This window comes from Marmota flaviventris, chromosome 16 (assembly GCF_047511675.1).
Source record: "Marmota flaviventris isolate mMarFla1 chromosome 16, mMarFla1.hap1, whole genome shotgun sequence".
Lineage (NCBI taxonomy): Eukaryota > Metazoa > Chordata > Mammalia > Rodentia > Sciuridae > Marmota > Marmota flaviventris.
In genome coordinates this window covers 951,510-1,022,301 of record NC_092513.1, presented here as the reverse complement: position 1 = coordinate 1,022,301, position 70,792 = coordinate 951,510, and the positions used below count along the sequence as shown (strand labels likewise).

The window sequence follows — 70,792 nt, the reverse complement described above, 5'->3', positions numbered from 1 at the left end:
CTCAAGCCCAGAGACCAAAGCAGACCATGGTTCCTGGGGCCTGAGGGGCAGGGAGTGACTGCTGATGGACCAAGGTGTCACCTGGGGGTGAGGAGAACATCCTGGGTTAGACGGAGGTGATGATGGAAGGGCCACGGCGCGAGGGCAGCTTGCACAGCCCTTGCCTGCTGCTGCTCCCCTGCACTTCTGGCGCTGCCCAAGGCCACAGCCAGCAGAAGAGCCCAATAACAGCCAGCGAATGGGCTCATGGGAAGCGGGAGCCACAGATCCCCGCAGGCCTCATTCAGCGGCCCAGGCTGGCCTCAAGCCAGCCGTGCTCCTGCATCAGCCTCTGGAGTAGCTGGGCTCAGGGGCACGGCCACCGCCAGATTCTTCTAGTCACACTATCTCCACAAGTGGAGAAGAGGCCTAGTCAGAGTCAGGAGCAAAGCACCGAGGGCATAGACCTTTCAGTAACACCCAAGAGTCCCCTGGCTACACGTGTTTCTGCCACAGGAAGGCTCAGAAGTGCCACACCTCATGCCCTGTGCAGGAAACACCCAAAACCAAAGAAGCAAAATGACATATGCCTCTCATTAGTTCTGAGGCACACCTCACACCTCCACTTTAGGACAAGGGTGCTGGCGGGCCCAGGGCAAGCCATACTGACACTGTGGGCTGGGTGCCTCCTGAGACAGCAGCCTGCCGCCTGGGGAGTGCCCTGGCTCCTGCAGGAGCCACACAGAAGCTGGGCCCAGCACATGCCGCAGTGCACTGGGCTGGGCACTCCTGAGCAGGGCCAGACCACAGCGGTCACCAAGGCTGCTCATCCCTGGGTCACAGGGCTGCACGGCAAATGCCCACAGCCTGCACACACCCGAGAAGGTGTCACCCACCCCATCCGGCGTCCCACACTCCACCCGAAAACCAAGCCTGCCACGCAGCAGCCCAGGATCGAGGCTTGCCACAGCATCACCTCTGCTGTGGTGTGGCCCTGGAAAGGGCTGTGGCGTCTCCCCGTGTCCCACCTCACTCCAGGTAAACATGTGGGGTTTGGCAGGCAGATTCAGTCAAAGGGACGGTCCCGTTTCTCCCACTGTTGGACCCTAGAGGGGAAGAGCAGACCAGGGTCATCTCTCACGAGCTGTTCTTGGAAATAGCTGCAGTTGTTGCTGCTGTCCCCACAGTGCCTGACCCACACTCAGGGTGTGATCGCCACTAAGGGAATCATCGACAGAGGAGACGTTGGCCGGGGTGGAAATCAATAAATGCAGACAGAGAAAACAGCTGCAGAGAGTGGGAGACCCCGAAGAGAGGCACACAGAAGTGTCCAGCCCGACTCGGAGCCCGCCTTCCGTCTGGCCCCCGGGCCTCTGCATCCTTCTAAGAAGAAGAAACTCTATTGCTGGGGTCTGAAGGCCAAGGTTCCCCAGAGTGCAGACGCTGGAACCCGACTCCACGTGACAACATGAAGAGTGCACCTCTGGGAAGCAATGGCAGGTCCCACCGCCTGGAGCAGCATCCAGGCCTCTGTGGGAGGCTCCCGCCAGCTCCTGGCCCCTCCCACCAGCTCCTGGTCCCTCCTACCAGCTCCTGGCCCCTCCCACCAGCTCCTAGCCCCTCCCACCAGCTCCTGGCCCCTCCCACCAGCTCCTGGTCCCTCCTACCAGCTCCTGGTCCCTCCCACCATGCAAAGGCAAAGGGGCCTGTGCAGAAGAAGGGCCTGGTCAGATACCAGCTCTGCCTCCAGAACAGAGGGCAAGGATTTTGTTGCCATAAGTTACCTGGCCTCTGTTATTTTGTCATAGCATCATTAACGCACTTGTTTCCAAGGAACGCTGCACAGGGCCTCAAGTGTTAAGGATCTTCAGAGTAAAAGGGTTCCACCACCTGAGGAGTTGGGCTTCGGTAACCTGAGAGCGCTGCGGGTGCCAGGAGTGAGGAGACCTCTTTGCTGTTCATTAGTCAGACATGTCTACACCCACGTGCTTGTGGCCCGTGGTAAATCTTTGGTGAAATGTCAATGTAGATCCTCTGTCCCTGTTCCTAAAATGCCTTCTTTATCCTGCAACCCTTCCATTCACTACGCTAGACCCCAGACCCCACGCCACTTTAGAGATGAAGAAAAAGAAGAGATAGCAGCAATAAAAGGAGCAGGTGGTGACACGGACAAGGGGGACCTCCAACCCAAGCAGCACCAAGCTGCCAGAGGGGAGGAGGCAGGTGAGTCAGCCCGGTGACCCCAAGGACAGGCAGAGCCAGCCGCACAGGAGAGGCCACGGGGAGCCAGCTCTGCCTTCAAGACTCGTCGGCACAATGCCTTTATTTTACTTTTAGATAAAAATTTACTCTCAGTAAAAGAATAAAATTGACACCCACATTTCTAGTTTATTTCTTTAGCCATAAGCTAAAAGCTTAAAAATGCTAACCTGATTCATTATCTCTAACTTTGTTTCAACTTATTCCTAATAATTCTATGGGTAGAATAATGGTTCGCCGACTCCCTTCTCAAAAGAGCAGATGTGACCACTTAGACTACGCTGGAAAGTCGTCCCCTGTAGTGACAATGTCCAGGAAAGCAGCAACTGGGAGGAAGAACACTCCGTCCCCACAGAAGGTAGACGTACCCTGACTCGGAAGGAAGGTGTGCGGACGCAGAGCCCAGATAGGCCCCAGGGAGCGGAGCTCAGAGAGCCATCCTGGTGGAAGTGCATCTTCCCTGTTGCACAGATAGGCAAGGGATAGGTGTGCGAGCTGGTGGACAGGGGCACAGGTACAGACACAGACGAGGCGTGTGCGTGACAGCCTGCCAAGCCTCAGTCCTGCTAGTGTTTGTATGTTACACAGTGCGTTCCTTCCTTCTCCCTTGATTCTTGAACTGCCCCCCACGCTCACCAAAAGTCTCAAAAATTACCCAACGCGATTAAGAGGAAACAAGTAAAGATGGCAGAGCGTCACACCTGCCGCCACCGGTGAGTTATGGGCTCTCAAGCGTCTATCACCCACCCCGTCAGCGATGTCCTTTATTTACCCTTAAGGCACTTGGCAGCTGCTAAACGGCTGTCTATGGCAGTTTGGTGGAAACAATAATAATACATTATAAATCAATGGAAATGAAGTTTTTGCTGTGATAATCTGATATGGATTTGCCAGCGTTTGTATGAAATTCAATTCTGTCTGATTGCAACAACATATGCTCCTCAGAACACTTCCCGCGCTATTGATTGTGAAGGTTCTCATCCATATGTCTAAATTATTTCTATTACATCTTTGCGTCACTGTTTAGGAATAACCTGGGCAAACTGAAGCCATTTATTCCGTTTTCAGTTGCATTTTCTTCTGGTTAAATGCTCAGGTTGTATCTTGAATGGAAAGAAATGCCTTTCGTAAAATCTCCTCCTTTAACAACAGCTAATGCCAAGCTATAATCATGATGTGCCTATTTCCATTTTTAACATTTATTGTTGTCATCATTGTTATTATTTTCATTGTCATCATTTTCTGAGCACATCTGACTCTTACATGGGGTCAGATTTTCAAACAGCACTTTAAATGATTCCAGAATCTACAACTACATATTAATCTTCTCCTTTAAAGTAACGTTGATTGTACATCTTACTGAGGCCCAATTAGTACGTGAAGATGCTGAATTTCCATCAGAGGGTCAAAAAAGAAAGAAAGCCCAGGGGAAACTCTGGCCTCTCCGTGGAGTGCCTCACGGTTTTCAAGCTCTGCGGCAGGCCTGCGCTGGCCGGGGAGCTCTGTGTGGCCGTGCCTAGAGCAGAGGCAGCTGCCCCTGGGTGACGTGGCCACTCAGCCAGCACACCCGGCTTCCCTGCCTTGGGAGAGTCTTCTTCACGTCACCTCATGTGGTGGGAACATGTGTGGAAAGGGAAAGTTAATACACTCACTTAATGAGGCTTTTCTGCTTTAAAATGGAATTGATTTCTAAATAAGTGCACAAGGAGTTAGCCTACCATATGGCCCTAAAATACTTCTGAGTCTTCAACTTTTTCAGGTTGCATGATGATTACTTGCCCAAATAGTGACACTTTTTGCTTCAATTCAACCTGCCACCCTGTACCATGTAGGCAAAGCAATTATTCCTCTGTGACAACAGTCCTTCGTGACAGCAAATCAGCACCATGCATAGCCCAGCCACCTGCCACCCTCGGGGCCAGCAGCCCTCCACCGCCCGGATCACGCCTGCAATCCCCGGTCACATCTTAAATGTGTTTCTACACAAGACCAAAGCACTGACGCATTCCACAAACCAACTTACAACGCATTTTTTTTTCCTCTGAGATAAACTACCTGCGAGGAGAGACCACCCGTGGCCATTTAAACAATTCACAGAACAAAAAGTCCACTTGATCTCTTCTTACTGCACCCTCACTCTTCTCACCTGTGGCCTTCAGTTTTTAAATAAGGACTCTTACAGGGAAAACCACAATCGCAATAGCTAGAAGTGGACCTGTGTCCTCCTGAGTGTGCAGTGTGAGACACGCTCGGAGCCCCAGCCCTCCCGGGAAACCTGGATGAAAACAGAGAAGGGACAAAGGAGCGCCCTGGAGAGGCCAGTCCAGCGCGGCCTCCCAGTAGCTCAGCCAGGACAGTGCCGGACAGATGGCTCTCTTCTGCTCCGAATCTCCAGGACAGGCCGCCACGAGCTCCCCTGGGAGTGTGCTCCAGAGGCAGGGCGTGTCCCCCGACGGAGGTCTGAGGCAGGTCCCTCTGGGCCTCTCAGCAGAGCTTCCAGGAGAGCTGAGGGGGGCTTCTTTTCACCTCACGTGACAATAACTAAATAGAACTGGCAAACCTCCCCGTAAAGTCATGCGTCTTCTCCATCGACTGGAACTCCCCCCGTGGCTTCAGGCGCGATGCTCATCCATGTGCCTTTGGGGTCTTCTCACCAGGAACTGCCTGCCCATACAGATCCCCGTAGTTGACCTTGATACAAGATGGTGTTTGAAGACTAAAGATACGTTATTTTTCTAACAGTCAGAGCATCAATCAAATAATTAAAATTTTAAATGCTTGTTGATAACATCATTAACAACTATATTGACTTGGTATTTAAATGTCAGCCTGAGATTTTAACCTAAATCCTAATTTAAAGTCTAATTTATGACACTTTCTGATTCACATTCAAACTTTACCAAGCTCCTCTCTAAGGAATCTCACATTACAATTTCACAAATGGTCTTCACACACAACTGTGCTCAATTCATTCGTGCAAAGACGGTGTGCCAAGAAGCAGCTCCGGGACTCTCCAGACGTGTGACCTGGCACTGTGCAGCCCCAGCTCCGCCGTGGCACAGCCACAGGCAGCAGAGGCACTCCCGGCACCGCCCCCTCCTCTCTGTGACGGACAGGCTGAGGCACAACCTGGGCCTCTCAGGAGGACGTCCACGTGATCTAAGGCCAGAGCTTCAGAGCCAGAAAGTAAACAGGTGCAAATGTCAGGCTCCGAAGGACCCTCTGTCCTCCTGCACACACGACTGACGGCCCCTGCTCCCCGTTGACGGGCACATACTTATGCGCTAAAATCAAACCTGGCCCTCGGTCACACATGAAATGAGGGCATCTTTGGGGTGGCTTTCACATGAAGATGGGCCTGGGATTTCCTGAAGAAAGACGCACACACGTCAGCAGCCCCAGCTTTCAACAGGGATTGGGATCACTCTCAAAAACACGTAGGTGTGCAAGCTGTGGGGGTGGGGAAGGCCATCATACCCACAGGAGTGAGAGTCTGTGTGTGTGTGTGTGTGTGTGTGTGTGTTGAAAGGCCATCATACCCACAGGAGTGAGAGTCGTGTGTGTGTGTGTGTGTGTGTGTGTGTGAGTGTGGAAAGGCCATCATACCCACAGGAGTGAGAGTCTGTGTGTGTGTGTGTGTGTGTGAGTGTGGGAAGGCCATCACACCCACAGGAGTGAGAGTCGTGTGTGTGTGTGTGTGAGTGTGGAAAGGCCATCACACCCATAGGAGTGAGAGTCGTGTGTGTGTGAGTGTGTGTGAGTGTGTAAAGGCCATCATACCCACAGGAGTGAGAGTCGTGTGTGTGGGTGTGGGTGTGAGTGTGGAAAGGCCGTCACACCCACAGGAGTGAGAGTTGTGTGTGTGTGTGTGTGTGTGTGAGTGTGGAAAGGCCATCACACCCACAGGAGTGAGAGTCGTGTGTGTGTGTGTGTGAGTGTGGAAAGGCCATCACACCCACAGGAGTGAGAGTCTGTGTGTGTGTGTGTGTGTGTTGAAAGGCCATCACACCCACAGGAGTGAGAGTCATGTGTGTGTGTGTGTGTGAGTGTGGGAAGGCCATCACACCCACAGGAGTGAGAGTCGTGTGTGTGTGTGTGTGTGAGTGTGGAAAGGCCATCACACCCACAGGAGTGAGAGTCGTGTGTGTGTGAGTGTGTGTGAGTGTGTAAAGGCCATCATACCCACAGGAGTGAGAGTCGTGTGTGTGTGTGTGGGTGTGAGTGTGGAAAGGCCGTCACACCCACAGGAGTGAGACTTGTGTGTGTGTGTGAGTGTGGAAAGGCCATCACACCCACAGGAGTGAGAGTCGTGTGTGTGAGTGTGGAAAGGCCGTCATACCCACAGGAGTGAGAGTTGTGTGTGTGAGTGTGTGTGTGAGTGTGGAAAGGCCATCAGACCCACAGGAGTGAGAGTCGTGTGTGTGTGTGTGTGTGAGTGTGGAAAGGCCGTCATACCCACAGGAGTGAGAGTCATGTGTGTGTGTGTGTGAGTGTGGAAAGGCCGTCACACCCACAGGAGTGAGAGTCGTGTGTGTGTGTGTGTGTGAGTGTGGAAAGGCCATCAGACCCACAGGAGTGAGAGTCGTGTGTGTGTGTGTGTGTGTGAGTGTGGAAAGGCCGTCATACCCACAGGAGTGAGAGTCATGTGTGTGTGTGTGTGTGAGTGTGGAAAGGCCATCACACCCACAGGAGTGAGAGTCGTGTGTGTGTGTGTGAGTGTGGAAAGGCCATCACACCCACAGGAGTGAGAGTCGTGTGTGTGTGAGTGTGGAAAGGCCATCACACCCACAGGAGTGAGAGTCGTGTGTGTGTGTGTGAGTGTGGAAAGGCCGTCACACCCACAGGAGTGAGAGTCGTGTGTGTGAGTGTGTGTGAGTGTGGAAAGGCCATCACACCCACAGGAGTGAGAGTCGTGTGTGTGTGGGTGTGAGTGTGGAAAGGCCGTCACACCCACAGGAGTGAGAGTCGTGTGTGTGAGTGTGTGTGTGAGTGTGGAAAGGCCGTCACACCCACAGGAGTGAGAGTCGTGTGTGTGTGTGTGAGTGTGGAAAGGCCGTCACACCCACAGGAGTGAGAGTCGTGTGTGTGAGTGTGTGTGAGTGTGGAAAGGCCATCACACCCACAGGAGTGAGAGTCATGTGTGTGTGGGTGTGAGTGTGGAAAGGCCGTCACACCCACAGGAGTGAGAGTCTGTGTGTGTGTGAGTGTGGAAAGGCCATCACACCCACAGGAGTGAGAGTCGTGTGTGTGTGTGGGTGTGAGTGTGGAAAGGCCGTCACACCCACTCTGGAAGCCTCGGCCTGCCCCTCGGCCTGCCCCTCTGCAGCAGCCAGGGAGCCTGGATGGTCACTGCTCCCCGTTCTGCACCCCTCCCAGCCCAGGGCCTGTGTCCGTGCGCTGCGCTGCGCTGCGCTGCGCTCCTCCCCTCTGGCAAGGTGTCCCGGAAGCCTCTTCTGAGGCAGTGAGTCTAGGAGTAGCCCAGACACAGAGTCCTCTTGGTCTACCCTTGATGGGTCAGCAAGCAGCCCCTGTGCTCCCCAGGCCCCCTGGGGGGCTCGGAGGGCCTTTCCCTAGGTGTCTACATGAGGAGGGACAGCACGTCCAGCCTCGGTGCGCCTCTGGGTGCCCAGCAGCCCACGTGGGCACACTGGACAGGGAGGGCAACAGTGCAGAGCTGGCGGTCCTGCCTCAGAATGCTTCTGGACGCCTGCAGCAGAGGGTCCCCTGGCAAAGCTCCCGACAGGGCCAGGACCAGTGTGTCCCTGTCTGAGGCCCACAGAGTGGTCGCGGGATCCACCTGAGACGTCCATCAAGCAGATCAACGAGGCAGGTACAGAGCAGCAAGGGCAGAGGCCAGCCGATACCCGGTCTCTGCTTCCCACCACACGGGAGACCCGTGACGAGCACCCACAGGGCCGCTGGTCCCCATCCAGCTCCATCACACTCAGGGAAGCCTGCAGTCAAAAGGGTTTCCAGAAACGGGGAGCGCCAGGACCCTGCACCCCCAGCCCAGCCGGGAAGGGCCCATCCTTGTTCCCCAGGAGGCGGGGCGGCCCACCGCAGACAGGAAGCTCCCGGCGCAGTGTGGTCTGTGGTAAGGGTGGGCTCCCGGTGGGCTCCGGCTGGCCTCAGGGCCGGAGGATAACACAGAGGCTCTGGCGCTCCTGCTGGGCAGCTGCCTGGGCCGGGAGGTGCAGGGTCGCCCCCCAGCACCCCCCAACCACAGCTTTTCCCTTTCTCACGTGCGCTTTCCTACCCCGTGCTCCTCCTTCTCCTTTTCAATCTTTCTCATCTCGCCCTTCCATTGTTACTTGCCCTGTTTATTGCTTCAAGCAACCCTGACATACTGGACATCATCTGAAACCACAAACGACAGGATGCAATAAGGCAGAGAATAGCCGCAATCCGAGGAAAGTTCTTCATTCACTCTTGCTCCTAACTCTCTGTCTTCTTATCCTACATAGAAAATAAAAAAATCAATACCGCCTCACAGGGCTTGATAAAAGCGCCAGCCGAGTACAGCGGGCATGCTGGATATAGTAAATTAAAGTGATCAAAATTTTCCAGTGGACTCTGCCTGTAGCCTACATAAACTAACAGCCTGTCTGCCCGGTGTCCATCAACTGGAAGCTCTGTTTCACTGGGCCTCTGATTGTCTGGGAATGAACACACACCTGCCCGGCCGGGAGCCGCAGTCCACGGGTGAATTAGTGTGGCCGTGCAGGGGTAGAATGGGGAGCTGGGGAAGGGGAGCCACCGCTTTTGTGGAGGAGGGTGCAGGCGTTCTAGGAAACTGTCGGCAGGGACACCTGCAGAGCTGAGCTCTGAGTGTGGGCAAGAAAGGCCACAGGATGTGTGTGGGCAGGGGGTAGGCTCGCCAAGCAGCCCCCAGCTCCACCCCTTCTTCTCCATGAAGCCTTAGGTGAGCACGTTGGCCGAGAGTCCTCATCCACAGAACAGCAGTAACGGCCAGTCACAGAAGGAGGGATGCTGCTGGACAGAGGTGGGAAGCTCAGAGGAGCATCTACAGTGCACTCTTGGACATTCGCACACACCAGTCTTTCCTCTTGTGAGCAGGCAGACCTCACAGACTCCCCATAGGAAACTGAAACACTGCCAGCTTCTCATCTCAGCAGGAGACACGTCCATCTAGGTAAACAGACTCTCAGGGCACACGCCCGACAGACCAAGTTGTGAGGAAGTGTCAATAGCAGCATCCTGCCTGGTTCCCCAACAGAACAAGCACTTTGCTTAGTTACAGCACAATTCACATGGGCTGCCCTCAGGAGGGCGCAGAATCTCCGCTGTCCCACAAAGACCGAGAAATCAGGGGCACGCTGCCACTGGCCAGGTTCCACGTCACCCCTGACGGGTGCGAGGGGACTAACACTGGCCTAGCACTACACATGAACTGGCACCTCCTCCAGCCACCAGAGAGACAAAGGAGCCCAGAGCACAGCAGGCCAGCCGCAGAGAAGTCATGGGGTGCAGCAGATGGTGAGGGACACAGGCATCAGGCCACGGGCAAACCCCCTGAAACACAGCCCACTTCAGCCCAGACCACCTGGGACACAAGAGCTAAGCTCCGTGCGTGTCATCAGCCCAGCCCCAATGGACTCCATTCCACTGAGTCTTGAGCAAAACTGTGGCCATGGTCAGAGTACTGCAGCATGTGTGCAGGGAGCAGCGGGGGCCACAGCGCCTGAGGAAGGGCAGCCAAGGTCAGGGGCGGCCCCCAGAAGGCTGTGCTGCACTTGTAAGGATGCCCTCATGTGGTTCTTCATAAAATCAGGGTGACAAAACTGACCTTTCAGAGCTGTCAATAAGACGCAGTGAGGGTGTGCAGAGCCCCTGGTGTGGCACTGGACTCCACGGAGGCCGTGCTCAGCACACAGTCTGACGTGGCCCACTGTGGGCCCACACAGCCCTTCTGCCCAGCCAGTTTGCTGAAGAGGGCTGGCGATGAGGAGGGCAAGACAGAGAGGCTGAGAGGGTGAACCTCCCCAACGCACCTTCTCGGGCAGCACGGATGCACCCATGCCAACCCGCAGAGCAACAGGGACAGGGTGACCTGGAGCAGATGCCCAGGCTTGAGCCAGTGTCTCTGTGGACAATAGCCAACCTTCCAGAAAATAAACATCTTGTGAACATTTTCAAACATGCATAAAGCTGGGCCAATCAGCTCCTGCACCACGAACCAGCACCGCCTGCCTTGAGCTGACAGCGCCACACACCTAGGCTGGCAGCACCTGTTTCCTCTCTGGTTCCCATTCCCACCCCACTGTACTGTTCTAAAGCAAATCTCTGACGACCTATTTCATCTGCAAAAATCCTCTCCTTTTTTAACACAACCTTATCATGATGCTACTGCAAATACTTAATAATCTTTCATGTTATCAAATATCCCTGATTGTCTAATAAGTATCCTCCTATAGCTGGTTTATCTGAACTGTCGCTACCCTGTTCAAAAGACAAAACCTGGGACATGCACCGGCACCCAGCCTGATTTCCAAGTGGAAGAGGTGGCAGTTCATACGTGGCCTGGGCTGTGCTCCAAGGGCTCATCCATCACCAGAATGTGTCTTCCTGCAGCCTGGGCTTCAGAACTGGAAGTCGCCAGGCAAATGGGGGCCTTCCCTGCCCTATGATGTTCCTTCAAATTCATTTTCCTGTGAAGAGTTTGCTTTCCCGGTGGAAGGTAAGTCCGAGGGGGCTCCCCTAGCAGCCCACACCTCCAGAACACAAGTGGCATGTGCTCTGCTGCCCGTACAAAGACCACCGGGCGAGGGGGCTCTCCTCCCTTGTGCCCCCAGAGGGGCTTGCCCAGTGCAGTTCTGCCCCATTCAAGGCTGTCCTGCTGGGATCTCCCTCCTGAGCACCCCTCCCAGACACACTGAGGCTGGGAAAATATCCCCCTCTTTCCTTCACCACCTGCAGCCCTGGGCTCCCATCCTTCCTTAAGATCTTCCCCAAATCTGGCCATCCATAGCGTGTCCCTGTCAGTCACATCCTAGAAGGTGAGGACAGAAACCAGTCTCTGCCACACTGTCCATCTTCATGGCCCTCGAACCCCAGAGGGCCCAGGCCCACCTAGTTCCTGCCCAGAACACCTGGAGAGTCCAGACCTGGGACTGTGTGGGCCCTGTCTGCTCGGGGCCATTCCTGTGCCATTCAGGGCAGAGGCTCTTCCTCAGAAAGACTCTGAAAGTCAGGTTGTTAGAAATTTGCTAATACTTCAGACAATTCTCGTCTTTTTGTCTAACATCCAATTTCAGGAAGAATTCGACATTTCACAAGGAACCTGAGTCAAAAGGTGCCATGAAACGTGTATTTGGCTGTGTTGCTTCGTGGCGACTCGAGTCCCGTTGGCAGAGACGCCTGCCCAGGTGCCGGCGATCTTGCCCAGTGGGGCCCTGCCACAGGACAGCTGCTGGGCCCCCACCTCGTGGAGCAGCCGACAGACTCCGGTCACCCCAGGGAAATGTTCCTGGGTGACACGTGCCTGGAAGGCCTTCTCCCAGCCTCTGTGGTCACAGGGACAGGGAACAAAGAAAAGGTCGGAAAACATTTCCCCAGGTGGCCCCCGAGGAAAGGCCCAGCCACCCGTTCCCCAAATTCATGTGGATTTGCCTCACAACTGGAGCAGGGAGGAGTGGTCTGCGTGGACCTTGTCTTCTCTGCCTCCCAGGTGACTCTCAGTCACCAATGCAGCTTTGCCACAGAGGGACTGTGACCCAAGCAGCTGAATTCACCAAGGGCCTCCGTGTCACATGCTGGGCCATTGGGAATCCCCATCGCGGGACGTTGGGAATCTTGTCGGAACCTAAGACCCCAGAGGCCAGCACCCTCATTTCTCATTCTTGACTGCCCACTGCCAGGAGCCCGTTTCACCCCCTCCTCAGCAAAGCCAGGCTCAGGGACCAGAGTGGCAGGACCAAGGTTGAGGAGAAGGGGCTCCCGTCCGGCAGAATCCAGGTCTCTGCATTGGTGGACACCACAACCCTCTCCTCCATCAGGACCTCTGGCTGGGGCCTTTTCCAAACATCTTTGTGTTGCTCTGCACTGGAAAGGTGAAATCTCATTCTCACTACACGAGCATTATTTTAACCTGATTATTGCAAAATAATAAAGTAAACTCTCCTCTGGAGCAAGAAAAGTCCCTTCCTTCCATGCCAGCACTCCAGGTGCCCCGGAACTCTGCTTCACCCACGTCTGGAGCCCTTAGAAAGCCCATTCAAGGCAGTATCTATCTCTACTTCACGGTGTGACCAAAGGTGAGTCTCCCCACCTTTCATCCTCTAAATGAGAGAGACATTAAACTCCCCCCTGGAAACCCTTTAGGTTCATGGGACTGTTGGGCAAAATGCATAACTCTAGACATTTCTGTCTGATGATGTGTAGGACTAAAGGAAACCCTACAGATCTCAGGGAGGAAGGCATTGTATGGTGACCGTGTGACACCAATAAGAGCAAGTGTAGGACTCAAGTGGCCCGAGAGGCTGTGGCGCACCCTGCACAAGTGGAGCGAAACCAACCCAGGCTCTTCTCTCCGGGCCTCGCCCTGACTCCCAGCTTGATCCCAACCACGGGAAAGCACAGAATCCCACTGTGGGGCTCAGAGACAGCAGAGAACCAACCCCAACCCGCAGGAAGGACTTTCCTTCCTACTTTAAAACATTGTAACAGATCCAGAAAGCAGGTAGGTGAAGGGTCTCCATGTTTCAGGTGTTCTCGTGCCTTCACCTGTGTGGGAGCTGAGAGCAGCTTTGCCGGTGCAGCTCCTCCTCCAAGCAGGGGTCACCCTCCACAACTGCAGGCCCCTGCGGGCCAAGGCCTCCCTCCACTGCCCCGTGAGCTGCCCTACGGCCAGGAGGGCTTCTGCTGCTGCCGCACGGCCGGGAATGTCTCTGTGCATAAAACTTGTGCTCGGCTGATTTCTCCCTCGCATCGAGCCCTGGGGGAGGGAACACAGGTCAACTCTGGGAAGCCTTCGGCCTCAGATGCCGTGAGACTTAACACGAGGCCCAGCCAGTGCCCAGGTGCCTCTGGGGCCCTGGCATGGCTTGGCTCCCAGCACCAACGTTCCACTGGAAACCGCCCAGCTGAGGAAGCCTGAGGGTCTGGAGCTGTGGGCCACCCTGATGCACGTCACACCAGGTCCCCCATCAGGCCAGGCCTCAACTAACCTCCTCCAAAAAGTGTGATTCACTGTCACCTTTCACAGCTGTGGACCACAACCAAGGGCCTCTCTGGAACTCCCAAGGGGAGGCCAATGGTCAGGAGAGACTTGAAACCAGGCAGGGATCCGGTTCCCCCAGAGCCGCAAGATCCCTATGCTCCCTGCTACATCTGCTTTCCAACGTGCACCCCAACACTGGCACCTGCTCCAGAGAAACTGCCCTACACCCAGGAGAACAAGTCACACAGCTTACGAGCCCCCATCTTGCTTGCAGTCACCTGCATCCTGTGACCAGAACCCATCAATGCCCCCTGTCCTCCTGTATCCCCTTCAAGGGCCACATTCTGGAACACATCTTCTGCTCTTGGTCAGCGGAGCCGTACGTCGGGACGCAGGGGCTGCGCCAAGTGTTCCTCTCAAGTGGCCCCCAGGCACTGAGGTCTGGAAAGAGGACCCAACCCAGACAACCATCAGGCATTTGTGGAGACCCAGGGACATGAGGCAGCATGCTGTTCCCCCAAGAGCCACGAGCCTTGGCTCCAAAGACCCCCAAACAAGAGAGCTCCCAGCAAGGGCCACACGTGGCTCTGTGAGCAAGGAGGAGGCCCTGGGTGGGAAGCACTCAGGGGAGGCAGGAGGAGGAGGTGAGGGCTGAGGAAGGGAGAAGCCGAGGGGCGCAAGTTATCTTCCTCTGTTCTGCCCAGATGTCCCTCTTCCCTGCTGCCCTTGACTGCCTCGAGTGGACTCAACACTCTCCGCATGATGAGACGCCTAGCAAATGTCACAGGTCACCAAGAGAGCAGTCGTTTCTTTGCAGTTTGTTTCTGTGGCCTGGTGGCCCACGTGGCAGCTGTGGGAGGTACAGGGGCTGCTATCACCCCTCACTGAGGACCCATACGCAAGAAGGATGCAAGCAGCAGACCTTTCCTGTGCAGAGACTTGGAACGAAAGCTCCATCCACCATTCAGAATTTCGGTGTTAATAGCCCATGTCATTCGTGGATTCTGATCCAGCCACAAAGAGCTCCCTCCACAGTCCCCAGGCCTGACGTCCATGTCCACACCTGTACCCAAGGCCAGCAGGCTGCAGCTCTGTTCTCTCGCTCCCAGGCAGGCAGCCCACACATCCTCTTCTAGGTGCAATCTGTCTCCCCCTCTTGTCTGATGTCTTCAAGGGCTTTAATCACGACTCCACGGACTGATCAATGACAGATATGAGCAACAACTTTTGCATGCTAACGGTGCCGGATTTTTTATCTGAGAAAATATTTCTCTCCTAAAAAGCCTCTGCACGGCTATGTATTAATTAAAATCTAAATACTAAATATTGATTGATGCGTTATCAGGCCATAGCAGTTGGGCCCTGCCACATTGATTTTTTGCTGTGATTTATTATCATATTTAAGAAAAATCATTTTGTGTGATTATACGAGGAAATGGACTTTAGTGAGGGTGTAATTCTTTTGTATCACTTTTGTTGTGTGGAGGACGGGCCAATTCCTCAATTGTGGCTGAGATTGCTGATATCCTTCATCGCCTCCTCTCTGTGGCCTCGGCCGGCTAATGCGTTAAGCCTGCTTGGTCTTGTCATTAGGAATAATGGGCATTAGGATTACCTCCTTAATCACAACTAAGATTAACAGATGGATGAACCCAAGTGCTTAACATTATCTAGTTATTAACAAGTATTTCTTTTTATCACATTAATAACATTGTTGCAGAGGATTTTTTCCTTTAACCACTGGAATTGAAGCAAAAACCTTGAAACAATGTCCAGGCCGGCCTGATGTATGACCATTAGTCAATTACTCTTTTTTCTTCATGCAGAAGTCACTGTTGTTGTGGCAAAAACCTGGTCATGAGGATATACAGAGAAATCCATGTGCATTCAAGAACACACCTGACCTTGTGCAACTAGTTTGTATATGAACGACACGTCCTACTCAGGGAAAAGACCGCTGATTGCTGAAGATGTGGATCATTGTCAGCACCCCCCAAAAACAGGGGGCGACACTGAAAATATCTGCACTGACAAATTCCAGCTTGGAGTACTAGCAGGAACACAGTCACTCTGAGTCATTTGAATTATTGAGTCTAACTATTCCTTACACTTTATTTTCTTCCCATTTATTTACATATTCATCTTGAGGTATTAAATTTATTTTATTTTGTGTTTTACTGACTGCTAAATGTCATTTCCCCACTTACTATTTCTTACCAAAAATATATAATGCACATTTCTTTCCTGCATACAAATAAATGTAAAATAATTTACTGTCTTTCAACCCACCCTTGTGTTTCACAGGCACCAGTCCCTTAGGAGGTAGCCTGGCCTCCTGCAGGGAAATCGCCTTCTTGCTCCACCAGCAGCTCAGCAGTGCTCCAAGGACCGGAGTCCACGTCTCACTCTGGGCCCGTCACAGAAGTCAGCCAGCCAGGAAGTCCACAGGCCAGGTCCTTCCTGGCTGCCAAAGAGATCATGGTAATGAACACTGAGGAACTTCAGAATCCAAACAGGGTTAAGAAGAGAAACACTTCTTAAAGAAAAAAATTAAATTGAAATGTTTAAAAAGCCTGTACTTTTTAATCTAACTGACTGAGAGTTTAGCTTTAAATAATAGATATACTTTAAGAAACAGAAGCAGAGACAGCAAGGTGGGGAAGACACATCAAGCCTGCTCTCGTGCAGCCTGCTACCGCCGCTCAGTCCACGGAGGCGTCAAGAGGGGCAGGAGGAGGGACTGCTGCTCCCACACCCTTTTCCACAGACAGGATGGCACTCGTGGCATGCACAGCACAGGGACCGTCACGACCTCCTACAGAGCACAGAGACCCAGGAATGAGCAGAGCTCCCCCTCCTGAGGATGCTCGGAGCCTGGGCCACCCAGGGCACAGTTGTGGCTGAGGCACTCAGGCCTGCAGTGGGGACAGCCCAGGCACGGGGCACCTGCCAGGAAAGAGCCCGAGCTGGCGGGAATCATAGCTGTGCAGCAGGCAGGAGAGGTGCCCGGAGGGGGGCAGCAGGCCTGCAGTCCCAGCAACTCCCTTGACAGGAATAGCGCCAGGAGTTTCCTGGGGGTCATAGGAGTGTGCATTTTATGGATGTCCAAAAAAAATTGAATTCCAAGTCAGGTCTCCTATATCAGACAGAGAGGGAGAGCCCGAAGCTAAATTCGTGGAAATTATTTTATAGGAAAAACACTAAACTCAGTCCTACCTATAAAAACCCTGTTTCTGTCTCTTGCTGCACAAGGTTGAATTATGAAAGGAAAGAGTCACCCGAATGGTTCTTCCCTGTCCTTCACCCACAGGGCCCTGGTGACAAAGGTGCCAGGCAAGAGCATAGGACAGCCTGCTCCTTCAACCAGGTGCATGCTTTTGCCTGGTACTGGACAACAGCCACCCCAAAGTGAAGCATGCCTCACTACTGCCTGACTCCCCCGGGGAGCACCCTCCAGAATGGAGCTGCTCCCAGTGCCGCAGTGGGCGCACACCGCTGCTCGCTCGCATGTCCAGGAAAAACTCCTGGTCGGATTTCCTCAAGTTAAGTCTGGTGGTTTATCCCGACTTCTCACTTGGCACACAGTGAGGACAAGCAGCCTTCAGACTCCTGCGTAAGTTCAAGCTATTCACTGGCTGGAGACCCATGAGTGAGGGATAAAATGCCAGAACGGGTTGGGGAGCCAGAGGAGAGGCGGGAGCAGCGGTGGGCCTGGCAGAGGGGCAAAGGCTGGACTGGCTCAGGACAGCACCGGGAGCAGGGCAGCCATGTCAGCACGCCTGCCCCGTGGCTCTCCAGCTGCCAGGTCTCCTCCGGGCTCTCTTGGCTACGGGCACCTGTCGGTTTGGGTAGAGACCTGCCCCAAGCAACAGCGGAACCCAGAGAGTCACAGGCATGTAATGGTCATACGGAAATTCCCTCTGATCTCACAGTGAACTTCACAGGAAGTGAGACCTTCCAAAAGACCTAGCAGCACACAACGATTTATTCTCCACACTCACGAAAGTATCTAACACGTTCACTTTAAATCCATACCCATAACCAGCCCCCTTGTTTTAAAACAGCTATGGAAAAATCAGCTCTGCAAAACCCTGAGTTTGCATCAATGTAACCTTGCCAAGGCGCCTCGGGCATCCGGAACACACCCACTGTCACCCAATTCCTGCTTCACTGCTGGGTGCGCCACTCGGAATCCTCCATTGCACTAAAAGGGTAAGCAGCAGCCTCCACGCCTCCTGGGCCACAGCACCCCATTCTCCTGGGCCACAGCACCCCAGCCTCCTGGGCCACAGGACCCCATTCTCCTGGGTCATACACACCAGCCACCTGGGCCACAGCACCCCAGCCTCCTGGGCCACAGCTCCCCCTGTGTCCTGGGCCACAGCACCCCAGCCTCCTAGGCCACAGCACCCCAGCTTCCTGGGCCACAGTACCCCAGCCACCTGGGCCACAGTACCCCAACCTCCTGGCCCACAGCACCCCAACCTCCTGGGCCACAGCACCCCCCACCTCTTGGGCCACAGGACCCCAGCCTCCTGGGCCACAGCACCCCACATCTCAGGGCCCACAGCACTCCAGCCTCCTGGGCTACAGTTCCTGGGCCTCCAGCAGACCCGCAGAACGCTCTTTGGCAATATATTCTCCCCTTCCTGGGCCTATTTCCCACCTTCCTGACCAACACTTCCCTGTTCTTTCTGTCTTGGGGAGTAACTGACCACCCTGTTCGTAGTCTGGCCTCCTGCTTTGTGCCAGAGCAGGCCAGAGTGGGTAGAAGGCTGTTGCTTCCTAGATGAGAGGGGCTAATGTGTGTCCCCCGACATGCACGGGCTGATCCCTGCCCCCAAGGTGGTGGCATCCAGAGAGGAGAAGATACACAGGGAAAGGCCTTGGGAAGAGGTGGGCAAGTGTCAGGGGCCGCATCTTCAGGCCAGGAGGTACCACGGTCTGCCGGCCACCCGCGCTACCTAGGCAAAGTGCCTACCCTTCTGAAGGGGGGCTCCCCAACCCCACAGGGACCTTCTGAGAAGGAATTTCTGGAGCAATAGCTGTCAAAGGCCACTCTCCGTCACCAGATGCTATCACTCTGTGACCTCGAGCAAGCAATCTCTCCAAATGGCCTGTGGAGTGAGTAGATCCCTGTACAGCCGCTGGCAGGTCCCTCGTGGCCTCATGGTCCTTGGCAGTCCAGGGCACTGTAGGGTGGCAGCCCCACAAAGGCTCCTGTGGAGGCTTGGTCCCTGGGGCAGCAGTGCCCAGGTGGGCTCCTGGGAAGTGACTGGATCCCGGGGCTCTGACCTCAAGGTGGATCAACCCACTGACAGCTGAAGGGACTCTGGGAGGCGAAGGGCATGGCTAGAGGAGGCAGGTCCCTGGGGAGGGGCCTGGAAGGGTGGCTCCTGTCCCTGGCCTCGGTGTATGGCTCCCCCTCTCTGCTTCACTGCTGCCATGAGCTGAGAGCTTCCGCTCCACGGCCTTCCCACCATCGCGTCCTGCCTCGCCCCGGGCCCAAAGCAACAGAGTCTCCGGGATCATGGCCCCAGATCAGCTTTTCCTCATTCCCTGTTCTTGTCTGGAGTTTGTCAGCCACTGGAAGCTGACTGCACCGGCCCTGTGAGGCTGCAGGCCCAGCCCCCCTGAACGTGCCTGAGAGTCACATTCGTCCTTCCCTCCCTGCCCGGTCCCCATCCCTTGGTGGTAGCATGTGGCCTGGAAAGAGCACAGGGAGGAAGGAATGACCTCGTCAGCGAGATCCCCCAGGACGTGACACGCGGTTCCACCCGCTGCTGTCTTCAGGAGACACACGTCTGCGGGAGCCTCCCGCGTGGGCTGGAGCTGCACGGGGACTTGCCTTTGCAGAGGTTCCCCATGTTTGCTAGATTTTTAAAAATCAGATGCAAAACGAAGATGAGACTCCATAATCACTGACTTCTCAAAGAATTTCACTGACCACGATCCCGATTCTGACAAAGACCCCGTGTGGTAAGTGCTCCTTCCCCGATCCCTCCCCCAGCTCACTCAGGGTGGGACTCCCAATCTCTGGGCACTGTCCACCACAGGGTGCAGGTAGCCCTCAGTCAGCAGAGGCGTGGAACGTTAGCGAGCCTGTGCTCATCAGCAAGGCTTCCGTCCCCTCCTTTGTTCCTCTGAGTCAAGACGTGACACAACTTATCTGACCTTCCTCTACGTTGATGTCCCGAGGCTCTGTCTACCGTCACACACTGAGGGCCTTAGGCCCACGTCACAGAACAGTCCCTTCTCCTGAGAGGTATCCTTCGCTGAACTGTCACGGCCTGAGCTGACACTGGGTTCTAGTTCTTTCTGTGTGTGCATGGCTTCCATGTGCCCATCTCCAGCTGTGGGCGTCCCCGTGTGTCTGCCTGGTGATACCACACACATCCCAGCAGGCAGGAGGAAAGCACTTGGGTGACAGTCAGCAGGACTGTGGGGGACAAACAAAAGCCCTCCCGCTTATGAGCCACTGCTGCTTCAGATGCTGCCTTCGCCAGCAGCCCTAAGCACTCGAGGCTCTCGGCATTCAACGGACATGTCACCGAATTGTCCCCTGACCATGCACATGTCCACAGCCACAGAGCAGAGATGCTTCTGCCCACTCGGTGACCTTCCCCATGACTGCACAGCATGGCTGCAGAATTCTTTAGGACATCTAGTGGTCAAAGGTCACTGACCTTCCATGAAAACGTGTTAGAGTCTGTAAACAAGTCAAAATAACACCTGGCATTTAGCCAGGGGAATGTTAGAGTTCGTAAACAAGTCTGGATGGTGCCTGGCAAAATGCCAGAGGGAGTGGTTTGAGAAGTAACAAAAGCGAGCCATTAAGTGTGGAGATTTCTTATTGGTTCAGTGCTGTATCGAGTTTATGCTAATTAGATAAGCTATGTGGAATGTATAAATACTGCTCCTGTCCTGCAATAAACGGCTCCTACTCCTGCTGTATCAAGTACACAAGTTATTCGTCACCCCCCGGTTATTTTGCTGCAGCAAGCCGGACTGCGGCAGATGGTGGCCCGTACGGGGAGCCCCGGGACACTCGGGGGTAAGTGACGAAAAAAGCTGCCCGTCCATAGATAGGATGGGAGCAAATCTGCTTGTCCCTAGACAGATAGGGCGAGAGGAAAAATGACCATTTCGAGAAAATGGAAAAGATTGATACAGTATGTTTGTGTCTTGTTTTGTCTCAGTGTATTGTATTGTCTTTGTGATGAAAATATGGAAGGGGTGAGAAGTAAATTACTAAGGGAAGGAGGCACCCCAGTGGAACCAAGAATAGTTAGGGCATATGTTGATAAAAGCCCAGGAACTCTAGTCAGAAAGAAAAAGAAAGTTCAGAAGAAGAAGGATTATCAGGAAAAAAGTTGCAGCAAAAGGCTATTACTAAATACTTTTCGTTACCGGAGGGTGCGTGAAGCGGAGAGGCGGCTGCCGAGTGTGCAAGCCGGTCACAGCGCAGCAAGGATTTTCCAAGAGGTGGTGGCGACTGGCCCTTCCCCGCCTCCTGGCCGGGGAGCTGGCTCTTCCACTGCCGGGAGCCCAAATCTAGACCTGACCTGGAGGCACACTCTCGCAGGCTCTTGCTCCCTGTGCCCAGTAGCAGTTTGAGTCCGGGACACTCCCCAGGGCGATCTGGGGCTGCCCAGGCGCTACAGCCAGCAGAAGACACTACCAGCGTCCCTGATGTTTGGTCATTTTCAATGCCAATAACTAAACTACAATGGTTCTCCCTGACCTGGAGGCTGATAAATAATGAGTACTATTAATGCTTATTTCAAATGCAAAAAAACCTTGAGATAATGTACTAAATTGTTCAGAAGGTTGTTTTCTTAGTGCAATGCTACAGGATTTTCTTTAGCCATCCGGAGTTCCTGCCTTCGTCCCAGTGCCGGTAAAGACCAAGGTGGAAGAATTTCCAGTGTTGTTGAGAACCGGACGAGACTTCGGATCAAGCTAGCTGCCTGCAGAACTTACCTGGACTATGATTTAAGCTAGCTGCCTGCAGAACTTTCCTGGACTGTGATTTACCTGGACTGTGAGTTAATCTATTGAGACACTGCTTTATCTGAACTGAGATCTATTGAGACACTGCTTTACCTGGACTGAGACAACAAACTGTAATCTATAACAAATTGTAACTCGGTATCTTTGCTAAAGGTGTCATTGCTGGTATAATTTTTCCAAGGGCTTCTTGCATGGAGCCATCAAGTGGCTTGGTATTGTGGCATTTTGTATCCTCCCTTTCTGTTTGTAGCAGGTTATTTATGGTGTTTCTCTAAAAACCACTATGGTCGTTATTTAAATTAAACAAAAGGGGGAAATGTTAGAGTCTGTAAACAAGTCAAAATAACACCTGGCATTTAGCCAGGGGAATGTTAGAGTTCGTAAACAAGTCTGGATGGTGCCTGGCAAAATGCCAGAGGGAGTGGTTTGAGAAGTAACAAAAGCGAGCCATTAAGTGTGGAGATTTCTTATTGGTTCAGTGCTGTATCGAGTTTATGCTAATTAGATAAGCTATGTGGAATGTATAAATACTGCTCCTGTCCTGCAATAAACGGCTCCTACTCCTGCTGTATCAAGTACACAAGTTATTCGTCACCCCCCGGTTATTTTGCTGCAGCAAGCCGGACTGCGGCAAAAACGGTCTTCATTTTAAGAACCTTCCTCCAAATGCTAGTCCGCTCCACACGTGAATAAAGGAAGCTGCTTCCAGTGGTTCACTGTGATGCTGTCCAGGCCTGCCCCTGCCGGAAGCCCTGCTCAGAGGGAGATGAAAAGCCCCTCCAGGCAGACAGGCTCTGCAGGGGTCGCTCCTCCCATGGACAGGCCCCGGGCACCCTGGCCTCAGCATCTGGCCCTGCATCTACTGGGGGCTCACGATGACCCTACAGAGTTGGCCAGGTCCAGAGAAAGGAAAACTTGGGGCAGAGAAGGGCTTTTGGAGAGTCCTATGAGATGAGGGTCCACAGAGGTTCTTCCAGAAGAAGCAGCTTCCTCATGAGCAGGGAACAGGCTGACAGAAAAGCAGAAAAACTGCTACCAACATGAAAAGACTTAGAGCTACGGTCCCTTCAAACATCTCAACCCACAGAGTCCACGCTAGGGCCCAGAATGGGATGGTCTTTCCTTGCTGGTGACTGGCCCTCTCTCCTGCCCAGCTAAGTAGCCAGGATTCTTTCTCCTGGAGTCAGATTTTGTCAAATGCAGAGATGTGTCTGCTAACTTCTTCTGATGACAACAAAAGTAGTATGTTTGCTCTTCAAATTGTCTCACAATGATCAAGAATAAATGTGCTTTGATCTCCAAATAAAGGCATAGGATAGAGGACAGAAAAGGTGTGTCCCACTGTCCACACACAAATCATAATGTGCACCCAAAGCCACTCGGCTGCCGTCTTCTTTGTGTGTGAGAGGACATTGTTCTCTGTCACTTGGCTCCAGCAGCCTCAGCCACCTCAGGACACGCCCGACCTCCACGTCGCGGCCAGGGCAGAGCCACAGCCAGCGCCGGGCTCCGTCGTCACGACCGAGTCAGGATGGAGAGTCAGTCTCCAGGACACCCTTAACGGAAGGCAAGCACCCCCTGGCGTGAACAGCGCCTTCCTTTCATGGTGTAAACAGCTTCTCCCCAGAGAAAGGATACTGTGAGGTAGAGGAGAAAGAAAAATGAGCCGGGGCCCTTCAGCTCTGGGAGGTTCCGGAGGCCAGAGGACCAGGGGAAGAGCCTCAGGGCATCATGCCTCAGGCCGGTGACCCCTCAGCTGAGGTCCTCACAGTACAAACTGCAGGCCCCGGCTCTCAGGGCAAAGCGGGCGCGGCTAACACGTGTACATGCTGGGACCCCACACCAGCGGGCCTGGGGGGACCAAGGAGCTGTCTCCAGAGCCCCCAGGGAGGCCAGGGCCCTGGTTATCCCCCTCACTCTACATATACAGCAACGTGCACCAAAGCCACTGGCATCTGACCTTAAAATCACATAAAGACGGTTGATCAACATCCTGAAAACGAGAGTGGAGACTGAGTCGCGGGGTGAGAAGAGAGAAAAACCAGGGGAAAGCTGTGTCAGCCATAGAGAACCAGGAGCAAAAGCCAAGGATGCAGAATCTGGGGGCTGATTCTAAGAGCAAACACACTCAGGGTTCAGTGGGATTAAAACACACACACACACACACACACACACACAGACATACACACACACCATGTGATATTATTTTAATTCTCTTTGAAATTGGTGCATTGTGACAAAATAATAGCAACTAAATTATCTCTCCACATTGACGTACCTAAGATGTGTGTCTAACGCAGAATACGGGTAGTTAACATGTTTGTGTTTATAACGTCCTTGTAGAATCAAGAACCATGTGACTGGGAAGGAAACAATTCCAACTGATTCCAGTATGAGTCATAATGACAGTCCTCAGCGAGGAGCGCACTGGGATGGCCCACGTGGCAGAGAGAGTGCTCCTGGCAGGTGACGATGAAACGGCCATGCCTCCGAGGCCCAGCACAGGCCCTGCCATTCGTGATCCCTCAGTTATCTTTACGGTAATCGCCCACAGGTGCCTGGTTTCTGTGGCAGCTCAGCTCTCAGGCTGCTGCTTTGTGAAGTGGACGTCACCTGGACCTCCAGGATCACTCTACAGCCAGATCTTTCATTCAAATGCTGATTTTTAAAAAGCAAAACCAACAGGATAAGCAAAAGGAAAGAATGAATCAGGCAATAAAGTGAGACTCTAGAGAAATGAACCTGCTCTTCTACCTTTCCAGCCGTGCCAGTGTCCAGCTGGCCTTCCCACGCACGGGCACGGGTTAAGTGTTCGAAAGTCTATCTGTGACGTCACTCACGAAGCAAGGACTGGACTGCAGGCCCACTGGGTGCAGGCCATCTAACAACCTCCCTCTATCGGCCTCCTCTCGGTCTTCCGTGGGTAAAAGGTGATGATGTGTCTTGAAGTGAATAACAGGGGTCTATATCCTACAGAACATTTTCATTAATGAAATCCACTCTTAAAACATCCCAAATTGGCCCTTCACAGATTTCACTGTTGTAAAGAGCGGCCAGACCCGACCAATCCACCGTGAGCCAGTCAGACTTGTGGGCCTACTCGCGGTTACCTGTCTTCTGCTGACACAACAACGCAGACGTTCACCCCGCCAGAAGGTGAATGCGCTGCTTCTGCCCTGTGGCTGCTGGGTCCACACTGCAGCTCTGGCTCACGTCGACGGCTGCCGTGCCTTCAAAGGCCAATGACCACAGAACTGAGGTCGGCTGCTCCCGTAATGCAGGCCCTGTCTGTAAGGCTAAGTGAAAACCCTGTGCTTAGCCAGGAACACAGCCGTCAGAGGACTGTGGACCTCACGAACCTTCCTTTCCAAACAGAAACAAACGGGAAGACACAGCTTAGCCTGACAAAGAGGGCATGGCTTCCCCGTGTCAAGCCTTAATGTTTAAAATCCCACTACGGGAAGGCCTCCTGCCAGTGCAGGGCCACAGCCAGGCCTGCTGCTGCTGCAGCCCCCCACACTCGCACGCTGCCTATCGAACGGTCAAAACGGGTGCTTTTCCAAATGCCACTTGTCCACACGGCAGCCTGCAGCCTGTCTTGACTCTGGGCCGCCCATTTCTTCCACACTCACAGAAAACACAGGGTCACCCGCAGTGGCCGCAACTCAGAGCTCAGGGCACTTTAGCTCAGGCCTCCAAGGTGCCATCAGCTGCCAGGTTCCAGTTGCACTCACAGGAGAGAAGTGGTTGTGCCAGGAACACCGCCGTCTCTCCAGGCCAACAACCAGCGGTCAGCAGAGGAAGACCAACAGTCCCTGGTCTTCATGCAGGTGCGGGCAACAGACTCGGCCAGCAAATCCTAGGCACCCAGGCTAGTCCCCTGCCCTCACAAGGGAAGGGGCAAGAACCACAGGGGGCAGACGTCTTCCCCTCAGTACGGCCCCGCTCCCTCGTCGGGCACGGAAGCTCCGCGGGCAATAAAAACATTAAAGCCTTCAATTTTCCCACATTCACCCAAAACTGAAGTTCAAGAGAAAATCTCTGCCAACATTGAGCAGGCTCGGTGTCACTGGAAGTCACCTCTAGGGAAGTGACGTTAGGGATGTGCGTCTGTGGAGCCAGATGAAGCCCGCGTCAGCCCAGTTCAGTTCACGACAGCTGCTTCTAACTGAAGGCTCACCCAGTGGACTCCGTCTTCAAGTCTGAAAGTCTTCACATTGGCCAGCACACACAGAGGCCGGTGTGCTCACACAGGCGCACACACGTGCGCACACGTGCTCACACTCACACGCCTCTGCATCCCTGAGGCAAGGCCTTGCCGACTGGCTAGTTTAATCAGGTCGTCAGGCCTTTTGAAATAGAATCACTCGCCTAATGGTCTCCTAGGAGTCTCTCGTTGATTCTTAAAACAGCGACGTGCTGAGCTAACCCTCCATCACCCCACAGCCGGAAAGGCGTCCAGAGAGGCGGAAAGCAGGACTCGCGGCAATGCCGACTGGTCTGCCCAGCACCTGCTGCCTTAGTCTTCCCGAGACGGAGCCTGAAGCTGCACCGTTAAATGACAGCAAGCTTTCTTCATAAGTCATCTTCAGTCACTTTGAAGACCCTCACACACCATAACAAAAGTCTCAGGAAGCAGCGCCAGCCACCTGAGGCCCGACCCCCACCGCGTCCTCCCACTCTGGGGCCCTGCACCTGTCACCGCGGCCCTAGGACACCCTCCTCCACTCACAGGAGGCAGCAACCTTGCACACAGCTCCTGGAACCACACAGACACGCGGTCCCCAGTGCCCGCTCCTGCCACCCCTAAACGGTGTTTGGTGCTCGGCTGCAATGGACTCGTTCCTTACGGGAGTCTTTCCACATCCCCCCCACCCCTGTCTGGCTCCGCAGTACCACCTTCCACTCCTCCAAGGACAATGTGTCCCCTGTGGCAGGGGGAGGGACAGAGGCCAGGCTGCCCCCAGGCCCGCCACGGGCACCCCCAGGAGCAGGCCCCCAGCGCCCTCTGGGCGAAGGTCACACCCCCTGCCCAGGGCAGTCTGTCCCCAGCCCCTCCGGCTGGGGTTTCTCCTTGGGAGCAACTCACGTCCAGGAGCCAGTCAGGTCAGACACTCGCTCCCCCACCCCTCCCCCAGAAAAGCCCCTCCCTCACTCCCTGATTTCTCCTGGTGCTGGCCAGTGGGTGCCCTTTGCCTGCCATCCTATGGGCAAGCTGCTTCTTCTCTTCCTCATGTCCAGCCACCCCTCATGCCAAAGTGGCACCCAGGGCAAGGGACACCATCCCGCCCCAGCTCAAGGGTGCTCCGGCATCCAGTGGGCAGAGACTGACACCCATGCACAGACACCACCTTGAGCAGCCAACTGCCCCCAAAGTCTGCAGCTCCCAGAAATCTGCTTGCAGGCTCTGTTGGATCTGCATGGGGATGGCTCCCAGCGGGAGTCTTCAGGGAGGCAGGTTTTCTGCAGACAAGTGTCAGGGTGCTTCCCATTGTCCCAGAAGAAAAGATTCCACACCAGGTTCCCCGCCAAGGTCAAGCAGCTGAGCTCTTCTGGCAAAATTGTGGGTCACCTGTGAGTTTTCCTTACAGCCAACATCTTTGGGAAATGCTGCATAAAGGAACCATCAGAGTCTTCACCATGGGAGACTTCGGGCTTTTGATGTTTGACAGACAGGTGCCAGTCAAGGAGCGCCCTGTGTTCCTGAACCTGCAGCAGATCCCCATGGTGACGTGACCACCGCATCCTGCTCTCAGGACACCCATCCTGTTTGAAGTTCACTGTGAAGGGTTCGTCTCAGCAAGTTCCTCAAAAATACTATCACAGAGATAAAGACCACCTGAACAGTCAGGCCCTACATTACAGGTGGCCAAAATCTGGAGGATTTATCTCCAGAAACAGAGTCTACACACAAGGAAACGTGGGGACATACTGACGAATAACCCTGGATCACAACCCTTCCCGTGTGGACAGAGGTTCCCCTGGGCCCACTGACACCAGGGCTGACAGCAGGGTCACGCTGGTCCAGATGCAACCCCCAGTCGCTTCCCCATGGCCCACTGGATTGAGTCCGTCCTTCAGGGACGTCACCAAGGGTGTATCTAGCTAAGTCACACCAAGGAGCCAGTTCAAGCCCAAACCATCCAAGCTGGTTACTCGAGACCTTCCTGTAAAAGTCACGGTTTGGGCCTGTGGGTGACCCTGCAGTGCCAACTCCTCAAGAGGAGGAGCAGGAGGGGTGCTGAGCAATGCAGCGAAACCCAACCTCAAAACAAGAACGGTCATAGAAATTCTAGAAAGCCGGGTTGAGACAGAGGCAGAATGTTTTGGAACTGGATTGATAGGGTAGTTACCTAAGAAGTTAGATGTAGGGAATGCCAACAGATTCTCGATGGTGAGGCTGAGTCTTGTTTTCTGAATTTCACCTCAGGAAAGAAGAAAAGGAAAGCTGGTGTTCTCCACGTCCGTGACTATTCCTCTACAATGATGCCGAAAGAGGAGACTGCCTCCAGCTCTCTGGGACTTAACAGAGACTGACACAGACAAAGACAGGGACCTTTGTTTTCTGTGTTTGGTAGCAGGGATGAACCCAGGGGTGGTTTACCACTGAACTACAACCCCAGCCCCTTTTATGTATGTACGTATGGATGGATGGATGATTTTTAATTTTGAGACAGGGTCTCAATATGTTGCTGAGAGCCTCACTAAGTTCTTGAGGCTGATTTTGAACTTTCGATCCTCCTGGCTCAGCCTCCCAAGTTGCAGGGATTATAGGCATGTGCCACTGCACCTGGCAAAGAGTGTGACCTTTGACCAAGTGTCTCAAATGTTCTCTCAGCATTCTCCCAGTACAACATTATTTTCCTAATGCTGCTACATCTGCCATGACGTGTTTCTTCTTGGATGAAGTAATTCCACTATTTCAGAAAATGTGGTCAAGAGATACTAGTGCTCCTGCTTCCTGCAACCTGCAAGTACATTAATAAAACTATACTCTGCAGCCACACAAATCCACAACTGGATGACTACCTCAGAGCATTAGTAAGCGGCTCCCATGTATATAACAATGTTTAAACATACAGAAGATGCCCTTTCCAAAAACAAATACATGGAAGGTAGTTCATAAAACTCCATGTGGTTCTGCACACACCAGTGTGGACAGTGTGAAGAAGACCCTACAGAGCAAAACCTGTGTGTCCCTGCAAAGTGGCCGAGAGGTCTTTTTCCTGCAATTCCACCCTCTTCCCACAGACGCAAAGTGGCTGACGACTTCACCGACTGTGGTCATCGCCGTGGCAGAGGCACTGTTGGAACAGCAAACACACAGCCCCGAGACGCTGAAGCACATGTTGACCATCAGAAGCTGTGTGTACCCACGTGTCTGCAGAGAGACACTCTGTCTTCCCTTCCCTGCCACAAAGCAGAAGGTCGATATGAGGGCTGCCGGGGTGTTTTACTCTGAGTGAAAGGGCTGTCGGGAGCCATTAGGGAAAAACCAGCACGCGCACTCCAGGTCCCCCACGTCCACAGCACAGCGCGGGAAATGTCTAGCAGCGCACACTGCCTGTGTCCTGCCCCACGAGCGTCTGAAAACACAGGTGCGTGAGGGGCCTGGGTGCCGTCTTCACCTTCGCAGGAGCCCGCCAATGAGGGAAGGTCCTTGCAAGGCTCAGAGCGAGGCGCAGGTCCTGTTGGGGGGAGCTCCCCCAGGGTGGTGCTGGCGGTGGCCTGCGCCCCTCACAGGCCGCCATGTTCTGGGTGGAGCTATTCAGCAGGCAGCCTGGTCATGGGATGGCTCACCTGCATCTGTGCCAGTCACTCGCACCTTTGCTGAGCACCTGGTCTCCCACCCATCTCCCCCTTGTGGTTCTTCTGTAACTGAACGCTGTCCCAACATGGGTCTGGGCCCAGGGTGTGGGTCAGAGTTTCCATGTGGCTCTGCCACATTCCAAAGCTCCACACACCATCCGCACCATCCCTGACTTTGAATTTTTCCTCTTCCCTCATTAGCCCAGAGAAGTAGAAGGGCTAGGGGCGTGTTTTCGTGGTGAAGCTTGTGCTTGGTATGTGCAAGCCCTAGGTTCAATTCCAGCATGGATGAAAAAAAAAAAAAAAAAGAAGGAAAAGAAAGTTGTAGACTGAATCAAAAAGCAGCCAGGAAGTGAAAGCAGAGATTATCTCAGGTAGACCAGATGTTCAGAGAGAAGAGGCGAGAGGTGACCAGGGAGGGGGGCTCAGAGGGCACAGAGGGGCCAAAGCAACAAAGGCATGAAATGCAGCCATTCACAGATCTGTTTGCAGGGGAAACATCCTGTGCCCCAGGAATCCAGCCAACCAACAGCAACTGCATCAGGAAGGGCGAGGTCACCCTTCTCCTGCTTAGAGCTTCTAAAGAGAGCAATGAGATGCTGCAAGAGAAGCCAAAGGAAGTACTGGCCTGGGCACAGCTCACCCTCAGAGTGAGAGTCCTGACTCCACCAGCAAGTGAGCAAAGAGTCCAACCTCACTCTCCAGAAAAGACAAAGAGGGTCTCACCAACAACTCTGATCACACTGAGTTTTGCAACTGTGAGGCAGACGGGTAAGCCAAGCCACTGCAGAAGTTGGAGACATGAAGAACACAGGTGTAAGGGCCTGATATGATGCCACCTGTGATAGGTGCTCAGTACACAGGACTGAGCATCCAGGGAATGAGCGGCCAAAGGTCCAGGAGCACGGTAGCAGTGTTGAGCGCACTGCCCTTGGAGTAGTCTAGGAACCTGAAGGGGCCAGCAGCCAGAATTTAACCTCAGGCATATGTATCATGTGTATCTTTATAGGAATAGCTCAGGCCCCATACCCAGCATCTGCTCAGCCCTGCACACAGTTGGTGCCCAAGGAAGTGTTTCTGAAACACCCTCCCAATGCTGAAGTCTGCAGAAGAGGTGCACGTGTGTAAAGCCAGGTGTGTAAGGCCCGGCCTTGGGATGACTGATCCTAATCAGCAGCACCTCACAAGCAAAGGCTGCTGCAGAACTCTGGGAGCTGCAGAGCGGTGTGTCGAGGAAGCGAGGGAGTGGACATGCTTGGACCACCTGAGCAAGGATATCACCTTATCTCCAACTCGCCACAGGAGAAAAACCACTCCCACAGAATCAGTCACCAAATGCTACCCTCGGCCTTAACAGGGTTTTGTTAGCCATGGGGTTTAACAGTGATGCTTAAGCTCAGCCAGTCAGAGGTGACCTGACATTGGAACTGAGATGGGAGAGAGCCAGCCAGGGGAAGATCCGTGCAGAGAGTGGCCAGTGGTAGAGCTGAGCCAGAGACACTGCTGGAGGGGTGCTGGCCTCACACCAGATGGACAGTGCAGACAGCAGAGATGCCCTGTCCTGTGTGTGGCTCACAGTAGTGTGCTGCCTTCAAGTCCCCGCTTTCCCCAGTGGCCTGTCTTCTCCACAGGGCCTGTGACTGCTGAGTCCCAAGGTTGGTCGCCTCCTCCTCTCCTCTCTTGGCATTCATGACCCCCTTGTCCCCTAGCTCTCTCCAGGCTGTTACCCCTCTGCCACGCTATTTCCCATCATGGTGACTCCAATCAGGAAAGCATTTCCTCTTTGGCCCTGACTGTCACTGACACTGTTGCAATCACTTGTATCCTCACATCTTAGCCTCTGAGGATGCCTTTCCTTACCTGTGCTGTCATGAGGCTTCATTGCTTGCCCAGGTCACTCAGCCAGCAGGGCAGAGTGGAACTGTCCCTGGCAAGATGACTGTAACAAAATTACAGCCTTTCAGTGGCTCACTGAGGACCCTGAAGACCTTGGCACTTCTCAAGAACCATGCACAAGTATCCATCAAAAATGTGGGTGAGCCTGGTTTTATGAAATTGCTAGCCCACTTTACAATGCTGGCTTTACAACACACTGCAGAACTGGCCACTTAAATTTTCATTTCTCGTGACAGCAGGTGCAAGCTCTTGAGTTCTGAAATTGTCCTTCTTGTTGAACCTGGTTCCTCTAGGTTGAGAGAAATGCCTCATTGCTTGCAGTCCCCTCTGCATAGACAAGCACAATCATTAGCAAGTCCCCACATGGGGACATACTGCTCATTCATTTAGCAAATGAAATCATATTGCCGAGTTCCAGATGTTTCTTCTGCCATCTTGATGTCCTGGGAATTGTAAACAGATTCTCATGTATCTGACTTTGGTCCTCCTCTCCTATTGCCTGGCCTTCCAGGATGGGGAACAGGGTCTGTCCCCTCAGAACCCAGTCCATTATGTCACAGTGAAAAAACTCACCCTTGAGTGAGAGCAGGACTCCCAACCCACTTGACCTCATCATTCCCCTTCTGGCACTCAATGACCTTGTAGCAAGTTCCTCCTTCGCCAACCCAGCTTTCTGCAGAATTTCATCTCTACGCTCAGGCAAGGCTTGGAGCCAAAGAAATGGCATTTGTGACAAGGAGAAAGCCACGAATGCTGCACACAAAGTCACATCATAGTTTTGCCTGCTTTCTAAAGCTTCTTTGGACACTTTGTGACGAGTGGGTAGCTCTTCACAATGCAGTGGGCAGAACTCCCCAGTGTCTGTGCCAGGGACACAGAGCATGGAGAGCCAAGGCCTAGATACAAGGAGCTTCCTGCCCTCATCCCACTTGCACACCTCCCACTGCCTGAGCCAGGCAGGCCCTAGGGGCCTCCACTTGACCTTAATGTCCAAAGGTCCTTGGATCACCCCCATGCAGTTGCTGGCCTCTGGAAGAGCCTGGGCAGGGCTCAAGATATGAAATCCTCCCTGGGATTCCATTCCAGGCTTCCCCCTGCTGCCATAGCCAAGTGACCCCCACATAGTGGATTACAGTGGCACTAGATGGCCTCTAATGAATTGGAGCCCAGTCCAAGGGAGCCAGTCCATGACGGAATGAGATGGGGGAGGAGGGGAGATGCCACACCTGGCCTCCAACCGGAAGCCCAAGGTCCCCACGCTCCCCCTGGTGCCGCCCACACAGGGGTGCCAGAGAGAATGCCCCACGTCCCCAGGGACCTGCTCTGAAGACGCCCCAGGAGCGAAAATGACACGGAAGCAGGATAGAAGGTCCTCCCTGTTCAAGCAGAATCCAGGCGAAAGAGGGGAGCCCTAGGGTAGTCCCCAATCCGCTAATTAGCAAATGCGGGAGGGGGGCAGGGTATGCGAGGTTTGACCCTTGAGGCCTCCCACCACGATTTTTGTATGTTCGCATCCACCCTCCATTTGCTGAGTGACCTCTGAGGATTGCAGAAATTTGCTGAATGACCATTTGCTGAGTGACCTCTGAGGACTGCAGGAGAGAAGGCCCTAGGGCCAGGACAGTTTTCCATGGAGGGGCCTCTAAAGACAGCTGCCGGCGGAGCACGAACCCAGGAGCCTCAAGGAGGGAGGAGCTGGGATCCTTCTGGCGTCCCCCAGCCTAAGCCCCATCCCCCCCAAACCGCACCCGCAATTCTGCCTCTACCGGCCCTCGCGGTCTCCGCCGGGCAAACCCCCGCGCCCAGGGCCCGGGCAGGCGCCCACGCGCGGACACACGCGCACTCAAGCGCGCTCTGGAGCAAACGGCCTCCCTGCCGCCGAGGCCCCAGCTGGCGCGGGGGGCGGGGCGGGCGGAGAGGCCGAGAGGGCAGGAAACGCCGTTAATTGAGGGAAATGCACACGGATCGCGCGGGCGGCCTTTGAAGTGCGCCTCGGGGCGGCCAGCCCCTCCGCGCCGGCGAGCCCACCCGGCGCGCGCCCTCCCCGGCTGGAGCACCGAGGACGCCCGGCACAGATTCCCACCGGCGGAGGCTGTGGGCACGTTGTGACTGCCGCGCAAGACCGCCCGCATGGGTCCTTTTTGTCTCCCCCGTCCCTGGACCCCCGGCCAGACCCAGAGGCCGGACGCTGCGCGCCTGACCCTGCGGGCTCCCGCGTTTTCTCACCCGAGAGGCCGTCGCGACTCGACCTGATATATGTACACGTATAAATACAATGTTCGTCCAAGTGACATTCCACTCCCCTCCCTTTTTCTTTTCATCATCAGCAAATAAAGATTAGCTGGGAAGATTATAGAAAGCATTTTCGGGCTGCAGCTGATCTTTATTCCAGAGGCTTTGTGATGATATTGATGATGATGATGGTCAAGTGGACAGTTTGATTTTTGTGTTTGGAGCTAGTTATAAAGAATCAATATTATATCAAGGGGTAACTTTCGTGATAAAGGACTTTAACCACTCTGGCTATTCATCATAAGTCTGTAGCAAGCAGATAGGTCAAAAGAAATTATATTGCACTAAAGAGTGAGTCTTCTTATCTCTCCCATACCAGGGGAATAAGGGACAAGCCGATCGATACAGTAGCTGCTGTATACTTCTTGCAATTATCAATAGCTGATTTCGCCTTTTGAGGCCTGCATCTATTAATGCAAGCTAATAATAATCGTTTGAGCCTCCCTGTAGGCAAGGGAGTCAAAGCTGTAACTCCCCAGCATTATTTTATATGATTATACTTGCTGAAGCGCCCCTCCCTGGCCACATGCAGCTGCAATAAAAAGTCCAATCATTAGGCAAGAAGTACTTCAACAACGTGTGCACCCCTCGGTGTGAAGATAGCCATGTGCGGTTTCCCGTGTATGCCATAAAAAGCTGTGGGATGCTTGCCTGCCCGTGCCTCCAGTGAACTGGCACAATGTCTTGTGAAGAACACACAGGAAGCTTCAGAGCACTCCGACCAAGGTGGATTTATATGCTCTGCACACAGCTCCCACCTATTTAAGACACGTGGACATATTTATCTCAATGGATTTGCACACAGAGGAGGCAGGGTCTTCCTAGCAGTGTGAGCAGGGCAGTTATCTTGTACCGGATTATTTAGTTAGATCCTTTTATTTTTCTGGGGAAAGTTAACTTCAAGTTGGTGAACAGAAGCTTGTATAAAACATTTTCCAAAAAACACAAATCTATTTTTTTTTTGCTACATTTTCTAGCGCCCCCCCCCCATGTAATGGAAAAGCAACATCTTTATAATTGGCACTTGACATGCTGTTTGCGTTGGGCTGTGGTACACCAAGCACAGATTTCCTGTTGATGGAAACATTTATCATCGTGATTGCCCCAGAGTGGCAGGTGGTGTTATCAATTACCTCTTCTTACCAATAATAATATTAGTATGGTAATATCTTTGCTCAAGTGAGAACCAATTAGCGGTCACTTGTCACAGCATTAAGGACACAAAATCATGCTGAATTTAACCCTAAGGACCTAGAACAAAAGTTGGGGGTGGGGAAGGAACTGAAGCGAAGGAGATGCCCAGTGAGTAGAAAAAAAGGAACTTTGGAAGGAAAAAAGAATACAAGGCGACCCCCCCCCAAAAAAAAATGAAACCCCTAACATGTGAATGCCCAGTTTGTATTAAGTTTGGGGAAATAAACACATTATAAACAAAATGTCAAATGCACCTCATGAAAAACTGTCTTTTGTGCATTTGGGGCCAGGTAGCTTCCATGAACTGTGACTGTAACGTTAAATTAGGACTATTCAACCTCCCCTTGTCAAATCAACCTTAGATAGGCTTTCTGTTTTATCTGAATAAATGATACAAATTAAATCAAACACCTAATTATATGTTTCACTAATGTAAAATATACAGTATTAATTTGTAAATAATATTATTAAGCAGACAAAATAATAACATGTCACCTCTTAAGATGAAAACAACATGGCAAGAGGAACAAGACAATTAACAAATTAGATTTAATTATAGGAAAGAAAAGCAACTTTTGTTTTTGCAATAGTGTTTAGGTATTGCAATATTTTAATAGACAGTGGTCATGTGATGATAAGCATGCATATGCCTGGTGCCAACTGAGTCAGTGTCTGCACCTCTGCTCTATATTTCTGTATATTAATCTGTACACAACCAGAGCAAGCATGCTGCCTCTAATCTGTGAAAATACCTCATTGACACTTTGCAATAAATATATTATTGCCACTAAGGCTTAAAATACAAATGCTTTCATTAAAGCTTGCCACACTGAATGAAAACTGAATAAAGGTTTCCGATCTGAGTGTGGGGAGGTGAGAAACAGAAAGGAACAGGTAAATCAGGAAGTTGTGTGCCTTTTCGGCTTTCTATCCTCGACAATCATTAGAAGGGTGCCCCTTTGGTCCACTCCAGTGCAGTACTTGGGCTAGTCCAGTATTTAGAGGGGATTTGTGCGGGTTACCGTTGCACACAGCCTTCTGGCCCTTTCTTCCAAGTCTCTGCTCCATCTTCTCAACGAAATTCCAGGGCAGCCTGTGCAGAGTGAGATGTGGAGCCTACCTTCATCCAGGCTGCTGGGCCCTATGCTGCCCTGACCCTGGGACAGGAGCCCACCCCAGGCTGGTCCAAAGTGAGAACTCCACATCCTGCCCCCAAACCAGCTCTTTTCCACAATGACCACTCAAGCCCGAGCCCCGCCTGCTTTACCTTTCCACTTAGGACTCGCTGAGTACCTCTGAAATCTGAAGGCTTGCTTCTTAACACATGAAGAACTGGGCTCAGATTTGCCTTCACTGGAGGTACTTAAAAGATCCTCCCGGTGACCACACCTCATAGAAAATGCAAAGTCCATGAAATTAAACAGCTGCATTTGGAAGCACCAGAAAGACGTGGGAAAATCATTCCCGTCGTTGTTTTGGAGAGACTGATGAACGGGGGTGGGAGTATGAGAGGACCTCAACCACAAAATGGTGGGGAGGGACAGGTGATGTGACCCAATGAGGAGCCGGTGCCAAGGGCCAGGTAGCTGTGGAGGGAGCGGGATCAAATCTTCCCTGAAAGTATTCAGACGCGGTGGGAACCTGCATTTGCTTCTTCTTCCCAAGTGTGTCGATTACAAGAGAAAGTGAAAAGAGAGGGATTCATCAGGTCACAGAAGATAGCGCACCTTCTGCAAGAGGTGGTAGCAACTCATGAAGGTTCTATGATTTCTCTTCTAGAAAGAAATGGCAATGTCTGCCTTCCTGCCGAGGCACTGCGACTTCCCAAATTCCTGCCGATCCTGTAAATCTGAAAAATTTCCCACTCTTTACAACTCTACCCCCCACGTACACACACACACCCACACACAACACACTTTCATTTTTTCTCTTCCCACTCCTGTAACTTTCTCTGCCCTCTTCCCAGGAAGAATTCCTGCCCTCGCTCGCCCCAAATACCCGAGCTACAAACTTTTCACCACCGAGAGCGCCTTTGCGCCACACGCAAGAGCATCCCCCAGATGCTTGCAGCCTTCGCAAAACTTCACTGCGCGACTGATGTACAAAGACATTTCGCCTCAGAGCTTAACTGTAAAAGCGCAACCGATGTATGTTTAAAAGGAAAATCTAGATTTCAAACATCTTTTATTTAACAGCCTTTCTTTGGGGAAAAAAAATCACCTATGTGAATACGCTCTCCACCAAAAGGCAAAACAAAACCAACCTTAAGAATTTTTTTTTTCGTAAGTGGCTCTTGGGGCTGTTTGGAGACGACTCCAACCTGTAAGCTTTCTTCCTCTGCATGACTCTATGCGCTTTTCCCAGAGCCCAAATCTGTTGCTTCGCGAACTTACACTACTAGAGGCGGGCGGGAAAACGCGGGCTGGGAATCGCAGTCTAGAACCGAAAAGCAGCGGGCGGAGAGCCGGACGTACGGCGCCCGGGCCGGGGTCCTTTGGAGCGGGCAGGGGATTCCACCAGACAGGAGCACGCCCACAGGAGCCCAGCCGGGAGCCAGGCGTCCAGACTGGCTAATCACCGCCTGCTCTCCCCACCCCAGCCACGAACGACACTGGGGAAGCGCTGGGAGGCCATCTGTGCCGAAGCTTCGTATCACACAGGACCGCTTGCAAGGACAAGAATAAGAAATTCAGTAAATTAAAAAAGACATACTAGGCGAGGGGCACTGGTACAAGCGCGGCGGGGACGAGGCCTGGGGCACATCCTGGCGGCCGCTCGGGGACGAAGGACACGCGCGGTCCTGCGCGCGTGCTCGGCTGCGGGTGAGAAAGCGCGGGTGCGAGGGCGCGTTCCTGTGACCACGGGCGGGGGTGGGTACCGGGAGCGCGTTGTGCCAGATGCCCCAGACGTGCGCGACCCCCTCACCTAGCCCCCCCCCCCACGTCACCCCCGAAATCTCGAGAACACGGTGGGCCGCGCGCGGGACTTTGGTGGACTTGGAACTTTCAGTCGCGCTTTCTGCCCACTCCGCAGGCCCCCGGCAGTAGGCGCTGGGGCCACTGCGCCCCTCGTGAAGGGGAACGGGGGCGGGGAGGGGACGGCGGAGTCCCCGCCGTCCCCTCCCTTCCCTGGACTTAAGAAGCCGCCGCGGCGGGGAGGCCCCTGCGGGCGGGCGTGGGGGCCGAGGAGGCCCTGGTGGCTGGGGCGGGCGGGGCGGGAGCTTCAGAGTCGGTGGGGCCCGGGGGGGGGGGGGGGGAGGCGGAGAGACCGGGGGGTAGCGGAGGGGAGGGGAACGCAAGGGAGGGGAGGAGCCGCGAGGCCCGCGCTGCTTCCGAACCGGAAAGTTGGTCTTGCCGAAGTCCCGCCGCCCCGGCGTGCGCACTCCGCTCCGCTCCGGCCGCGAGCCTACGAGCCTGGCCGGCCGCCGAGGGAGCCTGTGGAGGGGACACGAGCCAGGAGAGAAGGTCCGGAGCGAGGGGGCACCTGAGCCGGAGCGGGCCCGGCGTGCCGAGTGGTGCCGCGACCCGCCGCGGAGGAAAGAAGGCGGCGGCTAGCTTGGAGCGCCCGGAGCGCAGGCGGCGCGGCGCCCGAGCGACCCGGCGAGACAAAGGCGCCGGGCCGGAGCCCTGCCCGCGGCCGCTCGCTCCGGGAGGGGCCGCCCGGCGGCGGCGGCGGCGGGGGGGCGCGGCGCGGTGCGCGGGCGACGGCGCAGACACTCTATAAAGGGGCGAGCCCGGCACGCCGGCGGAGACGGCGCCGCGCGGACGCCTCCAAAGTTTGCTGCTTGCGCCCTGCCGAGGGGCGGCCGCCGCGGCCCGAGCCGCACCGGGGCCCGCCGGAGCCGCACCTGGGGCGGCTGAGGAGCGCGGCGCCAGAGCGCGGGCAGCAGAGCCCGCGATGTGAGCGGTGCCGGGCAGCGCGCGCCCAGGTCCGGAGGCGCCGCGGCCCCTCCTCGCCCGCGCGACCGCTAATTGCGAGCGCGGCCTCATTTGCATAGGCCGCCGGAGTCCGCTGGAGGCCGGCCAATCGGCGCGGCCCTCCGCTAATGGCCATGCATTATTCACCAGCCTAATTGCTCAGCCCCATGCGCGGCCCGCGCAGCCGCCGCCGCCGCCGCCCCGCGCCCCGCGCCCCGCGCCCACCCGGCCGCCCCGCGCCCGCCCCGCACCGTCCCCGCCGGCCTCCCCGCTGATGCCGCTGCCCCGCGCGGAGCCCGAGCGCCGCTAGCAGCATGTCTCGGCGCAAGCAGGCCAAGCCCCAACACCTCAAGTCGGACGAGGAGCTGCCGCCGCCGGACGGGGCTCCTGAGCACGGTGAGGGCCGGGGACCTCAGGGTGGCCGGGGAATCCGGGACGTCCACCGGGCTGGGAAGTGTGAATGGCGGGAGCGGCTGCGCGCGTCTCGGAGTGGGAGAAAGTTCCCCCGTTCCCGCGAGCAAGTGTCCGAGCTGCTCCTGGTCCCTGGGCCAGGTGGGCCGAGGGGATCTGGTCCCCACCGGAACGCGCGCGGCCGCGAAAAGAGTTGTGGGCCAAGTAAACTTGGCTCGGTTCCTCGGAGTTGGGGACCTGCGCGCGGAGGGCGTCGTGGCCTGGCCGGCTGGGGGACAGCTGGGAGCCAGCGCGACTGGAGACGGAGGCCGGTTCGCCTGGCGGGCGCGGGAGGGGTCAGTGTCGCTGCCTCGGCGCTGCCCGCCCCCCACCCCCACCCCGCCACCGGTCTCTCTGTGCTGGACTGTGGAGCCGGCCTTGGCGGCCACAGCGCCTCCAGAATACACCCAGACCCTGGCCTCGTTCGGGGCAGACCCCTGGGCAGGAGAACGCAACTGGGCCGACCTACCGCTGGACGCGGGCTGGGGAGGCCGCCGCCAGGCCAGCTTTGTTCGGCGCCGCGCGTCCGGGTGCCCGGGTGGTGCGCGCCCGGGGACGGCCAGGGGCCCGCGCGACCTCCCTGATCCCAGGCTGCGCTCCCAGTACCGCCGACAGGCCTCCTTGGGTGACCTCGGGCCTCGAAACCCGCGATGTCCCAGCGCGTTGACAAATCCAATGATCCCGTTCGGAAGCGAGTAGAAAGTAAATGTCTCTTGGCCTTTCCTTAATGGCCGACTTGGGAATTAAGCTGGGGGTGAGCACAGTTGTGGAGTTTGGGGCTGGTCCTTGCAAGCGGTACGACCCCAGCACGTTTTGGTGGGTTTCAAGTTTTTCCTCAGGCCTTTTCGTGGCTTTTATGGATGCACCGAAATCGGGTGCTGCAGGCACCTTTTCAGTTATTTCGCTGGTTAGAACTTCCTCCTCAAAACATCCAAAAGTGAAGGGCGGGCGCCGCGGAAGTCAGAGGCAGGAGAAGATTCGAATTTACTGTAGCTGAACTTTGGCACCACAAAGTTTCAGGCACCCCGAATCCGCTTCACCGCGTTAAAAACCCGGCCTCGGGCTCCGGCGCACACTGCGGGGTTCCCGGGGCGTCGGGCAGGAGGACCGCGGAGGTGCGGCCGCGGCGACCCCTGATCCCTCAGCCACCGCGGTGTGAAATAATTTGTTCATTTTTTTAAAAAAATGGCTGTCCCACTCTTATGATGCATCTATTTAAGTTGTTCGGAGGCAGATAATAATCTTTTTTTTTTTTTTTACTGTGAGAATTAGACCATCTGCGAAAAAATATTGAAGGAGTTTGAGAGTTTATCACACATGGTGCAAAGTTTGACAAAGCAGGCATATATCCACGTCGGAAGGAGAAAGTGAGAAAACGCCCGAAACAGGCCAGGGAAGAAGTGGATTGAATAAAACTTAAGACTCTGAGGTCTTTTTGTTGCTGTGGAGGTGAGGGAGCTGTATCTGCATCCAAGTCAGCCGAGATGGGAACAGGCGATATGCTAAAAAGAAACGCTTGCATATGTTGGGTAGATTAAGGACAAAGAATCTTTTTGTCATGGAAATGGATTTTTTTGTTTTGTTTACTTCTTCACATAGAATTTCTCACACTTGGTTTGTTTTGTATTGCCCTCAATGACTACATGATCAAATGAATGGATTTATTTCTGCCGAATGAGAAAGACAGTCTTTCCTTCAAAAGAACTACATTGCATCCCAGTGAGGAATTTTAAAGCTTTATTATTGTGGCTCCTGAATGGCTTAAAATCGGCTTTCACAGCCGCCCCAAAATGCAACAATGTAAATACTTCTCAGCTTTGTAGGGTCGTTATCAAAATGTGCAATGTCTCCTTTTATTAAAGCATATTTTAATTAATAGACTAAAACCTCTTGTATTTAACAATTAACAGGCAAGGCACCGCTGTTCATTTTTAATTTCACTTCAGAAATGTGAGCATGGTGAACTTAATAGTGTAAACATGTTGGAGGATCTACAGCCTGCTCGCCGTTGAAAACCTCGGATGAAGCAATTATTTACAATTTCTATTTTGAATTCTCCTTGCTGGGCTTGAATTTATTTAGAGGTTTGCCACATCCAGATTTTCCACCATAGCAGGACTGGAGATTTTGCCGGGCCTGTGTTTTCCAAGCTCTCCGGGTTCTGATCTCCGAGTTGCCACAGTTCCTGATCATATTTTGCAATAGGCCAAAAATAGCCTGTCTGGGTGAGCTGCAGTAAAGCAGCAGCTTCTCTGCCTGTTTGAAGGGTAGTTCAGGCAAACTATTACAGCAAGTTCTTTCTGACTTAATTGTTCTGAAGCAGATTGTTCATGAAGCATAAAAGATACTCTTGCCCGTGAAGTCAGGGAATACTCATGAGTGTTACTCTAAGATAACTAAGTAAAGGGCTTTTTAAGAGATAAATGGTTGTACAAACCAAATCACTCCAATATGAATCAGATCTCAGAATTTTAATTTTGTTAAATGCAGTGAAAATAAACATGTTGTACATGAAGTTATAAGTGAGCTAAGTCACAGTGTTTTAGAAGCAAAGTAAATAATTCCTTTGTATCACTTTAGGCATGACATATTAATTAAAGCAATAGGTCCATCTACCGTGCAGTAACATTGAAGCCTCTTGATAATGCCATGCAGATCAAATGCAATATGCAAGATTTTTTAGTATAATGGGGGGCAAAAATGCATAATCACATTAACTTACAATAAAAAATATTTTTTGTGACTTACGTTTCAGAATTTGTTTTTTAACCAAGCAATGAAAAATCACTATGCAAACATAGTTTTGGTTCTGTGTCCCTGAAGGAATGAAATGATGATGGATCTAGAAAGAGAAAAAGTAAAGATGATTCATGGAAAGGTCTAAAGTTATTTTTTTATTAAAACCTATTTTGCAGTTGTTGAGATTTACATTCCCAACAGAAACTGTCTTTTAAATTCTCTTGTTTTGCTAATTTATTCATTCTTAGTTTAGAAATAAATGTGGTGCATTGGGGGGTTCAGTTAAATCCACTCCACCAATAATGACATCCTTTGAACCAGCTGAAGATTTTTGTTCTAAGAAAGACTCATTAAAACTTCAGTGACAGTGCAGCACTTAACTCCCACTAAGAACTTTAAAGGTGTAATATTGCTATTCTGTGTCCCATAAAATGCAATTTAAGAAAGATGCATATTACTGCCCCCAGAAAGTATTTAAGGAAGAACAAAAGAACATAACAGTTTGAAGTTTTCCATCCTGCATTTTGTCTGTTGGCACTTAACGCTTCCAAGTATCTGTTTTCTGCCAACCTACAGAAAATGGCTATCTTTAAAAATCCTTTCAAATGTGGTGAGTGTAGGACCTAAGAATTTACCAGTGGAGTGGAATTCGCAGAGTGTGGTTAAATTCAGGGAAGGAAGGCCACCGTGATGGGTGAAGAGGTCCTTTTCTTTCATCTGTAGTTGTGGGGTCTGTCTTCATCCCCAACACACACACACACACACACACACACACACACACACACACACACATTTACAATTCAGCATACCAAAGGGGACAATACTGAAGCCACTTGTTTTTATTTGAAACATGAAAGGTGGAAAGTAACCAAGGGAAGGAGGAAAGGAACTTCCAAACATTTCTTTTTTAAATAACACTTTTAAAACTGAACATATTTTTAAATGAATATTCCAGTGATCAACAGAAAGGATGCCAGTGAATTCTGTGTTACAGAGAGAGGTTATGGGACAGGGTCAGGCCATTCTTGCACACGATGCCGTGTGAATTTCCACAGCATATGCATAATCTGGTATAGATATGTTGTGTGCCAGAAAAAGGAAAAGGTGTGGAATGGCGGCAGGAATGACTTAGCAAGCTGATTGTTATTATTGTATTGTTTCTGTATACAAGGGGTGGGGACAGCAGGCAGAGTGGGTCAGATTTCACCTCCTGCTGCAGTCTCTGAGGAGCCCTGTGCTCCTGTCCAGGTAGACTTGAGAACGTGCTGTTCTGGGGTGCAGGACAGGCACAGCCATGCTTTCCACTCTGTAGCCTGGCCATCAGAGGGAAGTCAGCATCCTTAGAGGTAAGCATGGGCATAGGCTTTTACTTAAGTGAATTAAAACCCCTTTTTAACTGCTGCTGAGGTTATTCACCATCTCTTAATGCTGCAAGATAGTTTTAAGAAACATAATTTCTGAATACTGTGATAACAGGGGTGTTGTTTGATTTTTTTGCTGTTTTATTGACTTTTTCTACATGATTTCTTGACTCGTTGCCAGAATAAGACCAACATATCTTGGTTTCCTGAAGATGTAAGCTAATTCTGCTGCTGTGGGGCCGCTCTGTAATTACTGCATATGTTAACTTGCTACATATTTCATATAAAATTAAGCTTAAGTAAAACCCATGTGAAAAATGTTTTGATAATTACTTTAAGTAAACAAAAAAAACCCTTAATTTTTTTCTCTTATAATTTCAAGTGCAGTTAACTATGTGATTACCAGGCAAACAAATAAGGCAAGGCATGTTACAAAAAGTGTAAAATATTAATTTTGACAAAAAAACATGGAATGTCTGTGTTGGACATTAAGATTGATTTGCTTCTTAATTAAAGGGAAGCGTTTTGGGGGCTGAAGCAATGTCTGCAGAGGGGCCTCTGATGCCATTGTGGGTCTAAACATCCCTCTGTGGGCCGGCCTTTCTCAGTCAGTCCCAGATTAGTTCTGCGGCTGTCGGGGATCCTGTCCCCTTTGCATTCTCTGTGAGTGTAGCGGCCACGCGGTGAGCCGTACAGAGCCTTTTGTGTGCCGCCTGTGGAAAGGTGGTTGCGGAGAGCTGGCAGCCCCTGGGGCTCTCCTTGAAGGTGGGCAGTGAAGAGTGCTTCAGCAGGCCTTGCCGACTCGGCCCTTGCCTGCTCTGCCCTGCCAGGGGTGGCCACTAGATGTCAAGCTCATAATGCAATTAGTGCATCTGTGCTGTTGACCTTGGCAGCAGGGCTCACCACTGTTCTGTTACGTGTGAACACTGGAACTGAGTGTTAACTAGAGATCCCGAGAGCTCCTTCCGTGCAGCACAGCTTATCAAATGTCATCTAGTCCAGCACAAGTGTTTATAGTTCTTGGAAGAAGAGAAACTGGCTTTCTTTTGTGTAGCTGTTGCGTCTTGAACTGTTTAATTAACCCTGCAGGTGCCGCAGCACTTTGTCTTCCTTGATCCTCAGCGTGCCTGGTCCTCTTCTTGAGAGTGGCCTTAGCTGAGCTATTTGATAATTCTATTGTGTGCTTTGTATGTAGGCACAGTCACTGGCTCCAACCACAGGGCAGGGCTTTTGAGCATGACTTTCTGCCTATGTGCAAACTTCTCCATACGGACATGAAACAGTGGTGATCAATGATGGAAGCAGCTTCCTCACCTGACTCCAGGTGCAGGCAGCCTAATGGTTACACCCAATTGCAGCCTTTTTCCTGGACACTGCAAAGCTGGTGCCCTCTAGGGCCGTTTAGATGCAGAGGTTCACACCTAACTGTTTTTTGCTGTTTATTTATTTCTGTGCACAGTGAATTTCAAAATGGCCAGTGTGTGGGTATCATGTGGGCACTTTCAAGGAGGCATATCATGGAACAGATGCTCAGTTTCACATATTTAAACCTTTTCACCTCAATCACAAGTGACTCGGCAAAATCTTGCTTTCACTCCCTCACCAGATTGTGATTATGATTGTTCACATGGGCCATGGTAGTTCAGGTGTTTCTGCTGGGCGCAGATGGTGGTGTGTGCAAGCTCTATAAGTGTGATTACGGCAACATTGCTGAAGGAGAGGACCACTGTGCAGCCCTGACCTGTGGCAAACACCAGAAGGCAATGTCAGGCAGCAGTGAGAGTGAAGCCCAGCTGTGCTGGTCCCGCCGCCCCAGCCAGGAGGGATCTGCTTCTGTCCCTCGTGCTTCCCCACGTAGACCAAAACTGCAAAGGTTTTTCACAGAAGATGTCTGGAGCCTGTGCCACAGGTGGTCATGACTTAACAAATTTGAGACGTGGGCCACTGAGTGAGGGAGTGTTCGGGTCAGTGCGTGTTGAGCATAGCAAGAGTGCCCTCCACCGTTCACCTCCGTGAGCACATGCTTCGAGGTCTGGGGAAAAAGGACAGAAAATTTTTCTATTGCGCCTGGAATTTCTTCTACATTGTTAAACACAGTGGGGGTCTCTATTTGTCTCCTCCTGTGTCACAGCTTGGGCTCAGTATGTGATAATTCATCTTTCTTTATGGGATTCAAAGCTATCATAAGGAGTTAAAAAGAATTAATTTGCAAGAAAATAAGTGTCTTCTAACAATTTAGGAAAACTTTAAAAATGCTTGCTAGATTTTTAAGAGCTGGAAAGGCCAAGGAGAAAGTGTGGTTTCCTTTCCTGAGGATCCACGTGGCATTTTCAAGTTGCTAATTGAAGTGAAGAATTTCCCATGCCTTCTCCTGGACTAAACAAGCTTTGCTTCTCTCTTTGCTAACTGTAGTAAATTTAAAATATGTAGCAAAAGTGTAGCAGAGAAAAGGTAAAAAAACAAAATTGTGAAACCCCTATTTTACTACTGCTTTGTACTTAGTGGCTTATTTACAAGGAACTGTACTCCTGAAAAGAGATTCTGCAAAACCCTTGCTAAGAAGTGTAGTTAGAAATTTAAAAAAAAAAAAAAAAAAAAACCCACCACATGCTCAGATATTCCTACATACCACAACAGTGTTTTCCACTTGTGGCTTTATCACCATGGCTTAACCTAACCCTCTGCCTGTCTTCGGTGTGCTCTTCGGGGACTGCAGAAACGAGAAGCCTGAGTATTCTTCCACAGACCAGGAGTCAGACCCCGGACTGGGTGGGGCTCCTTCCTCAGCAGGGGCACAGCCTCTGTTTTGTTGAGCATTCTCTCTGCGTCTTCAGTGTGTAAAAGAACATGTGTACTTTAAAACCACTGCCTTCCAAGCTGCCCTTTTGTTCAAGGTTTTCTTTGAAAGGCTGGCTCCCCCCACACAAGGAAGAAGCTGCTGATCACCCAAGAACACACGGATGGTGACGGAGTTAGAAACCCTGAAGGTGTTAAGTATAAATAGCATCTGCTGGCACACTGTAAACCAAGCCAGAGTGACTGCGTGCTCAGCCTGGGCAGCACAGGTGGTGCCACTCTTGTCCCCAGCCCTTCCACCAGCCATCCTCAGAGTAACCTTGACCAGCTGTTCCATCTGCCAAGAAAGAAAGAGTCTTGGCTGGGAGAAATACTCAGGAACTGGTCGGCATTTTTCTTGCCTTTCTAATATAACCCTTACATACCATAAAATGCCGGCTTAATCCTCTCCCTATTTATGGTTTCAAATCTCTTAGTTGTCGAACAATCAGTAGGCAAAAAATAAATTGCTTTGACACTAATGATGTTTACAATGACTATTTTTAAATCCCCCCTTACAGAAGGAGAGAAAGAAAATGAAAATTGTATTGGAGATGAGTTTCCCAAACTCCTCACTGTGGTCCTACTGTAGAGTCCCTCCCTGGCAAGGCTCTACCTTGAAATAAAAGTTTCAAGCCATATTAACTAATGGATGTAATAACTTCTATTTTTAGAGAATAGCAGCTAGTTCAAAATGTAAGTTTAATTAAAAGATGGTTAAATACATTTGAATCCAACATAATATTGGCTTTAATGATGTAGGATTAAAGGGCTTTAGCAGTTCCATGATAAAATAAATTGTAAACTGCATTAAGAGTCCTCCCATCTGGGTTTTCTTTTTATGGGATGCATTTAAAAATAAAGAAAGAATACCAGGTTAGCACATATATATCATACACATATACATTTAAAAATAAAGAAAGAAACCAGATTAGCACATATTATAATATACATTATAATGAGAAAAGCCATGGAAGCAAGTTATAAAACTTATTTCTCTCTCTTTTCAGAATGTACCACAGGTCAACACTTGTGCTCTGCACATCTGTAAAATGTCTGACTGCTTCTAAAGAGCTCTGTCCGTAGGAAAACGAACTCATTTTGAGTATTTCCTGCCAATCGATTGAAGTGCTTGTTGTTGTTTAATAACGATTCTTAAAATATGCAAACAAGATTTCAACCCCATGTGTGAAGGACTCGTTTTTATTTGTATTCAGGACTATCTTAGGACTTTCCTGCTTCTCTGCACTTTCACGGAATGCTGCTCACTCCACACTTGGATCACACAATTGTAGCTTAGGCTGGAAGGAAGAAGAGTCGAGATAATCCTGCTACTAGTACTCTATACAAACCCCAGCAGAAATCCAAGTGGTGATTCTAATTTATTTGCCCAAAATAAGAAATCTGAATTGTATCAAAACTCTTCTCCCTCCCAATTGTTGTTTTCCCGGCATCTTTTAGTCAGAAGTCACATTTCTCAGGAAGATTTGCTGTCGACCAGCTTCCCACCTTCCTTGGGCTCCTTAAGTCAAGAGCTGTTAACAGGGACACACACATGGTCAGAATGCCGTTTCACAAGTTTCTTCTTCGATTTTGAAGGAATGTAAGATTTGAAGATTATTTTACTTTGACAAGAATATCTTCATTGCGTTGAGGTGACTGTCACTTAAAATCACATGAAACAAAATGACTTGTTACTTGACAGAAAGTGCTTAACTGTTCTGTGCCGCTGAAGCAACTGAGAAGCAGTTGTAATTTACCACCCTGCCAATGGGGGAGAAGATGAGATCACCTGCAGAAACACTTCCAAACTCCTGTGCTTTTGGAAGTGAACCCCCAAAATATTTAACACATAAAAAAGCTAATGTGAATATAAAAATGCAAATCTATAAGGTAGATAGAGATTTATTTGAGTCTAGACTTTTGAGAACAGCAAAACTAAGTGTTTCTCTGTGTTATATGCTATAGTTGGTTACCAAGAAAATGTGGGACATGTTCATTTATAGAGAGATGCTTTAGTGGTGTAGATTAATTCTTTCCACACTGAACTCACATTAAATGATCCAGAAGTCAACCTAATTCTTAAGCTTTTTCTCAGTAAACTGCCCCTAATATGTATGCCACAGAAAGAGAACATTATTTTAACATGTAGTTTAATTTTGTAAAATTTAAATTTACATACCATGTAAATGTTTTTGTACATCATACAAGTTATACATTTTTTCTCTAAGGTGCTACTTGCAGAAACTATTTCAAGGAATTAGCACTTTTTAATTTGTTGGGATTTTCCTTTTTAAAAATGTTAATACTTTTTATATGATAACTTTAAAATATTGGAAAACCACTTTTTAAAAGTCTAGCCCTTGTTTAGTTACTTCTAGATATGTATTTGCTTAATGCAGATGAACTTTTAAAATGTTTGTTTCAGCAATTAATTTTTCAATATGGGGTCTGAAGAAGAACATTTCCACAATTAACTAAAAACAGATTTCAAGGCAGAAATCCTTGGCACTTTGTGAAAATGTTTAAAATCATCACTAGAATTTGAAGTGGTCCTCATTTCTTATCACTCATTAAGAAATTATTCACTTGAAGATCCTAGTTTTTGCCCTGCTCGTAACCTTAGCAGGCTTACAAAGAGTTCTGCGTGTACATTGAGCCAAGTTGAATACTGTGGGTGTTGATTGGGTTGCTGCGCTATCTGCAGCCTGACTCGCGGAGCCTCATTACAGATACCTATTACATTCCTTCCTAGCCTGTAATGAGGCTCCTTGCTGCAGCCCGGTCTTCCGCGCTGCGCGTTCAGTTTAGAAGTCCAGCAGGCTTTATGAGCTGCCGGCTCTAACTTCTCTTCCCCTTCAAATGGCTTAGCCAGTTAAGAAAATGCTAATTGAATGCTGTTAATAATTTTTTAAAGGCATGTATAAATTACCTGGAAATAATGGCCTCGTGGAGCAGCAGACCAACCTCAAAATATATTTTTCCTTTTTTTTTTTTTTTCAGGAGAGGAACAATGTTTTCTTATAGCATATTGTTTTTTGAAAATCATATCTTTCTGCTGAACTCAGTGCTGAATTATTTGTCCAAAAACCTAAAGGAAATTATTTAGAGAGGTTTTAGCAAATACCCATATGATGTTAGAACTGTGAATTATTTCCGGGGACAGACATGAGGGTGTTTTGTTCTCACAGTCAACTGTGCATCTTGAACAAAGAGCTGATTTGCAGCCGTCACTCCAAGTTGACAAAAAGCAGCTAGGAATCGGTGATGCCCAGGCTGCCACACAGAACCCTGCAGTGCCTGGGCATCACTACCCACTGAGACACCCAGAGGCAGCAGCCAGAGCGGGAGTGTGTCGATTCCCTCAGTCCTGAAAGGCCTTTATTTGATCAGGTGTGAATTAGAGTTGTTCATTAAATACGGTTGTTATTCGGCACAAGAGGGTAAGGGGAGACAGAGGAAGTAGCTGCCTACAACAGTAATTAAACATGTGTAACCAATTAGAGGGCTTTCCACCACCGCACAAGCATATAATTTGCTAAGTCTTTCTATGAGAATAGATGAAAATAGGTACAAAAAGTGTGTCTGACTACAGCATTCTCATGTTGAACATGTCAACGTAAATGAACTTTAAATACATAATTTCTAGTTTGTTAACAAATGGCTAAACTCTATTGGCTAATCACAATAACATGTAATTTTAGTTCATTTTGCCAAGAAATATTGCATCTGACAGCCAATTAATTGTATTAAACATGATTCATTTTAGGGCTAGCCTATATTGATATTCATTTGGCAAATCCTAAAGTATAGAAATGTGCCCCTTCTGTAAGGGAAGTACCAGGGACAGAAGATGCCAGTGGCCGGGCCGCTCCAGCTCTTGAGCCAGGGGAGACTGGTTTTCTGAGCAGATACGTAAGAAATGCTTATATTTTCTTTGTTGCATTTACAAATGAAAGTATTTAGGTGACGTTTCCTACATGAAATAAATGCCTATTGATTCAAAAGGTTGTATAGAATCACAGAGAGTCTGTGCGTCTCAGCCCTGTATAAAGATAATAAATCCACACAGGGCCACCGCACCAGAATGCCTGGCTCCGCCGTCCGGCTGATGTGCTGGAAAGGTTGGGGATGAGTCTAGCAGCCTTAAGTGAACTGGCAAAGGCATCTCTAATTTTGCTGGAAATGAGGAAGCACGATGGTAAAGGGGAATCCTAATGAGCCCATCGAAAGCTGGCTTTGTACCCAACAGACAGGGTAGCTGCGGATTGTATGAAAATATTGGAAATCAATGGCTTCTATGGAATTTCATTAAGAAGCAGTATCCACAATTGATAGCGCCTCATAATTTGATGGATTGTGCTAAGAAAATGATTAGCTAGCTAGAAAGAGTCATAGAACACACACGCTGGGCCGTCAGAAATGTTGAAGTGGGGTAATTTGTACAAAATAAAAAATATTGATTTTACTTGTCTGCAAAATTTTGAAATGGAGGGCTGTCCGGCGAGCCCGCTGATGTAATCTCTCGGTTTCCTAGGCGTCCCCGGGGAAGGCGCCGACGACGTGGACAGCGGGACTGAGAGCCGGAGCGGCGGCGAGGAGGCCAGTGTGTGCCAGACCTGCTGCGCGGAGTTCTTCAAGTGGACAGACTTCCTGCAGCACCAGAAGAGCTGCACCAAGAACCCGCCGGTGCTCATCGTGAGTGAGGATGAGCCGGCGCCACCCTCTGAAGAGTTCCCAGAGCCTTCTCCCGCCAGCTCGCCCAGCGACCACACGGAGAGCGAGGCCACCGAGGAGGCCACCCCCGCGGAGGGCGGTGAGGGCGGCGAGGTGAAGGCCCTGGAGCCGGAGGACGAGCCCATGGACGTGGAGACACCTGGGGACAAGGGCCTGCAGGGCCCAGGCACACCCGCTGTGCCCCCAGCGCTGCCCCCAGGGTCCCCTGCTGCCTTCAGCATGCCCAGCACCAACGTGACGCTGGAGACTCTGCTGAGCACCAAGGTGGCTGTGGCTCAGTTCTCGCAGGGCGCACGCGCAGCTGGCACAGCCGGAGGCAGCGTGGGCGCGGTCGCCATCCCCATGATCTTGGAGCAGCTCGTGGCTCTGCAGCAGCAGCAGATCCACCAGCTGCAGCTCATTGAGCAGATCCGCAGCCAGGTGGCCCTGATGAGCCGCCAGCCCGCGAGGCCGCCACTGAACCCCACCACCCCTGGCCCTCCCGCCCAGACCTCTGGCCAGCTCCAGGGCCTGGCCCCGCACCCGGCCCTACAACTCTCTGCTGGGCCGGCCCCTGTCCCTGCAGGCTCTGGCCAGGCAGCCCCACCTGCCTTCGAGGGCCCCCAGCACCTGTCACAGCCAGCGTCAGGTGCCAGCACTCCAGGTGGTACTGGGCCCATGGAGTCCGTGGTGTCTGCAGCCCCAAGCACAGCCCCTGCCCTGGGGTCCACGGTGCCCAGCACAGCGGGCAGCATGACACAGCCGCAGAATGCATCCACGCCCCCGGCCCTGGGCCCGGGGCCCCTCCTCAGCTCGGCCTCCAGCCTGCCAAACCCTCTGCTACCTCAGACCTCCTCCAGCAGCGTCATCTTCCCCAACCCGCTGGTCAGCATTGCCGCCACCGCCAACGCCCTGGACCCACTGTCCGCCCTCATGAAGCACCGCAAGGGCAAGCCCCCAAATGTATCGGTGTTCGAGCCCAAGGCTAGCGCTGAGGACCCCTTCTTCAAGCACAAGTGCAGGTTCTGTGCCAAGGTCTTTGGCAGCGACAGTGCACTGCAGATACACCTGCGCTCTCACACTGGCGAGCGGCCCTTCAAGTGCAACATCTGCGGGAACCGCTTCTCCACCAAAGGCAACCTGAAGGTGCACTTCCAGAGGCATAAGGAGAAGTACCCCCACATCCAGATGAACCCCTATCCAGTTCCAGAGTACCTCGACAATGTGCCCACTTGCTCGGGGATTCCCTATGGCATGTCACTACCCCCAGAGAAGCCAGTAACCACCTGGCTGGATAGCAAGCCAGTGCTGCCCACGGTGCCCACATCAGTGGGGCTGCAGCTGCCCCCCACAGTCCCCAGTGCTCATAGCTACACCGATTCCCCCAGCGTCACCCCCGTCAGCCGCTCCCCTCAGAGGCCCTCTCCCGCATCCAGCGAGTGCACCTCCTTGTCCCCTGGCCTCAACAATGCAGAGTCCAGCATCCCAGTGACGTCTGAATCCCCACAGCCACTCCTCAGTGGCTCTTCTCTGACTAAAACTGAGCCTGTCAACCTGCCGTGCACAAATGCGAGGACAGGGGACACCCCCGTTGGTGGGCAGGTTGGTGCAGTGCCCACCTCAGCGGCCACGGCAGTCACAGACAGCACCTCCACGAGCCTCAGCAGTCCTGCTCTTCCAGCAGTCTCTGACCAGTTCAAGGCCCAGTTTCCCTTTGGGGGACTGCTCGACTCTATGCAAACGTCAGAAACCTCGAAACTGCAGCAGTTGGTGGAGAACATTGATAAGAAGATGACAGACCCAAATCAGTGTGTCATCTGCCACCGCGTGCTGAGCTGCCAGAGTGCCCTGAAGATGCACTACAGGACGCACACGGGGGAGCGGCCCTTCAAGTGCAAGATCTGCGGGCGGGCCTTCACCACCAAGGGCAACCTCAAGACTCACTTTGGGGTGCACCGGGCGAAGCCACCCCTGCGGGTGCAGCACTCCTGCCCCATCTGTCAGAAGAAGTTCACGAACGCAGTGGTGCTCCAGCAGCACATCCGCATGCACATGGGAGGGCAGATCCCCAACACGCCACTGCCAGAGGGCTTCCAGGATGCCGTGGACGCGGAGCTGCCCTTTGAGGAGAAGAACGTGGAGACCCTGAGCAGCTATGACGATGACATCGATGAGAACTCCATGGAGGAAGACGCGGAGCTGAAGGACTCAGCCAGCGACTCTAAGCCGCTCCTGACCTACGCGGGGTCCTGCCCTCCCTCGCCACCCTCCGTCATCTCCAGCATTGCTGCCTTGGAGAACCAGATGAAGATGATGGACTCTGTCATGAACTGTCCACAGCTCCCTGGCTTGAAGTCTGTGGAAAACGGGTCTGGGGAGAGTGACCGCCTGAGCAACGACTCGTCCTCCGCTGTGGGCGACCTGGAGAGCCGCAGTGCAGGCAGCCCTGCTCTGTCCGAGTCCTCCTCCTCCCAGGCACTGTCACCCACCCATAGCAACGGGGAGAGCTTCCGTTCCAAGTCCCCGGGCCTCAGCCACCAGGAGGACCCACAGGAGATCCCGCTAAAGACCGAGAGGCCAGACAGCCCACCCCCCGGCCCAGGAAATGGAGGCGCACTAGACCTGACTGCCGGCCACCCCAGTCGGCCGGTCATCAAGGAGGAGGCTCCCTTCAGCCTGCTGTTCCTGAACAGGGAGCGGGGTAAGTGTGCAAGCACTTGTACAAGCACTGTGTGTGGTGTCTGTGGCAAGCCCTTTGCTTGCAAGAGCGCGTTGGAAATCCACCACCGCAGCCATACCAAGGAACGGCCCTTTGTCTGCACCGTCTGCAGGCGGGGCTGTTCCACCATGGGTAATTTAAAACAGCACTTACTGACACACGAATTGAGAGGGCTGCCTTCTCAGGCATTTGACCCCGACTTTGCTCTAGGTCCCAGCCACAGCTCTCCTCGCCTGGCCTCCAGCCCTGCGCCCACCATGATCAAAATGGAAGTGAACGGTCACAGCAAAGCCATCACCCTGGGCGAGGGCCCGCCGCTGCCCGCTGGGGTCCAGGTCCCCACTGGGCCACAGACAGTGATGAGCCCAGGCCTGGCGCCCATGCTGGCACCCCCACCACGCCGGACACCTAAGCAGCACAACTGCCAGTCATGCGGGAAGACCTTCTCCTCGGCCAGCGCCCTGCAGATCCACGAGCGCACCCACACTGGGGAGAAGCCCTTTGGCTGCACCATCTGCGGCAGGGCCTTCACCACCAAGGGCAACCTCAAGGTAAGAGGGCCACAGGCTAGAGGCTCGCAGGACCATGAGGGAACTGGGGGCAGCTCCCTGCACCACCTACCCTGGAGTGATGGCAGAGATTCTCCTTGCCTTGGCCCTGGGGATGCGGTGCCAGGGCTGTGTGGGTGTGGTGCGCGCGTGTGTGTGTCCACATGCACTCACAGGTGCACATCCTGCTAGCTACTCTGGGACCAACAGGAGTCTGGGTCCGTCCAGCGGCCTGTGCACCTGCCTCTGAGGCTCAGCCTGCTCTGGGGCTTAGGAGGATGGTGTGCGCTTCGCAACCCAGAGGGCAGGGCCAGGGCTCAAGGCACTTTTGGATTTGATAACAAAATAAACTTGAATTTTAAGCTCTTGCATATCTTAGGGATAAAACAGATGAGATTTGCTGTGCAACTTGTAGAAGGGTCTGTGTCCCTGTGACTGCAAGGGCCTGTGGGAGGGGTGCTGGGTGAGAAGGCTTCCAGCATGTGAGGGCCATTGTGTGTCCCTACTGAAGACTGCAGTAGCCAGGTGTGGGGGGCACATCCTTTTAACCCCAGCAACTCATGAGGATAAGGCAGGAGGATCACAAGTTCCAGGCCATCCTGGGCAACTTAGTGAGACCTGTCTCAAAATGAAAAGGAAACAGTGCTGGAGATACAGCTCAGTAAAGTGCCCCTGGGCTCAATCCCCAGTGCCCCCCCCAAAAAAAAAAAAAAAAACAAACCTACAGTCACATGCATCTCCTTCGAGAGACGGCTGTGGACCATGGCTGCCGGTTCCCAGGCCCAACTCTGTGCCATCTCAGCTCAGGCTTCCACTTGTAAGGTGTGTCTACAGAGACTGGGTCTGGGAGCCTCCTCAGAGACAGAGGTCAGCAGGTGTGGCCTCTACACTGGGCAAGCGTTGACAGGCAAAAGCCACCCAGAACCGATGGCGCTAGGAGGTTTTAGAATCCATGCCTCCTGTTCGAGAGGAGAGAGGCACAAAGGAAGGGTTCAAGTACAAGGTGGTTTGAGTAGCGGTGGCTGAGACCTTTTATCTTACAGCTCTGGAACGCTCTCTGTGGCCTGTGGGTTCACGTTGGGGGAGAGATGTCTGTTGGGTTTGTTAACTAAAGAACACGTCCGTCATGCTGTGGTTCTGTTTTCTCACTGCAACCTGATACTTGTAAGCCCCTGTAAGGTGGTCAGGAAAGCTGGCCTGCTTTGCCGTCCCTGGCTGATGTGTGGGACGGGCATCGTGTGGAGCAGTGGAGGCAGGACACACCTGCTCGCCACCCTGGACGTGCTCACTGTGCTTGTCTCTCCGTGTCCCACGCAGGTACACATGGGGACCCACATGTGGAACAACGCTCCTGCGAGGCGTGGCCGCCGCCTGTCAGTGGAAAACCCCATGGCCCTGCTCGGTGGCGATGCCCTGAAGTTCTCTGAAATGTTCCAGAAGGACCTGGCAGCCCGAGCAATGAATGTGGACCCCAGCTTTTGGAACCAGTATGCTGCAGCCATCACAAACGGGCTGGCCATGAAGAACAACGAGATTTCTGTCATCCAGAACGGAGGTATCCCCCAGCTCCCCGTAAGTCTAGGTGGAGGTGCCCTTCCACCTTTGGGCACCATGACCGGTGGCATGGACAAAGCACGCACTGGCAGCAGCCCACCCAGCGTCAGTTTGGACAAAGCCAGCTCTGAGACGGGCGCCAGCCGCCCGTTCACAAGGTTCATTGAGGACAACAAGGAAATTGGTATAAACTAGCTGAGGGCATCGATGGCCAGCTGTCCTTCCACGCCCGCGTTCTGCAGTGTGAGCATCAGTCTTCGGACCCTTCTTGCCCAGGTCCTCATTAAGTCATGCCAGTGGCAGAACGTACTTTGCCCATGTGGCTGCCAGAAGGTGGTCTGGTAAGCGCTGCATAGTCCTCCCTCCGCAGTGGGTTCGACTGTTCTTAAGAACTCTGCAACCTTTTGAATAAATTTCTGAATTTCAGTTGAAAAACAGAAGTGCTTGGAAAACCACCTTAGAAACAGAAAGAGCTCAGACCATATCCACTTGTTTCTCTTGAAACCTAATAACCCTGGAAGGGAGAATGGGGTCCCCTGCATTATTCCAGTGAACCCCAGGCGATGGTTTTGTTCGAATTAATAGAAACTTGAACTGTTTTAGGAGCTCTTTGTCTTGCAGAGGTGGTTCTGTATTCCCAATGCCGTGTATGATGACAGTATCTTTGTCCGTAGTATTTATAATGTTAAGATTATGCGGGTAACAGACAATAAAATAGCCCCAACCTTAAATGAAGCTTTTGTACTGCAGAATACATCTGGCTGTGTGATTTTTTTTTTTAAGCAAAATTTGTTTTACTATAAATAAGTGGATTATTTCAATGCAGGCAAACTTGTGGCGTTCTCTTGGGAAAGATAGCATGCTTTTTGTGTGCAAGTACCTGTTGGTAACAAGCCCCCCCACCTTTTTTGTTTTTTTAATTTAAAATGTTTGTAGCTGCTATGTGGACAGTTGTTCTCTAGTGTGGTCTGTAGCCCAGTGATTGATCGGGGAACAATTTACAGACAAACATCACCATAAATTATTATTCACAACATTATAAATAGTTGTGAGTAAATATTTTACGTTATCAAAGCTGTACAATAAAAAGGTAATGTTTGTATAATGTGGTTGCAAACTCTTAATTTATACAATTGCACTTTTAGTATTTTGTATTAGGGAGGTTTGTCTATAATTTGAAAATTTAAAAATATGTAAAGTATTTTATAAATAGTTCTACAGTTTAGGAAAAATGAAAACAGTTGCTGTGGTTTCTCATTTTGTCTCAAGGTCAAGCAGCGTGAGAAACCTGTGCTCGTAAGCAGGACCTCACCAAGACCTGTGCACACCTCAGTAACCCAGGCCTGCCGTTTCCTACATCCACCAGGTTCATTTCACTTCTCTGCCAAGCCCTCGTCAGAGCTGTGACCACCCTAAAGAAGCTGGCGAGTTAGTCTTAGGCCTGTGGCATCCGCCCAGGAGATAAGCGGGAGAGCATTGCGCCGTGTGGCTCTGCTGTGAGCCTCTGTCCCCTCTCTGGTTCCTTGACTGCCTGGTGGCACTGGCTATCGCATAGGGTGATCAAGAGATGGCAAGTCTCTGGCAGTGTTGGCAAGCAGGACTGAGATTTTCTGAGCTCCTGATTTGTTCATTCTCTGAGTTCCTCTGTAGACTCAGGATGCAGCCTGAAGCTGGTCACCATCTGGGCTGCGCCTAGTGAGAGAGGGTGGCGGTTCTAGCCCAAGCGCCCGTGTTGTGTGACTACCTCATTTTTGTGTGTTGCATGCATGCTGGGACCTGACACAATGACTTCCGAGGACAGGAGTGCTCAGGAGGTCTGAGGGTGGCTGGGGAACGGTGCAAGGAATTGTCTGCCCCCGAGGAACCAACCAGACAGTGAGTCTTCTCAGTTGAACAGGGAAAATAGAAAAGCCTGATGCCATCACGCAGCAGAAGGCACCCGGGAAGACGGACGGCTTCTCCGCTGTCACCCGGCACTGTGCTGCACACAGGCCCATTAGCTGTCCCTGTGTCTGGAAGGGAACGTTGGACTCTAGGACCACTTTCCACAGGGCGAGGTGTGGCGTGTCTGGGCGTGGGGAAGGCTTGGTACGGCTGCTTCTGCAGTCGAGGGTTGAGTTCATGTGTCCTTCCAGTCGATTCGGTACCATGTCCGTATCCTTCCCCCCAAAAAGATGTGTATATATCTTAAGAAAAGAGAAATGTAAGCGTGAATGGCTTGTCAGGGAGCCATAGCCTGACCCCTGCGCCCTGGCGGGCTGACCCTAGCTGGTGCAGAGACCCTATTTTTATATTGCAGCACCGTGCAGGGCCAAGGCCTCCTGGGGCCAGCTGGGACAATGACCTAGATCTGATATTTTTTATGATTAAATCTTGTGGCTTGAACATCTCCTGATTGAAATGGATGTCTTAGTCTAGGTTACTATTTTTGTCATATGGAACTGAATAAAATGCAGGATGTCACATTATTTCTGAATTGCGTTCCTTGATTCTTCTCATGAAAAAGTGGTGTTTGAGGTGACGATCGCTCGCGGTGTTTCCCTGGTGTTTCCAAGAGGAAAGTCAGCAAGGGTTGATGGCTTAGATGAAAGTAATATCTAAGCGTGTTTTGACTGGTTTAGATTTTGTTTCATTTTCCAAAATAAAAGTGTGTTCTCCTAACTGGATCTTTGTTCAAAGCTACCGTGGAAGAAGATGTAGCAGAAATGGGACGACCTGTTAGGTCTCGGCACTGCCCACAGGCGACTGCACTGGAATGGCCTCCTGCCACAGCACTTGTGAAACACCAGCCGCAGGTCGCCTGACCCAGCAGGTGCCCCTCAGAGCACATTACAGGAGGTGTGTGAGCAGGGGGGGCAGCGCCTGGGGCGGCCGCAGCCCGGAGTCCTCTGGCCGGGCCCTACGTCATCTCGCTCCAAGTCCTTTATTTTAAAGTAAGCTTTGTTCTCACAGATAATAGTCAGTCAGACTCACAGCTTTAAATAATCTAATAGATCCTGGGTTTTATGCGATGTGATCCATTTTTTCTTTAAAAATTTTTTTTTTTTTAATAAATGACAACTCATAGCTGGAAGCCACAGTACTTTCTGCCTGGGGTGTGCTGGGTGGTTCTCTTAGGAATGAAAACAGTACCAACTGCTGAGTTAGCTGACCCAGACCCATCTTTGGCAGACTTAATAAGCCTTAGAAATTAACCCATGTTGATTTTCAATGCAGGACTAGAAATTATCAACGTAAACTAACTAAATCAGATAGTAACTAAATTTTTAAAATAAGGAAATAGCAAAGATTCTATAGCCGTTTAGAATAATTAAAATACAGTAAAATGCAGGAGAAAGGGGGTTTACTTCTTGTATTTAAAAATATCCTCAGATGTAAGTCAGAGGTGTGTGGGTTTAGCACAACTGGGGACCCGTTTCCAATGCCAACTCTAGTCACTTCAACTCTTCTCAAATAATCATAAATGGCAACAAACCATAAAAATTATCTATATTCCTAAGTTCACTACAGAGACTTCTAAAATGAGGTCAACAGCAGCGTCAAAGGGCTGATCAGCTACTGCATGTAGACTCTGGACCGTGGAGCTCCCGCCACGGGAGCCTGGAGGCAAGCGTGCTCCGCCTGCCCTCTGCACGTGGCCGTGCCCATCTGTTTCACAAAGCTGCGGCAGACGTCGGGCATTGCTTTATCACTGGGTTGCGTGTGTGTCTGCAGCCAGCCACCCCAGCTCATCACACGCATCCTGGCACACAGAGCAGAGCTGATGCTTGCACCATGACCCTTCTCCGGCCTGTCCCCATCACACACCCTGACCTGGAGCCTGCGTCCAGCCCTTCCTGTGGAGCCTGTGCTGGCCTGCTCATCCTGGCCCTCAGATCCCCACGAGCATCCATTGGTCCTCTGGAAGGCCTCCCAGCCCAGAGCTTCCTAGAGAGGAGGGTGTGTCGGAGGGTCAGTTTGCTCATGATCGGCAGTGTTAGCAGTGATCCACAGGACAACCTACTGATAGCAGGAAAACATTCTTTCACTTTTCACTTAAAAGGGAAATATAGCATATTCTTAACATTCTTTACAAATGGTAGACTTTAAAACAAAATCTCAGTAGAGGTGTTTCCCAGTGTTTCATGCTAGGTGGGCAGCGCGGGTGGACCTGGCCTCCCTGTGTTGCTCCATGGCCATGCTCCGCAGATACCTGGCAGGGCACTGGGGTGACGGCACCATCCCACGCTGCTTCCCTACCTAACAAGGTGGCAGAGTTTGAGGATTCTCAAGTCTTTTCCACTTCAAAAATTCCTGTTTCTAAAAAATAACTACACTATTGTACACCTTTTTCCCTAAAAAATACTCTAGACAGAATAACGGCAGTATTTATATATAGAGAGAAAATATGGTTACCTAAGAATATTATTTCATAAAATGAAAAGTCTATTATGAAAACTGCTCTATAAACTACATGGAATCATTTTGGGACCATGAAAAATGTGTTCTTTGATTTTTAAAAAATTGGACTTTACTGATTTTTTCAAGTGCCGTTGCACTTAAGGTAGAATAAAACCGAGCTCTGTGAACATTATGCTTGCTGCATTTTTATTAGAATGAATTAGAAATTTTCATTAGAAAATGGTGTGATTTTTTTCATTGCCTCGCATACACGCACACACCCAGCTTCTGGTCAGGATCGTGACCATCTTCAGAGTGCCCGGCTACAGTGACGGTCGTTGCTTCTGTGGCTTGTTAGCCTCAGCGTTCCGGGTGTCACGGTGCTGGCCTACAGCCCGCGCTCCTGGCCTGCTGCTCTGCGGTGTCTCAGCTTGCACTGCAGGCCAGCGCCTCCGACTTGCCCCCTGGGCCTCCCTGGGCAGTCAGTGGGCACGGGAGCAAACTGGTGGGAAATGAGGACCTTGGTGCGACAGGAAGAAGAGGTCACTGGTGCCGGTGTCTGTGTTTGTCACCAAGGAGGGAACTGGACGGCTCACAGGGCGTGCCTGTGGAGTGAGAGATGGAGAACCTGTTCCTATGGAGTTAATTGCTGTATATGATTAAATGTGGAAATAAACGTTTAATTCCAGTAGTTCCAAATGTGATTATTTGTGAACGTAGGAATCCTGTCACCCACACACATTCCTGAATTCTAGAATGATCTATAAATGAGGGTTCTTAGGGAGAAGCGTGAGTCATGGCTTCACTTCTCGTTCGTGGCCTTTCCAGTGCTCACTGATTCCACTTGTGCTCTTTCTAGCTTGACTTAAAGGAATCTGACTTTTAATGCCGATAGCCTTGCTCAAGTGGGGATAAAGATATCCAAGAGACAAAAGTCACCACAGTGTTGAGAACTGGCAGATCTTTTGCCATCAGGTAAGACGCAGAACGTTTCTGCATTTTTCCCATTTGGTGTGTCAAGAGCAGCGCTCACTAGGTGACCTTAACTACCAGGAGAAAGGGTCCTGCCCTCCCCTGCTCTGCGGGGGGAGGAGGAGAGACCCAGGAAAGAGGATTTCCCCTTCAGAGGGCGAAACTCACAACTGCGTAGTAAGAAAGGAGAGACTCCCCACTCAGGCGCACGTCAGGAACAGCCGTTTGACGTGACCCTCCTGTGCCCCTACTGCTCCTGCTCCTGTGTGTGTCCTGTGAGGGGGTCAGGGAGACACCTGCTACGCCAGGAGGTCACCTCCTCTTCAGTGCGTCTTCAGAGCTCTTGGCATGAGACGTCACACATTTGGGAGTTAAAAGCTCTACTTGTGATCGAGAAGCAGTAGGTACCAGTGAGTGTTCTCTTGCTGGACATCCATGCAGGACCCCAAGTCCCAGCCTCTAGTTCACCCAAGAAAGCCCCAGACTCTGTTCCTTAGTGAGAAGTGAGCCCACGAGCCTCATGGTGTTCAGTCATGGATGCGGGCAGTCTGGGGAAGTGATCTGCCGGTATTGGTAGGTTTTCCTGAGCAACATTCCAACCCTATTTTGCTCCTCTGCATCCTGTCACAGGACTTGAAATCGTCCAGCAGGCTCAAGGGCCCTCCGCCTTCCCACGCAGCTCCTCCCTGTGGAAAGCCGCCTCCAGCCAGTGTCCCCCTGCCCACCAGAGGTCTTCTCCTGGCCCGTCTTTCTGTGTCCACCTTGGCCTTGCTGGTCTTGGTCAGCTGTTTGCCGCAGAACGCAGGAGACCAGTTTGAAATCGCAGGAGCCATCTGGCCACTTTGACGGTGGTCCTGAGGCAGAGCTCTGATCCATCACCTTTTCCCCCTCCTGGCCTGAATCAGATTCTCAGTTTAGAAACATGCTCCATGGTCTTAGGAGAAATCAGAACTGTGTCTGGCCTCGGAATTGATGGACGATAAGCTCAAACTTTTGTTTTAAGCCCTGAAAAGGAGAACTCTGAGACTCATGTGCAGACGGTCCCTGCTAGACCCCGGCCAAGGTGCAGACAGGCCCAGCAAACTCAGCGTGTCGCCTCACCTGTGTGTGTGGGAGAAGGGCCATGGCAGAGTGAACTGGCTCCTGCCTGGAGATCCAGGATTGCTCCAGGATGGATCAGGTCGTAGGATGGTCAAGGACTGGCCAAGTCGAAGCCCAATTTGCCTGTAGTGTGTGGTTGATGGAGTTAAAGTTGATTGGCTTTGAGCGCACCAAATGAGTAATTATAGGCTAGTAAAATAAAATACATTAGGGCTGGGGCTGGGGCTCAGTGGTAGAGGGCTTGCCTAGCATGTGGGAGGCACCACATAAGAAAATAAAATAAGTAAAAAATGTTATAAAAAATAAATAAAATGCATTGAAGTAGTGCATGTAATCACAAGAAGAAAAGGGTCACCATACTCAAATGTGTTCAGGAAAGAAGTACAGAGAGAACATAAGTGCAAGTGCAGTAAATAGCATCTTTACAAAAATGGCCTTTGGAAAAATTCCACTTTTAAAAATATTTCTTTTAAAATATTATTTAGGTTGTTGATGGGCCTTTATTTAATCAATTTATCTTTTATAATTTTTTTGTAGTTTTAGATGGACAACTACAAGTTATTTGTTTATTTTTATTTGGTGCTGAGGATTGAACCCAGTGCCTTACACATGGTAGGCAAGCGCTCTGCGTCTGAGCTACAGCCCCAGCCCTAATTAATTTATCTATATGCAGTGCTGAGAATCTAACACAGTGCTTCACATATGCTAGGCAAGTGCTCTACCACTGAACCACAACTCCAGCCCCATGTTAAAAATCTTAAACTCAAGTCCTCATCTTGTAATTTTATGGTGAAGAACTAGTTCAAATTGTCTTAGCCTGTATTTCAGTGTTTAGTAGGAATCTCCATATTCCACGTGGATCGACTTTCTAAGCAGAGGAGTTCTGATTCAGGCAGTACCTGTCTATCCAGAAAGCAAGTTAAACTGTTTGCAGAGGAAATAATGCTGAGCTTAGTTATTCTATTAAGGCATGCTCCGTGACAAAAGAAGACGCTGGCTCCTCTGGGCTCTGTGGACAGGTACAACAGGGGCCTGTGTTCACAGGGCTGGCTTCATTGGTACGTTGGAAGATATTTGATATTTCACAAATAACTCGTGTTTGCTGTTCACGGTATTTTCCATGCTTTTGCAGTTTAGGAGGCTGAGCTTGTCCTACCCTGTGCTGGAAGCCCATGTGCAGAAGCTTGCATGGGGCAAGGGGCTGGCCAGCCACGTGGCCCTCTGGGTGCAGACATCTGGGCAGCGTGGGCCACACGCCAGGATACAGCTCTCCTGCCACAGCCTCCCAGTGCCGTTTGAGTTTCAAGCTGGCATTAGCTTCATTAGAAACATGAAGTCAAATGTTAGATGTTTCAAAAGTTTTCAGTACTTTCCAAAACTAAAAATAAAATGTGGAAGAACCAAGTCCTCAGGCAACACAAACAGGAGGACTCCCCACTACAGGTTCCGAAGCCACAGGCAAGGAGCAGAAGCCCCTGTGGACTTGAGACTCCTGCTCCAGCCCTGAGGCCTGCACAGGGCCTGGGGTCCACCCTAGGAGCTGGGGGCCCAGATGGGAGTGGCTTCTGTCAGGACCTGTGTTGCTTCTTCCAGTTGCTCCTGCCTACAGTCACAGCTTCATGCATCTGAGGCAGGTGGACCAGGAGACACACACACTCCTGGGTCCTAGCCCTGGACCTGGGGTTGGCAGTGACCATGGGTGTCCTTCAGTGAGGGGCCCCAGCACCCCACCCCATGCACAGAGCCCTGGGGCCTGGACCCATGGAGCTGGGTGCCGCTCAGCCAGTGGAGGCAAGTTCTGGGGACCAGCTCACAAACCCTGGAGTCAAAACAGCTGGGTGCAGAGGGTATTAGGAGCTTTGGATGTAGCTGAGCCACATGGGGCTGTGGCCCTGGGTGCCCAATCCCTCCTGAGCAGATGGGTGCTACAGCAGTGCTTTTCACCCAAGGTCCCCAGCTTCACCAGCTCTTGGAAATGACACCAACCTGAGCAGCGCAGGCCAGAGTGGACACTGTGAAGCCCTCCACAGCACAGGCCAGAGTGGACACTGCAGCCCTCCACAGCACAGGCCAGAGTGGACACTGCAGCCCTCCACAGCACAGGCCAGAGTGGACACTGTGCAGCCCTCCACAGCGCAGGCCAGAGTGGACACTGCAGCCCTCCACAGCGCAGGCCAGAGTGGACACTGTGCAGCCCTCCACAGCGCAGGCCAGAGTGGACACTGTGCAGCCCTCCACAGCGCAGGCCAGAGTGGACACTGTGCAGCCCTCCACAGCGCAGGCCAGAGTGGACACTGCAGCCCTCCACAGCGGAGGCCAGAGTGGACACTGTGCAGCCCTCCACAGCACAGGCCAGAGTGGACACTGCAGCCCTCCACAGCACAGGCCAGAGTGGACACTGCAGCCCTCCACAGCACAGGCCAGAGTGGACACTGCAGCCCTCTGCACCTCCGGGCTCCCATGGGGGCCAGGCAGGCAGCACTGCCTGCCAGAGGTGTGCTGAGTGTAGCAGGACGCTGGGCCCAGGGTCTGTCCTGGCACCAGGAAAGCCTGCAACCTTGAAATGGCCTCCGCCTGCTCAGGTCGCCCTGGGCAGTGTGGCCAGCACTCACTCTGGAGAGCTTGCTCCAGGCAGGTCCTGCTCTAGGACTGGGAATGACCGGAAGAGGGCAGAGTTGCTGCCCTGGGAGGGAGGTCTCCTTACTGCACAGGAGTCCTTGTCCTGTGACCCTTGGGAGGTGCTGTGCAAGAAAGGTCTCTGTCCCCTGCAGGAGTGTCCCTGGGGGCTGTCACAGTGGCTCTTCCCTGGCTCTGAAGGCAACTTACTGAAAGCCACCTGCTGTGCCCCCTCGGGACAGCTCGTGGTGGAAGTGTCTGGGGCTGCAGGATCCCAGGTGGGGTCCCAGCTCCCCACTCCATCCACAGGGCACCTCCAGCTCACAGGAACAGGTCATTCCTCCTGCATGCCACGGCCACCCACTTTCTGGGCTGTCATTCTGTGATGTGAGCATCCGTGAGGTTTCCTGTTTAGCTACAAGCATTGACAGGTAGCGCCCACTGTTCCATCTTAATGGCACTTCTGCCTCCCCTGCCTGGGCTTGGAGAGGCCCCACAGCCCACAGTCATGCTGGGCTGGTGACATTGGTCCCCGCCTTCCTTCAGGATCCGGCACCAAGCAGTCTGCTGAGCCCTGGTAACCTGAGCAGCACCACGTAGGAAGAGGGGCTCTGAAGGGGAGTGCCCCAGGGCCAGACAGGTCAGCTCTGACCGCTAAACCACAGCGCTTAGTCCAGGGTGACCCTCCTTGCCGTGTGGAAAGAGGAGCCAACAAGAGAGGCCTGCAGCTGAGACGTCAGAGGATAAGAGGGGACCAAGAGTGTTTATTGAGTCCGTCTGCCCCCTCCCTGACTATCCAACCGGTGACGGTAGATGCTGGAGCAATTGATTGATATTGATGGGCAGCTCCTGCCTGCTCCCTGTTTAGTGCTAGTGGAGTGGGAGGGGACCATGAGTTCAGTGTCTGCCCTCAAGCAAGTCACACTGGCTGGGAGACTGGGCGTGCAAGACGGCAGTGGGTGCCCAGGAACTTCTGCCCTGTGACTTACACTAGCCGCCCACTTTCCACCTGTGAGTGTCCTCCATAGCTGCCTCTCCTCCTGAGTGGGCATGAGAGTCATGTGGGGCTAAAGCCACAGGTTCCATTCACCACCCCAGAAGCCAGAACAGCACGTCTGGGGTGGCACTTGAGAAGTGCATCTGTGACCTTGGCCAGGCTGACTGATTCCCGGCAGAGCGGCTTTGCACCCTGAGCACTGCTCAGAATCACAGCATGCTTCCCTCTCCAGGTGAGGGACCCGAGGGTCCAGGGCACAGCCACTCTGGATCAGCTTGCAGCCAGGGCTCTGGGAGACTGCAGCTTCTGGACAGACCCCACAGAGGGCTCTCGCAGCACAGTCTGGGTTGTGGGTCCTGTCTCTCAGGAGCCTGGGATGCTGCTGTTGCTGGTCTGCGTGCCGCAGCAGGCAGAGGCAGACAGAAGACAGAACTGGGCCTCACTGTGGGAGGTTGGCAGGCTCGGCTTCTACTCTCCAAGCCCAGCATCCTTGTGTCTTTTCCCCAAAGCTCTTGTTGGAGTAAGATAGATTAGGCAGGCACAATGGCACACACCTGTAATTACAGCAGCTCAGGAGGCTGAGGCAGGAGGATCGCAAGTTAAAAGCCAGCCTCAGCCAAAGCAAAGTACTAAGCAATTCAGTGAGACCCTGTCTCTAAATAAAATACAAAATAGGACTGGGATGTGGCTCAGTGGTCAAGTGCCCCTGAGTTCAATCCCTGGTACAACCTCCCAAAAAAAGAATAAAATACATCAGTAAGTTTGCTTTTGGCTGCAGTAACAGAAACCCCGTTTGACAGATTCAGTAGGAGTTTGTTTTTCTTGTATACCCAAAGCACAGAGCTCTGAAGTTCTGGGAATTAATCAGTGGCTTGCCTATGCCACCAGAGGCAATAATGGGTTGGTTTGTCCTCGATCTATTCCCTCATGACAACAAAATGGCTGCTGCATTCCCAGTTATTGTGTTGGTGTTCCACTCAGGACAAAGAAAGAAGGGAAGGAGTACAAAGCCGGATATAACCCCCATTTTTTGAAATAAAAGTGAAAGCTTTTTCAGACTTCTGTTGGTGTCTTAGACCAGCACTGTCACATGGCTAACCCTAGCTAGAGACAAGGGAGAACAGACATGAGTGAGGAAAGAGTCAGCCAGCCAGCCAATAGTGCCTTGCCCAGGCCCCTCAAGCACCTGGCCAGCAGGATCTCTGCCAGCTCCCCTCTGCCTGAGGCCAAGCAGGGAAGTTAGCCACACTAATCCCTGGCCCCTGGGACTTTCTGACCAGAAAGAGGTCAATGTGAATTCCAGCTCTCACGCTGTCCCTGCTGGCCACAGGCCAGCGCTGGTGCTCCCTGAAGCTCACATGTGTAAGGACCCCGGGTGCCCTGCCCATCTACAAGCAGAACGGGGCGGATCCGATAGGTGGTCTGGGAGCGCCGCCCCGTAACCTGGGGAAGCCTTGGCAGGAACCGGCGCCCACCGTGGGGTAGTCAGCAGTGGCAAGCCCAGAGTGGGGTAGCGGGAGGGAGGGGACAGGCACAGCAAGCAGGGGGTGAGATTCAGCCTCACAAGGGACAGGGAACACTGGAGTCCGGTTACATTGAAGAATTAAGTGTGGAGTGAAGGGCACACCCCCGGCTCCCACAGGAAGTAAAAGCACATAAAACCAGGCGGCTTGCTGACTAGAGCCGGGAAGGTGATTGCCCCGGGCCCTGGTGCCTCCCAGGGAGGGAAACGGAGGGGCATGGAGCTGCCCATGGAGCTGCCCGGGTAGCGGCCCTGCCACACCTACCCTCCTGCTCCCTGTCGCCTTGGAGCCCGGGGATAAATTCTCAGAGGACCCTGGACACTTGACACGCAGGTGGACATGGCTGAGGATTCCTCCAGCACCCCCAAGAGCCTGGTGGTTAAGATTTGCACGACCCTTGGACCCGGGCCTGCATGTGGTGGACCGGAGGACCTGTGCAGTCCTCCACAGTGGTGTCCACGGACATCATGGGCGGGCTGAAATTAGCCTTGTGCGTGCAGAAATATTCTCCGAACGCTAGAGAAGTTTGGGGAACCCCCAGGGAGGACGGTCTCCCCGGGGAGCCCTGAATGGCTTCTGTGCGCTCACACCCCTGTGTTCAGCTTGATGATATGGGAACTGCAGGTGGAGGTGAGGATAACTTGAAAAGAAAAGGGCATTATTGGTAAGTGCGCTCCAGGCCTCCCAATGTGGGAGGGTAAATTGAAATTTTACAGGACTAATGAGTTTTTGAAAACTGTTAGCCAGGCTTGTCCAAATCATTCTCTCCCTATTTAAGATTTTCTAAATTAGAAACTCAGAAATTTCAGCTGCTGTTTTGGTCCTGGAATGAATAAGCAGCCCCCCGTCGGCCGTGGGTTTCATGATTAAACTCCACCCATCTTTCTTCCACAGCGGTCCCTCTCCTGCTCAGAACACTTGGTAGGCTCTAGACGCCTTGTGACCAAAAGAATCCAACTCTAGACCTTTGCACTTGGTCTCATGCCCTGCAGTGTCCCCCAGCGCGTCCTAGAGATCCACAGCTGAGTCTTGAAGTAAGTGCCTGTGTTTCTGAAGCCGTCCTCGGGTCACCGCTCACAGCCCGGCCATTCTTGGGTGTACGCCTCAGTGTTGAGTCTGAACTTAACACCTGTCAGGATGACAGCCACGTGGGAAATGCCCCAAAGGCTCTCTGGTAGTGAACTTCACACACTTGGAGCTGCACAAGTGACCTTTTATTTTCATTAGCCACCACATCATACGCCACTGTGGATGGTCCACCTATGATCTGCCTTGAACTTGTCACCCTAGGGAATTGTCCCCACACTCTCCAGTCAAGACCCTTCCTCTGCACTTAGGCACTTGCATTATGTAATCTTATGTAGCTGAATGTGAGGAATAAGCTAACTATTCTTTTTTAAAATTATTTCTTGGTTGTAACTGGACACAATATCATTATTTTATTTATTTGTTTTTATGTGGTGCTGAGGATCGAACCCAGGGCCTCCCACGTGCTAGGCGAGCACTCCACCACTGAGCCACAATCCCAGCCCCCTGACTATTCTTAAATATGAGTTTCTTCCTAAGCAGATCATGTGAAGTTATTTTGTCTTTTGAAAAAAAAAATCATTTATAAAATATGCTGTCTCTATTTTCTAGAAATGTTTTGGGTTTGGGGGGTTTGGGGTCTGGTTTGGTTTGGGGTTTTGTTTTTTTTTTTTGAAACGGATTCTTAGTCTGTTGTCCAGGCTGGACGTGAACTCTGGGCTCCAGGGCGTCTCCTGCTCCGGCCTCCAGAGGAGCTGGCGCTCCGGGAGTGCTCCACCATGTCCAGCTTGTCGCCTCGAGACGTTCTGAGGCCACACGGCAAGCCGGAGGCTACACTGCTCACGGTTGATACTGGCAGAAGCTTGAAATGATTACAAGCTCTAACTTATGGATGTGAGTTTCTGAAATGTCTTCGTGGCTCATATAAAAATATCAGGTGTTATTTGTTATGTTAGGACTCTCTTAGGACACCATTGACACTGTACCCGTGCCATCGTTTCATGGCAATCGCCCCTGAAAGTTCCACTTGCCCTCTCAGAACAGGCAGTGGACAGATGTCCCTCTTAAACTCCTCACTCTGTGACTGCTGGGGCACAGAGGGTACAGGTATGCAAAGGGGAGTACTTTTCAAAGCACATCATGAGCTGTTTGTGGGTCATGAAATCAATTTAGTGGCTGTAAATTAGCTTTTTTTTTCCCCTTTTAAGAAAGTTACATGTCCGGCTGGGGATGTGGCTCAAATGGTAGCGCGCTCCCCTGGCATGCGTGCGGCCTGGGTTCGATCCTCAGCACCACGTACAAACAAAGATGTTGTGTTCGCCGAAAACTAAAAAATAAATATTAAAATTCTCTCTCTCTCTCTCTTTAAAAAAAAAAATATATTAAAAAAAAAAAAAGAAAGTCACATGTCTGTGTGACCCTCTTGGCGGACGGGCTGTAAGTGCCCTTTATGCCTTCCTTGTCGGTGGGTCCCATGTGAAGGGGTTGTGGTTGAAGAGCTGAGGAACCTTGCTCTAGGATGGACCCTCCCCAGTTCCCCTCCTTCTGTTCTTTTATTTCATTTTGCTCAGGTCATGAATTTACTTAGTAGGAACTGACGGCTGAGGGGAATCGCCCAAAGTCAGGCGCCAAGGTGCAAAGTGGGCTCCCTGTTTCCAGGCGTGTGGTATCATCAACATCCAGATATTCTGCAGCTTAAAGCATTAGTTTATGTCCAGAATGTAGTAGGAAATATCAAGAACTTGGAAGGATCTGGGATGCTAACTGCATGAGGATGGATCCTGGGTCCGAGATGAAAGACAGTCTGTCATTCCCACCAGTAGCAGTAGCAGAGTCTTACCATTTTGTACCAGTTCTCCAATCCCTAATTCCCAAGCCGGGCCAGGTGAGACCTGTGCACTGCCACACAGCATGGGGGAACCCTGAGCTTAGGGCACCCACACCCTTTATGATGGGTAGCTCACGGCCTTCCCTTCATTCTTCCCTTCATTCCGAAGGAAGCATGATCTCTGCCTTCCACCCATGTCAGCAAGTCTGCCCACTGCTCTTGAGAGAGGCACTAGCTCCATCCTCAAGGCCCTGTGCCAGACAGACGTACTTGAAAAGATGGTCTCCACGAAGAGCATTCAGTGCCTCACTCACCGTGAGAAATCCTTCGAAAATTACCTCCCACCAGGAACTCAGTCTAACTCCAAAAATGCCTGTATCTTGTGGAGAGATGAAACTCACTTAAAATTAGTAAATGAGTATTTGTAACATTCTCAAATGTTTGGTTTTCTAAAAGTCAACTCTGGCTTTTATTAGCTGGAAAGACGCGAGCCTCACATGCCAGCAGCTGAGCCGACGCAGACGTGGGGCTCCTCTCCAGCACGTGAGCCCAAGGCGTCTCCAGGCCCATTTTCTCCTTTTGATTTTCTGTCACGAAACATAACGTGGAAAATAAAACACAACAAAAACAATGCAGTCACCTTAACATTGTGGCTAGATTGGCTAAAACTGATATAATAACAGCATTAGAGTATTTCTCACAATTGTCATTGCCTAACCCACCTTCTCTGAATGACAGTGATGGAAAATTCCTTTCAAGTGGATGACTTTTTATGCTGAATCAATTTGGTTTGTAAGGAAAAGAAATGGAACCCGACAGCCGGCTGCAGCGGGAAGCATTCCCAATACTGTGCCTGTTTAGAAAACGCTTCTCCCCGTGGCTCTCACTG

At 52.0% G+C, this 70,792-nt stretch overlaps 1 protein-coding gene and 1 long non-coding RNA gene across 2 annotated transcripts; both read left to right on the top strand.

Moving 5' to 3' along the window:
• Positions 1–20,176: 20,176 nt before the first annotated feature.
• Positions 20,177–22,001, top strand: LOC139702145 (uncharacterized). Its single transcript, XR_011704735.1, has 2 exons — positions 20,177–20,471; positions 21,260–22,001. It is a non-coding gene; the product is annotated as an uncharacterized lncRNA (long non-coding RNA).
• Positions 22,002–38,852: 16,851 nt separating this feature from the next.
• On the top strand, positions 38,853–55,655 carry Sall3 (spalt like transcription factor 3). Its single transcript, XM_027935358.2, has 3 exons — positions 38,853–38,934; positions 50,461–53,909; positions 55,224–55,655. The coding sequence occupies exons 1-3, from the start codon at positions 38,853–38,855 to the stop codon at positions 55,653–55,655; spliced, it is 3,963 nt and encodes a 1,320-aa protein (XP_027791159.1).
• Positions 55,656–70,792: the final 15,137 nt, after the last annotated feature.

What these genes read in the sequence shown, in the direction of transcription:
- Sall3 (XM_027935358.2), top strand. Translation starts at nt 38,853, where the DNA reads ATGTCTCGGCGCAAGCAGGCCAAGCCCCAACACCTCAAGTCGGACGAG. An exon ending in GGACGGGGCTCCTGAGCACG is followed by an intron (nt 38,935 to 50,460) that starts GTGAGGGCCGGG and finishes TCGGTTTCCTAG; the next exon opens with GCGTCCCCGGGGAAGGCGCC. An exon ending in CCACCAAGGGCAACCTCAAG is followed by an intron (nt 53,910 to 55,223) that starts GTAAGAGGGCCA and finishes TGTCCCACGCAG; the next exon opens with GTACACATGGGGACCCACAT.